We start from the raw sequence: 67,084 nt of genomic DNA on the forward strand, positions 1-67,084 counted from the left end.
TTTGTTTTTATAGAGGGTGATGATATTGGCATCGCGCATGTCCTTGGGTACTGCTCCCTCGTCCCAGCACAGGCATAGCAGTTCATGTCGTGCTGAGAGTATAGCAGGCTTGGCACTCTTGATTATTTCAGGGGTAATGCTGTCCTTCCCAGGGGCTTTTCCGCTGGCTAGAGAATCAATGGCATCATTGAGTTCCGATTTGGTTGGCTGTATGTCCAGCTCATCCATGACTGGTAGAGGCTGGGCTGCCTTGAGTGCAGTCTCAGTGACAACATTCTCCCTGGAGTACAGTTCTAGGTAATGCTCAACCCAGCGGTCCATCTGTTTGCGTTGGTCAGTGATTATGTCCCCTGATTTAGATTTGAGGGGGGCGATCTTCTTGATGGTTGGCCCAAGAGCTCTCTTGATGCCTTCATACATTCCTCTGATGTCTTGAATACTTCCATCAAATCACCCCTTAAACTTCTAAATTCCAGGGAACACAAAACACCACCTTATATCATTTGATCTCTGTAGCTTATCCCTTAGAGTCTAGCTATCATTTTAATAAATCTATGCTGCACTCCCTCCAAGGCCAATGTATCCTTCCTAAGGTGTGGTGCCCAGAACTGCTCTTATTACTAAAGGTCTGGTCTAACCAGGGCTTTGTAAAGCTGAAGCATAGCTTCTACGCCCTTGTTTCTTTTCCTTTAGATATAAAAGCCTGCATTCCATTAGCCTTTTTGATCATTTTTGGTGCCTGTTTTTGATATTTTAATATGTACCTGGACCCCCCACCCCCATGTCTCTTTGGATCGCCACTGTTTTTAGCTCTTAACAATTTGGAAAGTACCCTGTTCTATCCTTTTTAGGACCAAAATGGATGACCTCATATTTGTCTACATTGAAATCCAGTTGCCACAGTTTTGCCCACTCACTTAAACTATCAATACCTCTTTATAACTTTTCACTTCTATCTATGCTGCTTACAATACCGCTTGCCATTAGGAAATTTGGAGATCTGGCTTTCTATCCCATCATCTGAGTCATTAATGAATACAGTGAATAGTTGAGGCCTCAACACAGATCCTTACAGGACATCACTAGTGACATCCTGCCAATTAGAGTACTTGTCCATTATCCCTACTCTCTGTCTCCTTCCACTCAGCCAATTTCCTAACCAGATCAATAATTTGTCTTCAATATCATGAGATTCAACTTTATTTCACAGTCTCTGTTGATGAATTTATCAAATCCCTTCTGGAAGTCCATATAAACAACATCCATGGACATTTCCCTGTTCACCAAGTAAGCCCCTATTCCAAAAATCAATCAGATTTATCAGGCATGACCTACTTATCAGAAATTCATGCTGGCTCTCTCTAATCAGTTGAAAATTTTCAATGTGTTCAGGCACCCTATCCATAAATATAGATTCTGGTAATTTCCCAACAACAGATGTTAGGGCTAATTGGTCTATAATTCCCTGGTTTCTCTTTCTCAACTTTTTTAAATAGCAGAGTGACAAGTGCAATTTTCAAATCTAAAGGAACAGTTCCCAAATTGAGAGGCCCTATGGGTGGAGCTCAGAAATAAAAAAGGGGCAGCTACACTACTATGAGTATACTATAGACCCCAAATAGTGAGAGGGAGGGAGAAAAACAAATATGTAAACAAATTTCTGAGTGCAGAAACTTTAGGGCAGTAATAGTTGGAGATTTCAACTACCCCAATATCAACTGGGATACAAACAGTGTGAAGGGCACAGAGGGCACAAAATTCTCGAACCGCATTCAAGAGAACTTTTTTAGCCAGCACATAACAAGCCCAACGAGAGGGGGCACAATTCTAGATTTAGTCTTCGGTAATGAAGCTGGGCAAGTGGAGGAAGTAACAGTGGGTGACCATTTTGGAGATAGTGACCATAATACAGTAAGTTTTAGCACAATCATGGAAAAGGACAAAGATAAAACAGAAGAAAAAGTTCTAAATTGGGGGAAGGTGAATTTTAAGAAACTGAGAGGTGACCTGGTGAAAGTAGACTGGATACAGCTACTTGAGGGAAAATCAGTGGCAAACCAATGGGAGGCATTCAAAAGTGAGATACTACAGGCATAGTGTAGGCATGTCCCCACTAAGATAAAGGGTGGTATGGACAAATCTAGAGCCCCCTGGTTATCTAGAAGCTTACAGGGTAAGTTAAAGTAGATAAAGAAAGCTTATGACGATCACAAAAATCTTAATATTGTTAAAGCTTTTTCCCAGGGTGGAAGAGTCAGTTACTAGGGGACATAGGTTTAAGGTGCAAGGGGCAAAGTTTAGAGGGGATGTGCGAGGCAAGTTTTTTACACAGAGGGTGGTGAGTGCTTGGAACTTGCTGCCAGGGGAGGTGGTGGAAGCAGATACGATAGCGACGTTTAAGAGACATCTTGACAAATACATGAATAGGAAGGGAATAGAGGGATCTGGGCCCCGAAAGTGCAGAAGGTGTTAGTTTCGGCAGGCATCAAGATCGGCGCAGGCTTGGAGAGCCGAATGGCCTGTTCCTGTGCTGTACTGTTCTTTGTTCTTTGTTCTTTGAAGCCAGGGAGAAAATAGCGGATGTGCTGAGGATTATCTTCAAATCTTCGCTTGATACAGGAGAGGTACCAGACGATTGGAGGTCTGCGAATGTTGTACCATTGTTTAAAAAGGGTGCGAGGGATAGGCCAAATAATTATAGGCCGGTCAGTCTGACCTTAATGGTGAGTAAATTGTTAGAATCTATTGAGGGACAGGATAAACTGCCACCTAGGCACGGATTAATCAGGAATAGACAGCATGGACTTGTTAAGGGAAGGCCATGTCTTACTAACTTAATTAAGTTTTTTGAGGAAGTAACACGAAGGATTGGTGAGGGTAGTGCAGTAGATGTGGTGGACATGGACTTTAGTAAGGCATTTGATAAGGTCCCACATGGCAAACTGGTCAGTAAAATGAAGGCCTTTGGGAAACAGGGCAATGTGACAGGTGGGATCCAGAATTGGCTCAGTGACAGGAAACAAAGGGTAGTAGTCGATGGATGTTTTTGTGAATGGAAAGTGGTTTCCAGTGGCGTTCCACAGGGCTCAGTGTTGGGTCCCTTGCTGTTTGTGATATATATTAATGATTTGGACTTAAATGTGGGAGGCATGATTGGGAAATTTGCTGATGACACAAAAATTGGTCATGTAGTTGATAGCGAAGAATGAAATCAATGGTTTGGTTGAGTGGGCAGAAAAGTGGCAAATGGAATTCAATCCAGATAAGTGTGAGGTAATGCATTTGGGGAGGGCAAATAAAGCGGGAAATACAACCTAAACAGGAGGATATTGAGAGGGGTAGAAGAAGTGAGAGATCTTGGAGTGCATGTCCACAGGTCCCTGAAGGTGGCAGGACAGGTAGATAGAGTGGTGAAGAAAGTATATTGAATGCTTGCCTTTATTGGCCGAGGTATAGAATTCAAAAGCAGGGATGTAATGCTGGAACTGTGTAAAACGCTGGTTTGGCCACAGTTGGAGTATTGCGTACAGTTCTGGTCACCACATTACAGAAAGGACATAATTGCTTTGGACAGAGTACAGAGGAGATTTACAAAAATATTGCCAGGGTTCGAAAGTTGCAGCTATGAGGAAAGATTGGATAGGCTAGGGTTGTTTTCATTATAATAGAGGAGGCTGAGTGGTGACTTAATTGCGGTGTACAAAATTATGAGGGGCCTAGATAGAATAGACAGGAAGGACCTGTTTCCCCTAGCAGGGAGGTCAGTTACCAGGGGCACAGATTCAAGGTGATTGGTAGAAGGATTAGAGGGGATATGAGGAAAACTTTTTCACCCAGAGGTTGGTGGGTGTCAGGAATTCACTGCCAGGGTTGTTGGTGGAGGCAGAAACTCTCAATTCTTTGAAAAGGTAACTGGACATGCATCTGAAGTGCTGCAAGCTGCAAGCCTATGGACCAGGTGCCAAAGGTGGGATTATATTGGGCGGCTAGTTTCTATTTGTTTTTCTTCTCGGTCAGCATGGATGTGATGGGCTGAATGGCCTTCTTCTGTGCTGTAATTTTTCTCTGGTCCTGTGGTTGCAAAATTATACTTCGGGCATCTACAATGTTCTCACCTATTCTATTTAAAACTCTAGGATGAAAACCGTCAGATTCGGGGGATTTGTTACTCTTTAGTTCCATTAATTTCTCCGTTACTGTTATCTTGGTTATGTTAATTTTGTTTTTGTTGAGTCCCTGTCCCTGATTCAATAATAGTTTCCTTGGAATGTCCGGCATGCTGACCTCTTCCTCTATTGTAAAAACTGACACAAAGTCAATAGTCAATATAGCCACCATTTCCTTATTTTCATTGACAACATCACCATTGTCAGTTTTCAAGGGATCCACTTTGCTTCTGACCATCCTCTTTTTCTTAAAGTAATTGTAAAAGTTTTTGTTTTGATTTTGATATCACTTTATACTCCCTTTTTGTCGCTCTTGCTATTAGCTTTGTCACCCTTTGCTGCTCCTTGTATCATTCACCAGGATCTGTTCTAGTTTTTGCATTTTTGTATGCTTTTTCTTTTATGTTCATGTTGTCCATTACTGCTTTAATTGTCTTGACTGCCTTTTTTAGCAAGTTACATTGGTTCTGTATCACATTAAGTTTTTCTTTGACCACCTCCCACAGATCTTTTGCCATTTTACCTATTCACAGATTTGCCCAGTTTACTATGGACAGTCTCTGTCTCATCCCAATGAGGTCAGTCTTCTCTAAACCTAGAATCTTAGTTTCTGCTTCACATTTCTCCCTTTCGAACACTACATTGAACTCGATCATATTATGATTGGAAAGATAAATGTTCACATACCATTAGGCTGTTAACTAAATCTGACTCACTACTCATTACTAAATCTAATATGGCCTGACACCTTGTTAGTTCTAGGATATATTTTTCCAGAAAACTATCCTTAACATACTCAAGAAATTCACTACCTTTGTGACATGTCTGCTTATCCCAGACTATATGAAAGTTAAAATCCTCCATTAAAATCAATTTGCCTTTGTTACATGCTTGTCTAATCTTTGCATTTATATTAGCCACCACTTCACAGCTACTACCAGGGGTCTATACATCACCCCCACTACTGTCTTAAATCCTTTTTTATTTCTTTATTCTACCCTCCACTGCCTGCTTACCTCTTATCATAGCCTCTCTTATCACTGAAATGATTTCCTCCTTAATCATTAAGGCTACCGCTGTTATTTTCCCTATCTTTCCTATAGACCTTACAACCTGGTATATTTAGGTCCCATTCCTAACCATCTTGCAGTCATGACTCTCTAATGGCTACCTACCATGTCATAGCCTCCTAGTTGAATTTGTGCTTGGAATTCATTCATTTTGTTCCTTATACTCCATGTGTTTGTATAAGGAATGTTTATATGGGCCGTACACTCTCACCTGTCCTGCTGCTCTAAATTTTTTATTTAAGAGATACAGCACTGAAACAAGCCCTTCAGCCTACCTTGTCTGTGCCAACCATCAACCACCCATTTATACTAGTCCTACATTAATCCCATGTTCCTACCTTCCCTTAATTCCCCTACCACCTACCTGTACTAGGGGCAATTTACAATGGCCAATTTACCTATCAACCTGCAAGCTTTTGGCTGTGGGAAAAAACCAGAACACCTGGCAAAAGCCCACACAGTCACAGGGAGAACTTGCAAACTCCACACAGGCAGTACCCAGAATCGAACCCAGGTCACTGGAGCTGTGAGGCTGCGGTGCTAACCACTGCACCACTTTTATTCATACATTTTCTGTTTCTTTCTCCTGGTTTAATTACTTTACATTTTTTCGTTTTCCCTACACCTGCAGTGCGCAAAGCACAATTTCTGACTGTTACTATACTCTCTTCTCTGTCATTTGTTCTTGAATTATGATCCATACCACCCTTTTTACCTGAGCCCTCCCTCTCACTTACTGGATTAAAATCCTTGTAACTGTCCTATTTATCCATTCTGCTCAGACCCTGGTCCCAGCCTGTTTCAGGTGGAGCCCATCCTAATTGTACAGTTCATTCCTGTCCAAGTACTGGTGCCAGGATGAGGGACTTCCGTTATGGAAAAGTTAGGAATGTTCTACTTGGAATAGGGAAGATGAAGAGGTAAGCTAATAGAGATTTTCAAGATGATGAGAGGTAAGTAGAGAAAATCTATTCCCTCGGCAAGTGGGTCAATAAGTCTTAGCAATACACTTAGAAAATCATAGTATAATCAGACAAAGTCAACATGGTTTTAAGAAAGAGAAATCATGTTTGACAAATTTATTACAGTTTTTTGAGGATGTAACTCATAGGGTAGATAAACTAGTAGATGTAGTATACTTGGATTTGCAAAAGGTGCTCGATAAGGTGCCACACAAAAGGCTAATACACAAGATGAGGGTGCATGGAGCTCAGGGTAATATATTAGCATAGATAGAGGATTGGTTAATGGGCAGGAAGCAGAGAGTAGGGATAAACAGGGCATTTTCAAGTTGGCAGGCTGTAACTAGTGGAGTGCTGCAAGAATCAGTGCTGGGGCCTCAACTATTTATGAGAGTAATGTAGCTATGTTTGCTGATACAAAACTAAGTGGGAATGTAAGATATGAGGAGGACGCAAAGAGGCTGCAAAGTGATATAGACAGATTAAGAGAATGGGCAACAAGTTGGCAGATGGTGGGGAAGTGTGAGATTATTCACTTTGTTAGTAAGAAAAGAAAAGCAGAATATTTCTTAAAAGGCATGAAACTTCTAAATGTTGATGTTCAGAGATACTTGAGTATACTTGTACAAGGAACACAGAAAGTTAGGATGCAGGTGCAACCAGCAATTAGGAAGGAAAATGCATGTGGCCTTAATTGCAAGGGGATTGGAGTACAAGAATAAGGAAGTCTTACTACAATTGTACAGGGCTTTGGTGAGATTACTGTTGGAGTAGTGTGTGCAGTTTTGGTCTCCATATTTAAGGATGGATATATTTGCATTGAAGGCGGTACAACAAAGGTTCACTAGACTGGTTCCTGGAATGAGAGGGTCGTCCTATGATGACAGCCTGAGTAAATTGGGCCAATACCGTCTAGAGTTTAGAAGAATGAGAGGTAATCTCATTGAAGCATACAAGATTCTGAAGGGGCTTGATAGGGTAGACACTGAGAGGTTGTTTCCCCTGGCTGGGGAATTGTTATGATCCTGTTAGGGACCATTAACTTTTTAAAAAAGAAAGTTGAATTCCCAGTTATTATTGAAGTAATTACACCACAAGATTTCACACCGTAAACAAAAATTTTACTGTACAAGAATTGAACAAATCAAAACACTACTAATTTACATACAGCTTGTGACAATTATATTTTAAACTTAAATATCTTATAGAACACTCCTGTTTAACTTTTACTTCCTACCCAAAGTTTCCCTATATATTACAGGATCTTGGTGGTTTGTTAATTTCTCCTTGGATCAATCCAAAGTGTACCAGTTCTTGGGGATTCACTTTGATTTCCTTAATTTCTCAGCTATCTTCTGAGGTTTGAGATTTCCTGGGTATTCTTCCTCTGGCTTCTGCGAGGCAAATCCTCCAGTTCACCTTCAACACCTCACGAATCTGGTTTTCCCAGCTTGAGCACGGGCTTGCCTCAAAACAGAAACACCCCTGGTTCCTAATGGGCTCTTTGCACCTGAGTCCAGCTGCTTTCAAAGCCAACAGCTTTCCAAAAGCCAACTTGCTGTTCCAAAAGCCAACTGCTTATCTGAAACCAACAGTTTTCCCAAAAGCCAACTCACTGACTATCTAAAAGCCAACTCCCTAGCAACATCTATCTTCATTGCAATGTGATACATATAGGATGTTCCAGATAGGAATTAAAGCTAATTATTTCCAACTCCAAAACTTCTCTTTGTTCTGGGAGATCATATGAATAATTTAACCCCCTGATTGAAGCACACCATCTCCACCATCTCCACACTTCCCATTATGACCTTACTAAATAAACATGGGCTACCCTGTAATTTGTGTGGGAAAATGGTGCACTGACACGGAACACAAAAGTCCGAGCGTATCAAGCCTGTGTCCTCAGTACCTTGCTCTATGGTAGCAAGGCCTGGACAACGTATGTCAACCAAGAGCGATGTCTCAATTCATTCCATCTTTGCTGCCAGGGAGAATCCTTGGCATCAAGTGGCAGGACCGTATCTCCAATGCAGAAGTCCTCAAGGTAGCCAACATCCCCAGCCTATACACCCTACTGAGCCAGCACTGCTTGAGATGGCTTGACCATGTGAGCCGCATGGAAGATGGCAGGATCCCCAAGGACACATTGTACAGCGAGCTCGCCACTGGTATCAGACCCACCGACCGTCCACGTCTCCGCTTTAAAGACGTCTGCAAACGCGACATGAAGTCCTGTGACATTTATTACAAGTCGTGGGAGTCAGTTGCCAGCGTTCGCCAGAGCTGGCGGGCAACCATAAAGGCGGGGCTAAAGTGTGGCGAGTCGAAGAGACTCCTGTGGGCAGGAAAAAAGACAGAAGTGCAAGGACAGAGCCAACTGTGTAACAGCTCCGACAACCAATTTTATCTACCGTGCCTGTGGAAGAGTCTGTCACTCTAAAATTGGCCTTTATAGCTTCACAAACCACTGACTACCTCTAGGCGCTTACCCATTGTCTCTCGAGACAAGGAGGCCAAAGAAGACCCTGTAATTTGTAACCACCTCAGGTTTGTTTGCTAGCTTCTCAAACCAGGGGTTTTCACTTACCTTGCATTAAAAAAAAATCAATTCTCAAAATAAAAGATACCTTTAGAGAATTAATGTGAACTACAAACCAGGTGATCATCACAGAATCTAGAACATGGAGGCACAATCTCAGGATAAGGAGCCAATCATTTAGGACTGCGATGAGGAGAAATTTCTTCACTCAAAGAGTTGTGAATCTTTGGAATTCTCTATCCCAGAGGGTTGGGAATGCTTCATTGTTGAGTATATTTAAGTTTGAAATCAACAAATTTTTAGTCTCAAGGGATGTGGATGTTATATATTCTTATACTATCTGTAAAGTACGAGGAGCTAATTATTACGTGTAAGTGTTCCTGGCACAGCAATAAATGCACAGCTACAGCCCATAATAAATTGGCAAGCTGATGATATCGCAGAGGCATTTGAGAAGTTTAAACAAAAATGCAGATTGACATTCTGTAGTTTTCTAAAAGGCACTAGCGAAGAGTAGAGGGTCAGCTATATCCTTCCGTGGGCAGGAGATTAAAGGATTAAGCTTATTTAACAGCTGGGATGCTGAGTGGTGAGGACAACAGAAACCCAGACCAAATCTTTGAAAGATTCAGCACCCAATTCCAACCAAAATCAAATCATCGGATATACCGATAGGAATTTCAAGGCCTCAGACAGGAACTAGGTAAGCCTATTGACAATTTTGTAACAAGATTGAAAAATGCAGTCAGAAAATGTAAATTTAATGACACAGATGAAAGGCTAATTGCTAATTTGGGGTTCTGCACATCCTGAAGTACAGAGGGCGGCACAGTGGCGCAGTGGTTAGCACCGCAGCCTCACAGCTCCAGGGACCCGGGTTCGATTCCGGGTACTGCCTGTGTGGAGTTTGCAAGTTCTCCCTGTGTCTGCGTGGGTTTTCTCCGGGTGCTCCGGTTTCCTCCCACAAGCCAAAAGACTTGCAGGTTGATAGGTAAAATTGGCCATTATAAATTGTCACTAGTATAGGTAGGTGGTAGGGAAATATAGGGACAGGTGGGGATGTTTGGTAGGAATATGGGATTAGTGTAGGATTAGTATAAATGGGTGGTTGATGTTCGGCACAGACTCGGTGGGCCGAAGGGCCTGTTTCAGTGCTGTATCTCTAATCTAATCTAATTGGAAAGGACAAGCTCACAATACCACAGGCTGTAGACACTGCCAGATCACATGAAGCCACGAGCAGACAGAGGAAGATACTCACTACCCAAAGAGCCAGCCTTCAATTAAGCCAAGAGAAAGGCAGCAGGGTTGATGCAGTGAAACAACAGCAAAAGAATGTACACCAAAGAGAGAGGAAGAAGTGCAGGAGCTGTGGACAACCACATGAATTCACAGACGGAAGGAAATGTCCCGCATGTGGATCAATCCACAAAACCTGCGGAAAGTCAAATCACTGGGAAAAAATGTGCAGAGCAAGGGAAGAAGTTGGTAGATGAGTCACCAGAGCCAGAGTAACAGGGCGAATGAGTAGGAAAAGAAACCAAAACATCCATACCCTGGAAGATGATGACAATGGGTTTGAGAACATGATAGACCATAGAATTGCATGAAATGTCTGGATGTGACAGTTCCCAGAGAAAAGAAATTCACACAACCATTAAGATCAGGAAGAGGCTGAGAAATAAGCCCACAACGATAAATCTGAAGGTGAAGATTGATACTGGAGTGCAGAGTAACATCGTCCCACTCAGACTATACCAGCATATCTTTCCTGAAAATTTGGAAGAAAATGGTTATCCAAAGAAAGGTGTTCGGAAACCAAATAACATCATGCTAACAACATACGAGGGAACTGAGATTCGACAGCTAGGAACAACCCAGAGGCACACACAAAGGAAAAGATGTTAACTGTATGTTCTACGTCACTGAATCAGATGGTCCAACTATCCTGGCGCTGAGCAGTTGGGAAGAGCTGCAGATTATCTCAGTAAACCATGAGGTGAAGGAGGTGACACTGAGGGTTGAAGAGGTACACCCATAGAAAAGCACGCTCTGATCAGAAGCAAAGAAGATCTGGTACAAATGTACCCAGAGTGTTTTGATGAGACAGTTGGATGTTCTGAAGATTTTGAATATCACATCACTATTGACCCAGTGATGAAACCAGTGATTCATCTCCCACATAAAGTACCAGTAGAACTAAATGGAAAGCTTGAAAGAGAGTTCCAAGAAATGGAAGAAAAGAAGGTGATTGCCAGAGTCACAGAGCCTACAGATTGGGTAAATTCCATCGTGGTGAGAGAGAAGCCAAACGGATGGCTAAGAATTTGACTGGATGCTAAAGATCTTAACCAAGCAATAAAGAGGGATCACTACCCTATTCCAACACTGGAAGAGATCACACCAGCACTGGCAGGGGAAAAAGTTTTCAGTGAGCTTGATGCTAGAAATAACTACTGGAATATGACGCTAAATGCAGAATCTTCGCTGTTGACAACATTCAACACACCCTTTGGATGGTACAAATTCCTGCGTCTACCTTTTGTCCTTAAAGTGAGCTCAGATGTGTTTCAGCAGAAAATGGACAAGACATACAGGGGATGCAAAGGAACAGTCGGCATAGCAGATGATATCCAAGAGGTGAGGTGAGAGTGACTGCCCTTGACATCAAGGCAGAATTTGACCGAGTATGGCATCAAGGAGCCCTAGCAAAACTGGAGTCAATGGGAATCAGGGGGAAAATTCTCCGCTGGTTGGAGTCGTACCTAGCGCAAAGGAAGATGGCTGTGGTTGTTGGAGGTCAATCATCTGAGCTCCTGGACATTACTGCAGGAGTTCCTCAAGGTAGTGTCCTAGGCCCAACCATCTTAGCTGCTTCATCAATGACCTTCCTTCAATCATAAGGTCAGAAGTGGGGATGTTCGCTGATGATTGCACAATGTTCAGCACCATTCGCGACTCCTCAAATACTGAAGCAGTCCGTGTAGAAATGCAGCAAGACTTGGACAATATCCAGGCTTGGGCTGATAAGTGGCAAGTAACATTCGCGCCACACAAGAGCCAGGCAATGACCATCTCCAACAAGAGAGAATCTAACCATCTCCCCTTGGCATTCAATGGCATTTCCATAGCTGAATCCCCCACTATCAACATCCTAGGGGCTATCATTGACCAGAAACTGAACTGGAGTAGCCATATAAATACCGTGGCTACAAGAGTAGGTCAGAGGCTAGGAATCCTGCAGCGAGTAACTCACCTCCTGACTCCCCAAAGCCTGTCCACCATCTACAAGGCACAAGTCAGGAGTGTGATGGAATACTCTCCACTTGCCTGGATGGGTGCAGCTCCAACAACACTCAAGAAGCTCGACATCATCCAGAACAAAGCAGCCCGCTTGATTGGCACACCATCCACAAACATTCACTCCCTCCTCCACTGACGCACAGTGGTAGCAGTGTGTACCATCTACAAGATGCACTGCAGCAATGCACCAAGGCTCCTTAGACAGCACCTTCCAAACCCGCGACCTCTACCACCTCGAAGGACAAGAGCAGCAGATGCAAGGCAACACCAGCACCTGCAAGTTCCCGTCCAAGTCGCACACCATCCTGACTTGGAACTATATCGCCATTCCTTCACTGTCGCTGGGTCAAAATCCTGGAACTCCCTTCCTAACAGCACTGTGGGTGTACCTACCTCACATGGACTGCAGTGGTTCAATAAGGTAGCTCACCACCACCTTCTCAAGGGCAATTAGGGATGGGCGATAAATGCTGGCCTGGCCAGCGATGCCCACATCCCTGAATGAAAAAAAAAGGCATCAATGGAAAAGATTATGACAACCATCTACATGAAGCCATGAAGAGAACCAGGAAAGTTGGGATTAAGCTAAACGCAGACAAATGCCAGTTCTTCAGAATGGTGTACACACCTGACGGAGTCAAGCCAAGTCCTGAAATAATCTTAGCCATCTCTGGGATGGAAGCCACAAGAGATAAGAGAGAATTGAGAAGTTTCCTCGGCTTGATCCAATTTGAGCTCCTTCATACCGCACATGTTGGAACACACAGCGAACCTGCGGGAGCTGATGAAAGAAGGTGTAGAGTGCCAGTGGTCTGAGTCACATGACAGGAGTTTCAACAAACTCCAAAAGGTAGTATGCAAGGAGACAAGTCTGACATACAACAACAGAAAGAAACCTGTAACTCTGCAAGTAGATGCTTCCACAAAAGGACTGGGAACAACCCTGGTACAAGTGCGAAAGCCAATAGCATCTGCATCCAAAGCTCTAACATCAGCTGAGACCAGAAATGCCATCATAGAAAGGGAGATTTTGGCAGTCGTGTATGGATGTGAGAAATTCCACACATACCTCTAGGCGAGAAAGGTTGTAGTGGAGAGTGATCATCATCCACTGCAGCAGATTTACAAGAAAAATCGATGTAAACCACCAGCAAACTGTAGAGGTTACTCTTGAGGCTTCAGAGTTACGATATCACTCTGAAGTACAAGCCAGGGAGAGAAATATTGCTGTTAGTATCTCAGTTGTTACTACAGGAGAAACACACGATAGAAGATCTAGGTATAAAGATTCATCACCTAGTGAATGTAACACCACTGGAACTGAGTCAAATTAGAGAGGAGACCAGCAAAGACCAGGAGTTACAGATGCTGTCTCAGCAAATGATCCAGGGATGGCCTGATAAGATACAGCAACACAGCCAGCAATACAACAGTACTGGTCTATCAGAGTTGACATCTCACTCGAAGATGGAGTTCTGCTAGCCAGATCCAGAATAATCATACCCAAAACCATGCAGAGAGAACTTCTCTAAAAGATACATGGAGGCCACATGGGAATGGAGAAGTGTAAGCTCAGAGCCAGATCAGCTGTGTACTGGATAGGCATGTGCAAATACATCGAAAATGTGCTGTCTACATGCAATGTTTGCCAGAAGTACAGAAACACCCGGCAGAAAGATGACAGCTACTGAAGTGCCACCCAGACCATGGCCATACTGTAGGAGCCGATTTATTCACTCGCAATCAAGTATAGTATCTCATAGTCGTAGACTACTACTCAAAGTTCCTTTTTTTTATTTGGAAGATGAAAGATTTGAGAGCCGCAACAATCATCTCAGCAGTATGAGTTCTGTTCACTGACCAAGGGATTCCTGAAAGAGTAATAAGTAACAATGGTACCTAATTCACTTCCAGAGAATTTAAGGAATTTATTGACCAGTATGGGTTCAACACCACACTACCAACAGGGACATGGGTTTGTAGAAAGACGGTCAAAAGAACCCTTGCGAAATACCAAGAGATGAAGGAAGACCCAAGCCAGGCCTTATTGTCACTCTGATCCACACCTCTCAAGGCTGACATTGAAATCACCTCCAGAGTTGTTGAATGGAAGAAAATATAAGACTACTCGGCCAAGCAAAATACATCCTTCAAGTGACCAGGAGGACGTGAGACAACAACTCACTGAAGCACAGGTAAGAGGAGATCAATACTTTGACAAGAATGCTAAATCCATACCTGAGATGTTGAAAGAACAAACAGCACATGTACAGGATCCAATCATGAAAATCTGGAGCCCAGCAAAAGTTATTGGTGAAGCTGAGACTCCAAGGTCATACATCATTGAGACTGAAACCGGTAAGCAAATGAAAAGGAACAGAATCCATATTCGACCTACACCTGAACTGGAAACGCAGTAAAGACCATCAATAACACCGGAAGCATCACTATCTAGTGTGGCAAAGTTAACAACGTCACCAGCAAATGACACATTAGCAATAGCAAGCCCAACTCCTACAACACCAGGAGCAATAAGCACAGCATCGCCTGTGCAGCGTGCCACTGAGGGCAACGAATGCCAAATCTACAAGATTGAGGCACAGCATCTTGCCACCTAAGTGATACTGTGAATAATAGTTTTAGAAAAGAATGCACTCTATAAAAGACTCTATAAAGGGGGTTCAGATTATTTCCAAAAGTCGGTTGATAATCATCTTTAGCTTAGAACAAGTTAATGACTGGGCAATGGAGTAGTGGTATTGTCACTGGACTAGTATTCCAGAGATCCAAGGTATTCCTCTGGGGCCATGGGTTCAAATCCCACCACAGCAGAAGGTAGAGTTTGAATTTAAGCAATAAAAATCTGGAATTAAAAGCTATTCTGGTGGTGGCTATGAAACCATTATTGTAAAAACCCAAAATAAAAGCAAAATACTGCGGATGCTGGAAATCTGAAACAAAAACAAGAAATGCTGGCTGCCAGACCTGCTGAGTGAATCCAGCATTTCTTGTATTGTAAAAACCCATCTGGTTCACGAATACTCTTTAGGGAAGGAAATCTGCTGTCCTTACCTGGTCTGGCCTACATGTGACTCCAGACCCACAGCAATGTGGTTGACTCTTACATGCCCTCTGAAATGGCCAAGCAAGTCACTCAGTTGTACCTAACTGCTACGAAGTCAATAAGGAATGAAACCGGACAGACCACTCGGCATCGACCTAGGCACTGGAAACGACAACCAGCCATGTCAACCGTGCAAAGTCCTCCTTACTAACATCTTACTGTGGGAGAGCTGTCCCACAGACTACTCAAGCAACTGCCTGACATAGTCCTATTCACTGAATCATACCTTATAATGTCCCAGACACTGCAATCACCATCCCCGGGTACGTCCTGTCCCACCGACAGGGCAAAGGTGGCTATACATTGGGGAGGGAGTTGCCCTAAGAGTCCTCAACATCAACTCGAGACTCCATGAAGTCTCATGGCATTAGGTCAAACATGGGCAAGGAAACCTCCTGCTGATTACCACCTATCGCCCTCCCTCAGCTGATGAGTCAGTGCTCCTCCATGTTGAACAGCACTTGGAGGAAGCACTGAGGGTAGCAAGGGTGCTGAATGTACTCTGGGTGGGGGACTTCAATATCCATCACCAAGAGTGGCTCGGTAGCACCACTACTGGCTGAGTCCTAAAGGACATAGCTGCTAGACTGGGTCTGTGGAGGTGATAAGGGAACCAACGAGAGGGGAAAATATACTTGACCTTGTCCTCACCAATCTGGCTGCCGCAGATGCATCTGTCTATGACAGTATTGATAGGAGTGACCACTGCATAGTCCTGGTAGAGACAAAGTCCTGTCTTCACATTGAGGATACCGTCCATCGTGTTGTGTGGCACTACCACCGTGCTAAATGGGGTAGATTTCAAACAGATCTAGCAATGCAAAACTGGGCATCCATGAGGTGCTGTGGGCCATCAGCAGCAGCAGAATTGTACTCAACCACAATCTGTAACCTCATGGTCCGGCATATTCCCCACTCTACCATTACCATCAAGCTGGGGACCAGCCCAGGTTCAATCAAGAGTGCAGGAGGGCATGTCAAGAGCAGCACCAGGCACCCCTCAGAATGAGATGTCAACTTGGTTACGCTACAACCCAGGACTATCTGTGTGCCAAATAGCGTAAGCAGCATATGATAGACAGAGCTAAGCGATCCCACAACCAACAGATCAGGTCCAAGCTCTGCAGTCCTGCCACATCCAGCTGTGAATGGTGGTGGACAATTAAACAACTAACAGGAGGCGGAGGCTCTGCAAATATCCCCATCCTCAATGATGGGGGAGCCCAGCACATCAGTACAAAAGATAAGGCTGAAGCATTTGCAACCAGCTTCAGCCAGACGTGCTGAGTGGATGATCCATCTCGGCCTCTTCCTGAGGCCCTCAGTGTTAAAGGCCTGTTCAGGTCGGGAAAAAGAATCCGACCCGAACCCAACTGATACACAGCGGACCCGAGCCCAACGCGACCCGAGTCCCTCCAATTTTGCCCCGAGCCCGACCCGACCTAACCCGAGCCTGACCCAACCATCTCTTTACTTACCTGCTGACTCGGGACCTCCAGGAAGCTGCAGCGCATGTGTGATGACGTCATAGTCATGTCACTCGCTCACTGCGCAGACTCAGTTTTGTCCCGGACTCCCAGCTCAGGTAAGTTTTTTAATTTCAATACTTACTGTGTGTGTCCAGTCCAAACCAACCCGAGCCCTACCCAGACTCTGTCCAACCCGACCCGAGCCCTACCCAGACTCGGTCCGAACCGACCCGAGCCCTACCCGGACTCGGTCCGACCCGACCCGAGCCCGAAGGTTGGCCCCAGAAGAGGGGCCCGGTTCGGGTCGGGTAGCAGGCCTTTACCCAGTATCACAGATGCCAGTCTTCAGCCAATTCGATTCACTCCACATGATATCAAGAAACGACTGAAGACACTGGATACTGCAAAGGCTATGGGTGCTGAAAACATTCCAGCAATAGAACTGATGACATGTGTTCCAGAACTGGCCGCGCCCCTAGCCAAGCTGTTCCAGTACAGACACAACACTGACATCTACCTAGCAAGGTGGAAAATTGCCCAGGTATGTCCTCAGTACCTTGCTCTACGGCAGCGAGGCCTGGACAACGTATGTCAGCCAAGAGCAACGTCTCAATTCATTCCATCTTCGCTGCCTCCGGAGAATCCTTGACATCAGGTGGCAGGATCGTATCTCCAACACAGAAGTCCTCGAGGCGGCCAACATCCCCAGCTTATACACCCTACTGAGCCAGCAGCGCTTGAGATGGCTTGGCCATGTGATACACATGGAAGATGGCAGGATCCCCAAGGACACATTATACAGCGAGCTCGTCACTGGTATCAGACCCACCGGCTGTCCATGTCTCTGCTTTAAAGATGATTGCAAACGCGACATGAAGTCCTGTGACATTGATCACAAGTCGTGGGAGTCAGTTGCCAGCGATCGCCAGAGCTGGCAGGCAGCCATAAAGGCGGGGCTATTGCATGGCGAGTCGAAAAGACTTAGCAGTTGTCAGGAATTAAGACAGAAGTGCAAGGAGAGAGCCAACTGTGTAACAGCCCCGACAACTAATTTTTTCTGCAGCACCTGTGGAAGAGACTGTCACTCTAGAATTGACCTTTATAGCCATTACAGGCGCTGCTGCACAAACCACTGACCACCTCCAGGCGCTTACCCATTGTCTCTCGAGACACGGAGGCCAAAGAAGAGGATGTCCTGTACCCAAATTGCAACCCGGCCAATTACCACCCCATCAGTCTACTCTCAAACATCAGTAAAGCAATGGAAGGTGTCGTCGACAGTGCTATCAAGCAGCACTTGTTGAGCAATAACCTGCTCACTGACGCTCAATTTGGGTTCCGCCAGGGCCACTCAGCTCCTGACCTCATTACTGCCTTGGTCCAAACATGGACAAAAGAGCTGAACTCAAGAGGTGAGGTGAGAATGACTGCCCTTGACATCAAGGCAGCATTTGACCCAGTATGGCATCAAGGAGCCCTAGCAAAACTGGAGTTAAATGGAATCAGGGGGAAAATTCTCTGCTGGTTGGAGTTGTAACTAGCACAAAGGAAGATGGTTGTTGTTGTTGGAGGTCAATCATCTCAGCTCCAGGACATGACTGCAGGAGTTCCTTAAGGTATTGTCATAGGCCCAACCAACTTAGCTGCTTCATCAATGACCTTCCTTCAATCATAAGGTCAGAAGTGGAGATGTTCGCTGGTGATTGCACAATGATCAGCACTATTCGCGACTCCTCAGATACTGAAGCAGTCCGTGTAGAAATGCAGCAAGAACTGGACAATATCCAGGCTTGGGCTGATAAGTGCTAAGTAACATTCGCACCACACAAGTGCCAGGCAATGACCATCTCCAACAAGAGAAATTCTAACTATCTCCCTCGACATTCAATGGCATTACCATTGCTGAATCCCCCACTATCAATATCCTAGTGGGGGTTACCATTGACCAGAAACTGAACTGGAGTAGCCATATAAATACTGTGGCTACAAGAGCAGGTCAGAGGCTAGGAATCCTGAGGCGAGTAACTCATCTCCTGACTCCCCAAAGCCTGTCACTATCTACAAGGCACAGGTTAGAAGTGTGATAGAATACTCTCCACTTTCTTGGATGAATGCAGCTCCAACAACACTCAAGAAGCTCGACACCATCCAGGACAAAGCAGCCTGCTTGATTGGCACCCCATCTATAAACATTCACTCCCTCCACCACCGATGCACAGTGGCAGCAGTGTGTACCATCTACAAGATGCACTGCAGCAACACACCAAGGCTCCTTCGACAGCACCTTCCAAACCTGCGACCTCTACCAACTAGAAGTACAAGGGCAGCAGATGCATAGGAACATCACCACCTGCAAGCTCCCCTCCAGGCCACACACCATCCTGACTTGGAACTATATCGTTGTTCCTTCACTGTCGCTGGGTCAAAATCCTGGAACTCCCTTCCTAACAGCACTGTGGGTGTACCTACCCCACATGGACTGCAGTGGTTCTGAAGGCAGCTCACCACCTCCTTCTCAAGGTCAGTTATGGATGGGCAATAAATGCTGGCCTAACCAGCGATGCCAACATGAGAGGAACAAATAAAAAAAAGGTATATTGATATAGGGGCATTATGTTTTTAAATAAAGACGGCTGTTATATATTGTTATACTATCAGTAAAGTGCTAGCAACTAATTGTTATGTGTAATGTTCTGGGGGCCACATCACGGCTGCACTAGAGAATTATGTGATGTATAACAGGACACCTCCCGAGGCCAGTCCTATACATGGCAGTATGGAAGCTGAATGATTAAAACAAAGAACTCCAGCCTTTCCACGACTAAAGTGTGATTATTTCTAACTTATGTGGAGGCATGCTGGAAAATGGAGTTGAGGCATAAGATCAGCCACGATCATAAGGAACGTTGCAGCAGACTCAACTGGCTGCATGGTTAACTCCTGCTCCTATTTCTTATGTTCTTAATAACCAGAGGCAAAAGATCTAAACAGTAGATGGGCGGAACCTTTTCTAACTCTGGGCTGGATTTTGTGCTGGAGTCTGGGCTCCTGGCACTGGGCTCAAAAGGCGGGAAAAACCCGCTTCGGCCTATTCGCACCCCCCTGGAGCGATCCTCCGGTCTTTTTCAATCAAAGTTCAAAGACGGGGATCCCACCTCCAAGAGCTGCTGCCAATCAGAGGGCCAGCAGCTCAGAAGAATCAGCAGCACCACCGGGAGCAGTGGCCACTGCTGATACTGCAGAGACCTGAGACCCAGGCCCAGCACCAGAACCCCAGACCCAAGATGAGTCAGGTGGGGTTGCGAGGGCCAGTTCAGAAGGCCCCAGCGAGAGGGATTGAGGGGGTAGTCTTGCAGTCCAGGGGGCGGGGTCTCCTGGGGGAGGGGAGGGCTCACCTGGTCCTCCATGGGCCATAGATTTCCCATTGAGGAGGGAACCCTGCAAAAAGCCCACAGCGAGGGTGCCTCGTTTTACAAGACATCCTCCCCGCGTGGCGGAGGCACACCCTGCCACTGGTACGATCCCAGTGGTGGAGGGAAGAGGCCCTTAATTGATCATTAATAGGCCACTTAAAGGCCTCAATTGGCCTCTGGGCAGCAGTTGTTGGCCTATCCTGCCCTTGGGAAGATCACTGTATGACAGGGAGGTGATGGACCCTCCACTCCACTGCCCTCTGTTGCAATACTCCATGAACCCACCCCCCCAAACCCACCTCAAGGGTCCACACAAAATCCTGGCCTCTGAGCTGTTGAGGAGGTAGTGGCATAGTGGTAATGTCAGTGAGATAGTAATCTAGTGATCCAGGCTAATGTCATGGGATCATGGGGACATGGGTCCAAATCCCACCACAACAGCTGGTGGAATTTAAATTAATTAATTAATTAAATTACACACATTAAAAAATCTGGAATTGAAAGCTAGTCTCAGGAATGGTGCCATGAAACTATCATCAATTGTTGTGAAAATCCATCTGGTTCATTAATGCCCTTTAGGGAAGGAAATCTGCTGTCCTTACCTGGTCTGGCCTACATGTGATGCCAGACCCACAGAAATGTTTTTGACTCTTAATTGCCCTCTGAAATGACCTAGCAAGCCAGTCAATTGTCAAGGGCAATTAGGGATAGGCAACAAATGTTGGCTTTGCCAGTGATGCCCACATCCCATGAAAGAATAACGAAAAATCTGGAAGACTCTACCTCAAAAGGTGGTGGAAACCGATTCCCTCAATAATTTTAAAAGGAAGTTGGACAATTAGTTGAGGATGGGTAACTTACAGGGTTATGGACACAAAGTGGTGTGGGACTAAGCGTGACTGCTTTTTAAAGAGCCAGCACAGGAAAGATGGGCTGAATGGACTGTACTGTAATTTCTATGATTCTATACTTTGCCCGCTGAGCATTTTTGTAATGTGGTAGCCCAGGTAGCATTTGAATTTAGAATTTACCAACTGGGAGGAAGAGTACGCTGTGTATTTTACTACTGAATCTGATAACATGAATCACACGTGTATTGCAATAGCCTACATTACAGGGTAGCAGCGCTACCTCAGGTGTTGGCTAAATGAAGACCAGAGTTAAAGGGGCCATAATTGTTTTAAATTACAGGTGGTATTGTTCTCTGAGTGTCGGGATAGTGCACAGCTAGGCGGAAGCATTGTATTGGATTGTGTCATTGGAAAGCAAGTGACAGAGTAAGAAGGGTGTAGGACAGGAACTGCTGAGATTGGCTGATATGTGAAAAGGAAAAGTAACTGCCTGTCACAGAATGCAGCAATGTTTATGGGAGGTGTGCTGGTATTTATTTCCAGGCCAACATTTACATCACCCAGATAAAACTTAAACCCACAAGCCTTAGTTGATGAGGCCATTGCTTTATCCGTGAACCCACTGGGGCTTTAGATGATGGGATTTTGGTGCTTGCAACTTGTCTGCATGTAATCACTGCCAAATTGAATGTCTTTTTGTGGGTTGGCCCTTTCCTTTCACACACGAGCACATTGTATCAATTCCAAAGATCCCAGCAATGACTTGACAGGATCTGACTTGCTGTTGTCTGTGGGGAATTGGCACAGATGATTAATGGGCAAATTGTTGATTGGATGTGAAAAGCAAGTGACTTTGCAGAGATTTTCTTGCTTGTTCCAGTTCTAAATTTCAGTGATTTAGCAGAGAGCACCCAGACTGCAGTTATTTGATCTCTGCATATTTCAGCAACAAAGACAAAGAGCTAGTTTCAGCAGAACAACAATTATTTAAAACCAAGCTCACCCCAGATGGGACTTTGTTGGATTTGTATCTTACCAAGAACATCACACCGACACAGATTGTGAGGTGGTGTCAAGCAGACCCCCCACCTGACAAGAATGAGGCATATTAATTTTGCCATACAAATATTGATTTTAAATTGTTGCTCAAGTGAAAAGATGACTTGTTAAAGAGATCACCAGACCTTTGACTGGTTGACATTTGCATGCTAACAGACAGTGCTTGTGGAGATAAAGTACTACTCCCTGGGCCAATTAACCCAGATGGATTTTGATCACCGGACATTGAAGGTGTAAGGAAGCGCATTCCAAGGACTGCTAAGATGATACAATCCACAAAAGACAGGACTGGTTAAACCAGCTGGTCACATGACTAACTGGCTGATCCAGGCTTTGAACGAGACACAGGACAGTTTTGAATTGAATCGGCAGTTTGCAACTGAAACTGGAACAAGGAAGCCTCTCTCTTTCTCGCTTTCTCACAAGCCACTGTACCCATGGAAGACACGTAAACATCAAGAGAGAAAAGACTCTGACATCGAAACAAGTTGAAGCATGCACTGGGCCCCAATGAACGTCAGGACTCACCAGCAACCAAAGACCCCACATAGAACTTAAAGGACTGTAATTATAATCCCGATATTGCCTCAAACTTTTTCCCTTTATTCATTTCTACTTTTTCTGTCTCTATCTGCGTGTGTGTTTATCACGTATCCATGCTAGCGTGGTTGCGTTGCATATTAGTAGTCGTTAACCAGATTAGAGTTTAAGATTAATAAACTTCCACCTTTCTTATTTAAATCTAAGAAAACCTGTCTGATTTCTTTGCCTTACAATTGGACCAGTGAACAAGGATTCACTGACGGGGAGCTAAAAACACGGTGTTTTAAAATTAAACCCTGTTACTCTTAAACCAGGTAAAGGCTGAGAGGGAACCCCTAGACCCCTTCTCAACTAGTCGTACAGTGGCTTCTGGACAATTTGCTGTGAGAACCATAAAACTAAAGCCATAACTGACTCCAACCAGGCACACACACACAAAGATCCTCGGAGTAAGAACAGTGCTCCATTAGATACACTGTTGCAAAGTAGGGAGCTGTTAACGATGTGCCATAGACTCTTAAAGCGATATCTACATACATAAAAATTCTCCCTGATCAAATCTAAAGTTATTGTGACAACAGATCTGGCTGTATAATGCAGTTTACTTTAAACCTTTAAATTTGTATCGATTTAAAGTGCAGGATATATAGTTTTCAAATAACACTATATGCTGTTTTGTATACCACTATTGTTAACTAGAATATCTTTCTGCTTTATTCCATAGGGCAGCCTAAAACCAATAATACCCAAAGCTTTAAAAAAAAGATGGAAATAATTCTACTCATCCCCATCAATGGAGGCGAACTGGTACACATAATTATTAACAAAACTGTTTATGCATCTCATACCTAGTTTACAAAGTAAGTCTAACAGGAGGTTTTCTTTTCCTGTTAAGACTTTCTCAGCCTCCTAGGAATTCAGTGATGGGTGAACCCTGTCTCATCTATGAATTATCCTCTCCTTCTGGATTTCTGAACAACTCTACTGCAACCGGCTCGAGTTGAATCACTAGTATCAGCATCTAGACTCTTCTGAGGAATGGACGTGCGTGCAGGAATAATCAGGGTCTCTCTTAGGCTATCAAACCTCTGACTATTGTTGGGTGTATCATTCATCTGGGAAAGTGAAACTTTAGGTTCACTTGTTGGTCTGAGCTCTGATTTCTCTGACATGTCCGATATCCTCGGTACAATTTGCTCCACATAACGTTTCCAGACTTCTGTTTGCGATTGAACCTTAAAACTGAGTGGACCTTCCCTGCCTACTATGGTTCCTGGAATCCACTTCTGCTCACCTAGCTAATAAGAACCAACTCTCCTTCTGAGAACTCTCTCAGTTTGCCAACCCCGCCATGCTTATCTCGATTGCATGTCTGTTTGTACAATTGCTCTTTCCATCAAACATCAATGTTTGGCCGGATGTTGTCTCGGTGTATGTGTAGGGATCTGCCCAGGAACAAGGTGGATGGAGATTCCCCCGTGACAGAATGAATAGTGTTTCTGTACGCTAACAAGAACTTGTTTAGTCTAGTCTGAATTGGACCTCTGTCCTGACTCGCTGCTCACATCGCCTGCTTCAATGTTTGAACAAATGCTCTGCTTCTCCATTTGTGCTTGGATGGTATGGCATGCTGAGCTTGTGTTTTATACCATTCATGTGCATGAGCTGTTGAAATTCTTCTGACATGAATCGACTACCATTGTCAGACACTAAAATCTGAGGCAATCCATATCTATTGAAAAGACTACAGAACGTAGTAATGGTACGTTGTGATGTCAAGCTCTGTATGATAAACACTTCTGGCCACTTTGAAAAAGCATCCACTAGCATCCACATGACACCTTCAAATGGACCTGCAAAATCAATATGGAGACATTCCCAAGGTTTGGAAGCAGGGATCTAAGGGTGGAAGGATTCCTGTGTAGGATTGTTCTGTATGACTTGACATGATCCACATGCTTTAGTGCACAGTTCAATCTGGTCATCAATCTGGGGCCACCATACATAACCTGGTGCGATGGATTTCATCTGCACAACTCCCAGGTGGCATTCATGTAGCTCACTTAAAACAGCACTGCACAACTTGGGTGGAATGATAATTCTCATTCCCCACAATGAGAATTCTGTGCTCAATTGTGATCTCTTACTTACAATTGTGAAAGAGTTTCAACTTCCCTTCTTCTTCCAAGTGCTTGTTCGACCATCCAAGGTATACCTCATGGCTTTAGAAAGGGCAGTGTCCTTGCACATTTTATTGTGAATTTCTTCCCTAGTGCACAGCAACACAGTGCGGCACAGTGGCGCAGTGGTTAGCACTGCAGCCTCACAGCTCCAGGGACCCGGGTTCAATTCCGGGTACTGCCTGTGTGGAGTTTGCAAGTTCTCCCTGTGTCTGCGTGGGTTTTCTCCGGGTGCTCTGGTTTCCTCCCACATGCCAAAGACTTGCAGGTTGATAGGTAAATTGGCCATTAGCAATTGCCCCTAGTATAGGTAGGTGGTAGGGAAAAATATAGGGACAGGTGGGGATGTGGTAGGAATATGAAATTAGTGTAGGATTAGTATAAATGGGTGGTTGATGGTCGGCACAGACTCGGTGGGCCGAAGGGCCTGTTTCAGTGCTGTATCTCTAAAACTAAAACTAAAAACATGGAAAACCGACACATCTGATTCATACATCTGATCTACGCTAGTATCTAGCAATCTTGACAAGCAATCCGCATTGGCGTTTACCTTTGAGCTGTGGTATTTAATGTCATTATCAAATCCTGTTAGGTACATTGTCCATCATTGCATTATTTCTTCTGCAAATGCTGGTAACCTTTTTGGTGGGCCTAGTTTAACAATTAACAGTTTATTATCCGTAATGAGCATGAACTTGCGTCCGTATACATGCATGTAAAACATTTTTAGTGCAAACACGATAGTTAAAGCTTTGCATTCTATCTGCGAGTAATTCCGCTCATCCTTTGCTAATGCTCTTGACACAAACTGTATCAGCTTTTCATCACCATTGGGAAAGACATGTGAAAGAACTGCTCCTAGCCCAATAGTATTCGCATCTGCAACGATCGTTATCAACCGTTCTGGGTCAAAATATGTCAAAAATTCCGACTCTTTAAGTAACTGCTTTGATCGCATGAATGCATTCTCTGCTTCTTGTGACCACTTATATTTATGAGTCTTTTCTTGCAGTGAAGTGCAATTAAATTTAATACATACTTTCTATAATAATTAACTGCGACACATTTGTAGGTCTCCCATGTTTTCAATTTGCTGTATCTTCTCTTCTAACTTGTGGTACCCCTTGTGCATCTATCCTGTGTCCTAAGAACTCTAGCCCATGTCTCCCTGGCTGTTACGGGTGCAAGGTCCACTACTGTTCAAAACATTAGACTCGGGTCCTCACTCACTTTTTCTATAAGCTTGAGTGATGTGGCTTCATTCCATAGACCACTAATGAAACAACTCTGCAGATTTTCGTCTAATTTGTCCCCGTAGTTGCAATTTAGCAGTAAGTGCTCTAACTGCACAACATAATCGCCAGTAGACTCTGCCTGTCCTTGATCTCGACGAGTAAATTTTCGTCGCTCTGCCACTTTCACTGGCGATTGATTTTTCAGGTGTTTCTGTCATACTGTCTTCAAATCGTCGTATGATTTGCTGCTGGGTTTGCCTGGCGAAACCAAGTCTCGCATTGCTCCATAGTAATGTGCTACTATTGAATTCAGCAGAATAGCCACTACCTGCATGTTCTTTGCATTATTGTCTGCACTAGGCCCTTTCAAGCTGTTTGCAAAGAAATACAACTTGAACCGTTCAATATAACAATCCCAGTCTTCACTATCATCGTAATTTGCCGAAAATGGTGGCGAAAATTGACGGTTTTGCACTGGATTTGAACCTGCTCTGCCCTGCATTTTGTCCAATTCGTTATACATCTATTTTGAATTCCAATTCATTGCCAATATGTTGGGTTCATATCTTACCAAGAATGACACAGGACATGGTTATAGGTGGCTTCCAGGACAATTTACTGTGAGAACCAGAAAGCTAAAACCATCTCCAAACAGACACACACACAAAGATCCCCTGGAGCAAGAACAGTGCTCCACTAAATACATTCCCTGTTGCAATGTAGGAAACTGTTAACCATATGACATTGACTCTTAATGTGATATCTACATACAAACAGACTTCAATCCCCATTCCATGATTTTTGAAGCCAGGGCCTCATCCAGTTGGCCACTAGAAGCACATGATGAGCCCCACAACCTTTATACACTTGGTCCTTGCTCTACAATTTCACTAAATTCTACCTGGCCTCATGGTCACTCATTTTATTTTCAACAATATATCGACTAATTCCACAAACTTCAGGAATAATTGGTAGCAGTTGTGAACACAGTTTCCTGAAGCCACTTGTTCAATGATGCATTTCACCATCTGAGAAATGTCTCTGTCTATCATTAGGAAAGAGGTTTACAAAACCTTCCTAAAGCATGTTGCCATTCACTTTGACAAACATTACTACATTGATTAAGCTTTATCTGTGGATCAGAACATAATGAGGTTTGACATATAGATTGAAAAGTACATAAGTAAGAAAAAGACCAATGTAATAAATTGGAACAAAGCTGATCTGAAGGGGATGAAAATGGAACTGGGGAAAATAAACTAGAAAACATTACTGACAAACTGTTACAGACACTTCCCAGCTGAATGCAGATAGTGTTTTGTTAAGCTAGTTTTTCAGCCCCTGAGTGTTTAAGGGTCAAATAAACAACCAACGACAGGTTTTCGCATAGGTTTGAAACAGATTAAATATTTATTGAGCAATAATCACCCAAAATGATCACAATGCCACCCACTCACTCACATGCACCACGCCACACTCACATGCACACTCAAGAAAAGATAGATAGAAAGTAAAGGGTAAGAGGCATTAAGAGTTCAAGGTGTAAAGGTCTGCCGTTTTCATGGAAAAAACCTGTGTGATCCTCTTGGAAGTTACGTTTTTTTTAAAGTTGCAGGCCTGTTTGCTGGTTGTCTTGCATTTGCTGGGATACTGAAGTCTTCTAGTGGTCAACACTTCAGTTTGAAGACGGTGCTGGTCTTTTTTAGTTCAATTTTCACAGGTGGAGGAGTTGTTTAAAAGTCACTTTCTTATTTCTTTGCTGCAGTTGGTTGCAAACTCATCTCAGCAGGGTTCAACTGTTTAGTTGGAAATTGATTTCTCTCTCTCAGCCTTGTGCTGAAGTTAAAAATGACTTTCGACGTTCTCGCTGTGGCTGGAGATTTCTGGCTGATTCCCTTTGTTCGCCAAATATGTTACCTTTAAAGGCAAAATTCATTAAGTGTTCCTTTTGCCCATGTGACTTTAGGTTTTCAGCTCCTAAGGGGCTATAAAATAGCTTATTGCAATCCATTTTGATAAGATGAAGTATTTCACACTTTATTGTAGTGATTGTAGCTGGAGATGGGAGGGTGGGGGTGGGTGTCTATGAGTGTCTTTCTTTTAGCTTGTTTTTGTGGATAACTCACATCCTTGTGTGATGAGCTGTTTACAACTTCAATGCAGATGGAGTTAAGGAGCTCTAGTTCTAGGAGGCATGAATGTGTATTTCAGTGCAGACGAAGGTGGATGTCATGTGATGTTGTCTCCATCTTGTTGAAGACAAATGTACCAGTATTTCAAATTGTTTTATTTTTAATAACTCTCCAGTTCATGTTTGTATTTCCATCATTGCACTTCCCATGAGCTTGACACAAAGAAATAGAAGAGCCATGAGAGATATTTTACCAGTGATTAACAGAGTCCAAGAGAAATCTATCCCACTAAACAGCATGAACCAACTAGCCTGTAATGGAACACCATGGATGAATAAATAAATAAGGGGAAAACTGAAACTAAAGATGAAGTATACACTAATTTCATAAACAGCAAAGGAGAGGATGACAAAGGTGTTACTACCAAGGTTGGAGGAGTGCACTGTCTCCCACTAGTCACACAACTCCACTGGTCACAACATATATTTAAAACTATTTTAACCAGTTATGGATATGGACAATTATATCCGTTTATCCGTTTCAGAATACAAATCCACCAACCAGGTTTCTTTAATAAATAACAAAATTATTACTTTATTATAAAACAAGACTTACTCAATAAAGATGCAAAGGTCATTAACACACAGGTTGAAATATGAAAGTATAAATATACTCCCTTCTAAATAACCTAACACACACACACATACCAGTTAAAGAAAAAAATAAAGAAGCTTTCTCTGCAGAGATCAACTTTACAAAAACAAAAATACTTTGGCCAAATAATTGTTAATTCATGAAGAAAAAAAGGATAAGATATGAAATGTTCTGGATGACTTTCGGTCTGGTACACATAGACGGGTGTCACTGGACACATGCAGTTGTCACTGGGATCTTTTCAGAAGCAGTTCGTTCAGGAGATGTTAAGAGGAAGTCTTCCAGAAGTTTCTCAGGAGAAATGCTGCATCAGTTTCTCCGGCTCTCACACTGGATTGTCAGGGTTTCTCAAAGAGGTGGAACAGGATGAGCTGGTTGCCTCTCTCTCTCAGCAGGCTGCAATCCCAACTGAACATTCAAACAGTCCACGCCCCCAAAACTCCTAACAACCATAAACCTAGACATGTGACTTCTCTGTAAACAACTCCAATAGCCAGCAAGGCTTCTTATGTTTGTTTTACTTCAATGTCTCTTCCAGTAAGTGTTTCTTAAAAAAAGATCCAAAGTGTCCTTCCAGTAACCTTTAAAAAAAAACAAATCCAGGTAAGCATCTCCTCAGTCTTTCAAATAAACCAATTTTCACAATCCTTTAAACACGGGTCCCCACCACCACCTTCTCAAGGGCATTTAGGGATTGGCAATAAATGCTGGCCTAGCCAGCGATGCCCACATCCCCTGAATGCATAAAAAAAATGGAAGCAGCTTCATGACAAAGAGAATATGAAAAGGTTAGGAAAGAAGTAAAAAATAAAATTAGGAAGGCAATGAGAAATTACAAAATGTAATTGTCAAGGACAGATGAATAAATGACAAATGAAAACTCAGGATTGGGATAGGGCCACTAAATGATACACACAACAAACTCACAGGTAGTGGCAGCGAAACGACAGAAATATTAAATAATTTACCAGGGAGACTGACATGGTGGACATAACATTAGGAGGAGTATAAAAAGATGTAAAAACATTTAAGGTAGAAAGGTGGGGTGGGGGAGGGGAGATAATTGATACACTAGTCAAACTTAGAAGGAATAAAGCCCCAGTCCGAATGGATTGTATCCACACACTTTAAAAGTTGGGGAAAAAATATCAGAGATATTGGCCAGAATTTTACCGTTAAGAATCGGGTCCCGTCGGGGTCGTGCGGAGGGAAAAATGGCGTGCGAAGACATCGGGCCGGGTCCCCGGCGTCATTACGCACTGATGTAATTTAACCAGCATGGGAAGTCGGGCGCGATCGAGTTTGCACTCGCCGCCCGACTAACATCAATTGAGAAGTACTTAAGGTAATTCAGAATCCAATTGACAGATATTGCACGCTCCGTATCTGATTTTACGGCCGTTAATCGGGTTGTGGGGCGTGTCGGGAACCCGACAGATTCAAAAGGGCGGCAGGCATTGATTCATGAGGGATTTGGAAGTAAAAATGAATTTATTGAACTTTATTAATGCTGATCTTATTTGTGTGTCCTAACAAGGGTTGTAACCTGCAGGTTGTGCAGAAGATTTGATCTGAATGTTATACACTGCTGATAGGGACCCATGTAATATTAGTTATTGCCTGAAGGAAGTACCTGAAGTGAGCCAGTCACAAAAGCTGGGAGCTATTACCTGTGGTCAAAGCATTTGTTCTGCTGTTCAACAATGGGAATTGTTCACTCTGGAGGTGGATCATCAGATGAGGAGGACAATGATTCAATGAGTGACAGAAGTACAAATGGTCAGGGGAACGTACAGCAAGCTGCACCAGTGCATCCTCGTGCTGATGGAGGGGGAGTGGTTCGCAGAGTCGTCCGGGAGTGACCAAATGTCAGGAGACGTGCCTACCCAGTAGTAAGGGCATACCAAATGCGTCGGAACTACCTGCAGCTGTCAGAACACCAGTGCAGAAGAAGACTGCGGCTGTCACGAGAGACTGTCACATCTCTCTGTTGCATCAAACTGTCTCGGTGGCCATCCAATGCCAGTCGCTCTAAAGGTTACAATAGCTCTTAACTTCTATGTGTCTGGCTCCTTCCAAGCCTCAGCTGCAGACTTGTGCAGTGTCTCACAATCAGCAGCGCACCATTGTATAAAGGTTGTGACTGATGCATTGTTTCAACGTGCTGACCATTTCATCACGTTCAAGATGGACAACACCAGTGAGGCTGAGAGAGCCAGAGGCTTCAGCATTATATCCGGTTTCCCAATGGTACAGGGTGTGATAGACTGTACTCATGTGGCCCTTAGAGCACCAGCTGGACAGTCGGGGGCATTCATGAACCGCAAGGGATTCCATTCAATGAACGTTCAGCTCCTCTGTGATCATCGGAAGCGAATCATGCAGGTGTGTGCACGTTACCCTGGTAGTTGTCATGATTCTTTCATTCTCCACAACTCACAGGTGCCTGCAATTTTCAGTCCTCCACACAGAATGGAGGGATGGATACTTGGCGACAGGGGTTATCCTCTGAAGACATGGCTCATGACACCAGTGAGGAACCCAAGGGCTGAGGTGGAGGAACGATACAATGGGAGCCATGTGGCCAGCAGAGTGACAATCGAGCAAACTATAGGCCTCCTAAAGATGAGATTTAGGTGTCTTGACCGCTCTGGTGGATCACTGCAGTACGCACCGTCGAGGGTTTCCAGAATCATTGTCGTCTGCTGTGCCTTGCATAACCTGGCGATTGAACATGGAGATGCCCTAGAGGATGATCAATGTCAGTGCGATGTGTCATCAAATGATGACGATTTTTCTGATGAGGAAGATGGGCATCAGTCTAACGATGATCATGGAGAGGAAGCTGAATGTAACTTGGCTCTAACTGCTAGAGAAACAAGGAAATCTCTAATAGGAATGCGTTTCAGTTGAAATGATATAAATCTTCACACATTTCAATCTGATTTATGACATTAATCATTGTGAGGATCTGACAGTGCAAAATCTCTAACCTTTAGGGGGTGAGACAAAGCGAATAACCAATCCATCACATCATGAGGGACGTGACCCAAGTGTGTGGCCTCACATTCGAGACAACTTGAGTTGACTAACTATGTAATAGCTGACTTCAGGAATAACATGTCCAATGATAAAATCTCCAAGTTAATCAAACACTATTGTTTTACAAATCAAATAAATGTACTTCAAGTCACCCAGTGCACCAGTAGTGAAATTAAAGTGTTTTCTTAATTTGTTTACGCGTGCTCATTCGTGTGCAATGATCCCTCACCACCAGACTTACCAGAGGCAGGTGGCTGATCTTGTTGCCGCCCTGCTTTTGATTACTTTGGCGGACATCCTCTGCATGCTCACGGCCATGAGGGCCCTGGCATCTCAGGATTCTCATGACAAATATCATGAGCACCCTTCTATCACCCCAGGATTTAACGATTCACATGTCCCTGGCGGAGGGAGCAAGGAGCTGCAGGATGCATCAGAAGTGCCGTGAGAGGAGCTCCCATATGTGATCTGCTGCCCCTGTGCCCTCATGAGGCTCGGATGGTCCTCAATGGTGGCATCAGAGCGCTGAGTGTCCTCAACCTGGCGCAGTCACATCAGATTATGCTCTCTGATGCTCTGGTCCAGGGAGGCCACACTCAAATTGCATGAAGAACTGGTCCCTCCACTGCAGCCGCCAGTCTATCAACGGAGGAAGCCAGATGTTCAAATGCCTGTGAGTTTGCTGAACTCATACTCTGGATGGATATCTCCAGAGTATGAGTCATAGCGCGCAGCGTCTCAGGCAACTCCACCAGATTTCTATGGACTGCATTCTGCACCAGCAACATCGCCCGACAAATTGATGATCTCAGAGGCACGTCATCAGCTTGTGGCTCTGCACTGGCCTGGTATCCCACTCTCTTCAGACTGTGTGATACATCGGCCGATTCTGCCTCTGGTGTCTGGCCCGGCAACTGTGCTGTGCTCACACCAGTGTGTGACATTGATTCCCCAGACACAGTCATCCCAACCGAAGTATCAGTATCTGCTGTGGTACTTGGTGCGTTGCGATGATGTGACGGTGCACCCTCTGAAGCGCCCTCCTCCACCTCAGAGGTTGATGGTCGGGCAACGGTAACGCTTCCTGGCACATGCTGTGTTTCACCTGTTGGGAAAAGCATTGTTGTCAGTTTCATCATCAATCCAGAGTTAAGCACAAGTTTGTGCCTCCAGCATGGTTACATCTGGGTGATGTTACATTGAGGGCAACATTCAGTGCATTTGACATTCACCAAATCATTGGCACGGTAGCGCAGCCTCACCACCCCCCCCCCCCCCCCCACCCCACCCACCATAATGAAGTGTTACACCACATTCTGGAACACTCACTCTCATGGCCAGGTCCACCGGCCTCGCCATCTGCTATGGCGTGTCCTCCTTCCTCCCCTGCTATAGTTAAGGCATCCTCCTCCATCCTGGTGAGGAATGCCTGGGTGGCTACGCCGCCACCAGTACGTGACCTCTCCCGGGCATTGTGTGCCCTCTTTTCCTGAATAAACAAAGATACTTATTTTATACATAGTCAATGGCATATGACGCTGTCACCCATAGGGTTGGTGTTGCATTTCACTGCTGTCACTGCTGTGACAGTGCTGGGTGCAACTTTAACACCACAGCATCAACGTTCATCTCAGACTTGCCCATCATACGTCCCATATCAAGGCAGCAGCCAGGCATTGATCATACAGGGCTTCCACATTGCATCATGGGTACACAAAAAACCTCCCTTGGGCACATAACCGATTAGATGAATGAGGAATGCCCCTTACCCGGGCAGAACGAAGCAGGTCATTGAGGCACTTGCGGCACTGTATCCATGTACGCCTCACAACGCCTCGGCTGCTGACCTCCTCTGCAACCTCCAGCCAGGCCCTCTTGGTCACTTCGGAGGGTCTCCTTCTCCTGTCTGAGCTGAATAGAATGTCTCTCCTCTCCTCAACGGCCTGGAGGAGGACCTGCAGTGAATCATCAGAGAATCGGGGGCCAACGCGATTGCATCTGCCCTCCATCACCTCTAACAGTAATATTGTTGTCTCCCAGTCTTTCTATGTTTCAAGGTATGGAGCCTTTGAAATCTCCAGATCTTAACACAGTTGTATCTTCCTTTACATCAAATGGGGAACTCACTGCTCTGTTTAAAACCAGTAATCCTTTATGTAGGGCTGACAATCGGCCTTCTGCGTATATGGCCCCGCCCCCACTGATGCTAAAGTTTCCGCTCGCGCGCGCCATTTCTTCTCGGAGTTACGCCGCGGGCTCGCTGATAAGGGGATCAGCGCGTGATGCCGGTGGCCAGGCGACGCAGAGCGGGATCGGGGGCCTGATTCATTTCGGGCGCATCGGCCCCGCGACCACCGGTAAGCGAAAAATACCGGCCATTATTACAAATTTATTAGCAAAGGGAATAGTGCTCGAATCTGATTCTTATATTTAGAAGATGAGATACATCAAGTGCAGGGAACTATAGATCAATAAGTTTAACCTGGGTGCGAGGAAAGATAATGGATTCCTTCTTCAAAGATGTAATGGAATAACATCTAGAAACTGAAAAAAATGATAAAGAATACTTAGCATGGATTTCAAAAGAAAAGATCATGCTGGACCAATGACAGAAAGTCGAGATAAGTAATGCAGTAGTCGTATTTTTGGATTTCCAAAAGACCTTCAATAAGATAACATATACTTCACTTAGGACTAATGTCAGAATATGAGGGGTCGGGGGCAGATAGCAGAATGAATAGCAAGCTGGCTACAAAAGAAAACACAGATTGTGGGGGTTAAAGGTAGTTATTCAGGTTGGTAAAAGGTGGGAAGTGGTTTTCCACAAGGATCAGAGCTGGGAACAGTATTGTTCATCACTTACAGAAATGACTTAGTCATAGTCATAGAGTGATACAGCACTGAAACAGGCCCTTCGACCCACCAAGTCTGTGCCCACCATTAACCACCCATTTATACTAATCGTACATTAATCCCATATTCCCGACCACATCCCCACCTTCCCTCAATTCTCCTACCATCTACCTACACTAGGGGCAATTTACCTATCAACTTGCAAGTCTTTGGCTGTGGGAGGAAACCGGAGCACATGGAGGAAACCCACACGATCACAGGGAGAACTTGCAAACTCCACACAGGCAGTACCCAGAACTGAACCCTGGTCGCTGGAGCTGTGAGGCTGCGGTGCTAACCACTGCACCACTGTGCCGCCCCATGTGAACTCTGTAATTGGAAGTACATTTTCAAAGTTTGCAGATCACACCGGGGAATGTACTTAACACATAGGAGGACTGCAGCAAAATACTGGAAGACATTACAGATTGGGGGCTGAATTAAATCAGCCCATATGGAGCGGAAATGGAGGCACAGGGTGTCCTGAGAACAGCAACAGACCAGTCTGCCTGGCAATCCAACATCATGATGTCAGTTCCGGATTTAGTCAGCGGCGGGAAAGCACCAAGGCAGTATTGCTGCCCAGAAGCCACAGGAGCGCAATTTACATTGTGGAACAGTTAGTTTTAATACATCAGTGTGTAATTGATTACGACTCAATATAATTAAGTAGACGATGGGTGACCCAGCCATTGAAAACTGGCGGCACCAGCTAAGGACTCATTACCGCAATGGGTAGGCAGCCATGACCGACACTGCACAGGGGAAGAGTAGGGAGCAGAGGCCATTGTCAGACTGCAGTCTCGGGTGGCAGTATCAGGGGGAGCTTTGCTTTGGGTGGTAGTACCGGGTGAGTCTGGTCTCGGGTGGCAGTACCGGGTGAGTCTGGTCTCAGGTGGCAGTACCGGGTGGGGGGGGGGGCTTGGTCTTGGGTGGCAGTACCGGGGGATCTTGATCTTGGGTGATCTGCAAGGGGGGGCACAGTGACGCAGTGGTTAGCACCGCAGCCTCACAACCCGGGTTCAATTCTGGGTACTGCCTGCATGGAGTTTGCAAGTTCTCCCTGTGCCTGCGTGGGTTTCCTCCGGGTGCTCCGGTTTCCTCCCACCACCAAAAGACTTGCAGGTTGATAGGTAAATTGGCCATTATAAATTGCCCCTAGTATAGGTAGGTGGTAGGAGAATATAGGGACAGGTGAGGATGTGGTAGGGATATAGGATTAGTGTAGGATTAGTATAAATGGGTGGTTGATGGTCGGCACAGACTCGGTGGGCCGAAGGGCCTGTTTCAGTGCTGTATCTCTTAATAAAAATTAAAAATTAAATAAATAAATAAACATTCAGTTGGCCTGCAGCCACTGAAAGTGTTTCCTGCGGGTGTGTGCCCACTTCCCAGGAAACAGCCATGATGCCTACATACTTTGGCAGTCCCAGGTGCCACAGCTTTTCCGGCCCCCTACTCACCTTCAGAAAAGAATTCTCGGGGATAAAGGCTACCCATTGAAGACATAGCTACTGATACCTGTGAGGAACCCTCGCACTGCAGCAGAGGAGAGGTACAACACTTACCACGGCCCTACCCAAGCGACCAATGAGCAGGCCATTGGGCTGCTGAAGATGAGATTCTGGTGCCTGGATCGATCTGGTGGAGCCCTGCAGTATGGCCCAGTGAGGGTCTCGTGTATCGTGATGGTCTGCTGTGCGCTACACAATCTAACACTGCAGAGGGGGGGAGGCCTTGCATGATGAGGACATGATTGACACCACTCCTCCACCAATGTGGAGGAGGCTACTGAGCAGGTAGCACTGGATCTTGAACCCCTTGCACCAGTGGCCAGGGCCATTGAGAGACATGCAAGTGAGGCATGAGACATTCTCATACTTACCCACTTCCAGCCACCATGATGGCCTCTTAGAGTAAAATCAATAAAGACTCACCTCAATGCAGGCAGTCTGTTGCCTCCTTTCTGTTTATCTTCCATGCTTAGCGCCCAGCTGAACCACGCGTTATGGCCCATGGGAGAGCCTATTGAAACGAGGGCTGTTCACTACAACGGAAGGGCGAAGTCAGCAGCTCACAATTAATGTGTGATAGAATAAACATTTTCAACAATGATAGTTAATTTCAAAAAAAAAATCTTTATGAGTCAAAACAAATGGCAAATTTCAAACACCATGAAACCCCAAGTGTGTCTAGCTGTTTTTTTTATACATTTACGAGAGCTTCTACATGGTGTGACCCCTGCACTAGCAGCTGGGCTGGAGACAGGCTGCTGATCAGGATGCCCCTTAGCCTGTGATGACTTTGTCGTCATCCTCTGGCTGCCTGACGCCTGGAGGGTCCCGGCTGCCTGAGGGTTTCCTGCAAGCTGCAGAACTCTCCTCAGGCATTGCAGCTACTGGAGCTGAGCTCACTGGCGGAGGGGCTGAGGAGCTGGTGTCCACACTCAGAGCACCCTCAGGGGAGCCCCCCTATGTGGAGGTCAGCCTCGCCTCCTCCCTTTCAAGGCTCACTTGAACCTCCCTGCTGACCAGAGAAGGACGAGAAGCTGGAGAAGACTTCACCCTTCTCTCGCCTTGCCACTGCTGCATTGAGCTCATGACCAAGGTGATGGCGTGCAAGTCTATGCACATTTGCGGGATCTGGCTCTCCATGAGGTTCGCCAACCTCTCAATGAAGTAAGCCATGCGTTCACATGCCTGAGACGTGGCACCACTCATGGCATGGATGGACTCCCCCATTGTCTACTCATGACTGCGTATTGCCTCTGGCATCTCCACCAGATGGTGCCTTACTCCTCTCTGCAACTCCAGCATGCCCCATGCCATCGACACCAGCGTCTCATCATGAGCCTGGGGTTCAGCATGGGCCTGGCCACTCACAGTCCACGCACTGTCAGAGGTCTCTGCTGTCCCAGCCTCAGCCAGCTGCTCAGGCGCATGTGCGGTGCCCTCACCAGCTTGTGACCCTGATTCTAAAGCCAAGTGCAAACCCACCAAGGTGAAAGTATCTGCAACAGTGGAAGGTGCAGGAGAATCACGTGATGGTGCATCCACTGACTTCCAATCCTCCTCAGAGGTTGAATAATGCTCCCCTTCTACTGACATCTGCTGCGGATGCCGGGCTGCACGAGAGAACACAAACATCTGTGGGTTAGGCTGTGCAAATCTTGTCATGCCTACCATGCGTGATGTGGGTCTCCAACAGTGAACTGGGTGTCGATGGAAAGCAATCCTTACTCTCCTGCATGGAGACTGCAGTCTCACCATCTGCTATTGAGCAGCCATGTTAATGATTAATTATATTGTTAAAGGTAAACAGCTGAAGGGCATTGTTCAATTAAGGATATGAAATTAATATAAAGAAAGCCTGCAAGACACAAGTGTGGTTGGTGAACAGAAGGCAGAGATATGCAATGTTACATTTTGTGAATAAACTGACTATCAAGTAAATGATCTGCATCTAGTTTCATTCTTCACTGTTTGGCTTAAATCCATTTAACGTGGTAGCAGAGGATGGTTTCCCAAAGGTGAAGATTGGAAATTAAGAATGTTTTTTCATATGGAAGGTTGTAACTTGAATTACTTTTGAGAAGAATGGCTGAAACCAAGTGTAAAGTGTCACTATATGATTTCCCACTGATGTTCTCTGAATCTGAACCTTGTGGCCAGTGGAAAAATGAAGTGGATGTTTGGACACGGGTTACATCTTTACTGAAGAGAAGAGACGGTATGACCTCGGCTCTGTCACTTCCGAACAAAAGCAAAATCAGGTACAAAGTGTTTTGTGAGCTGGAGGCCCATCAGTTGGACACTGGGGAAGATTTTGAGCTTCTATTAAGTGTTAAAGATTATATTTATAAGAAAGATGATTTATTAAATCCATGGTCAGACTTTGATAAATTTAGAAAGATGGGTGATCATTTCATAGGGGAATATATTATGGAATCTAATGTACTTTATAACATACTGCAGAAATTCTATTTGGAAATTCCTTGTTCAGTGCTCGCTTTCAAATTAGAACATAGAACATAGAACAGTACAACACAGTACAGGCCCTTTGGCCCACGATGTTGTGCTGACCCTTTAACCTACTCTAAGATCAAACTACCTACATACCCTTCATTCTACTATCATCCATGTACCTATCCAAGAGTCGCTTAAATGTCCCTAATGTATCTGCTTCTACTACCACCGCTGGCAGTGCATTCCACGCACCCACCACTCTCTGTGTAAAGAACCTACCTCTGACATCTCCCCGAAACCTTCCTCCAATCACCTTAAAATTATGCCCCCTGGTGATAGCCCTTTCCACCCTGGGAAAAAGTCTCTGGCTATCCACTCTATCTATGCCTCTCATCATCTTGTACCCCTCTATCAAGTCACCTCTCATACTTCTTCGCTCCAATGAGAAAAGCCCTAGCTCCCTCAATCTTTCTTCATAAGACATGCCCTCCAGTCCAGGCAACATCCTGGTAAATCTCCTCTGCACCCTCTCTAAAGCTTCCACATCCTTCCTATAATGAGGCGACCAGAACTGAACACAATATTCCAAGTGTGGTCTAACCAGGGCTTTATAGAGCTGCAGCATAACCTCGCGGCTCTTAAACTCAATCCCCCTGTTAATGAAAGCCAACACACCATACGCCTTCTTAACAACCCTATCAACTTGGGTGGCAACTTTGAGGGATCTATGGGCATGGACCCCAAGATCCCTCTGTTCCTCCACACTGCCAAGAATCCTGTCTTTAAGCCTGTATTCTGCATTCAAATTCGACCTTCCAAAATGAATCACTTCACACTTTTCCAGGTTGAACTCCATCTGCCACTTCTCAGCCCAGATCTGCATCCTGTCAATGTCCCGTTGCAACCTACAACAGCCTTCCACACTATCCACAACTCCAGCAACCTTTGTGTCATCGGCAAACCTACTAACCCAGCCTTCCACTTCCTCATCCAAGTCATTTATAAAAATCACAAAGAGCAGAGGTCCCAGAACAGATCCCTACGGAACACCACTGGTCACCGAGCTCCAGGCTGAATACTTTCCATCTACTACCACCCTCTGTCTTCTATGGGACAGCCAATTCTGTATCCAGACAGCCAAATTTCCCTGTATCCCATGCCTCCTTACTTATTGAATGAGCCTACCATGGGGAACCTTATCAAACGCCTTGCTAAAATCCATATACACCACATCCACTGCTCTTCCTTCATCAACGTGTTTTGTCACATCCTCAAAGAATTCAATAAGGCTTGTGAGGCATGACCTGCCCCTCACAAAGCCATGCTGACTATCTCTAATCAAACTATGCTTTTCCAAATAATCATAAATCCTGTCTCTCAGAATCCTCTCCAATGATTTGCCCACCACTGACGTAAGACTGACTGGTCTATAATTCCCAGGGTTATCCCTATTCCCTTTCTTGAACAAGGGAATAACATTTGCCACCCTCCAATCATCTGGTACTACTCCAGTGGACAGTGAGGACGCAAAGATCATCGCCAAAGGCGCGGCAATCTCTTCCCTCGCTTCCCGTAATATCCTTGGGTATATCCCGTCTGGCCCCGGGGACTTATCTATCTTCATGTCTTTCAAAATTTCCAGCACATCCTCCTTCTTAACATCAACCTGTTTGAGCATATCAGCCTGTTTCACACTGTCCTCACAAACGACAAGGTCCCTCTCACTAGTGAATACTGAAGCAAAGTATTCATTAAGGACCTCCCCTACCTCCTCCGACTCCAGGCACAAGTTCCCTCCACTATCCCTGATCGGCCCTACCCTCACTCTGGCCATCCTCTTGTTCCTCACATAAGTGTAGAACGCCTTGGGATTTTCCTTAATCCTACCCGCCAAGACTTTTTCATGTCCCCTTCTAGCTCTCCTAAGTCCAATTGTTGGATTGTGTTAAAGTGTTGCACATGGATCTGCTCCTGGTCTTAACTGGAGTTAGTTTCTCAAAGAGATATGCTTTTGGATCAGGTGTCTGATCCTTGAATAAAAATTCCTGGGAAAACAGTCATTTCCAGCAGCCTTCATGGCACAAATGGGATATTCGGCAGTATCACAGAGGATGGCGGTCTTGATAGTTGCAACATTTCAAGATCATTCAGACACTGGGCACAGGCATCAATACAGCAGAAAAATCACAGACAAAAGAAATGAGGATGCAGTCATTTTTGGCAGGTCTGGCAGATGACAGAAATGACAGATGAATGAACCCTGGGATTTACTGGGGAATTATTAACAGGCCTTTCAGATGTGATTGGAAATATCATTATGCGGTAAATTGTCCGAAACGAAACAACAGGGCTTTTAAGGTGGCACATGACATGGAAGGTTCGGAAGTGGAAAATGATGATATTGATCAGTCTGAGGGAATTGTACTGGTCACAAGAATCTTCAGTCCGGTAATGTGTATGCTAGTCACGGATTCATTTAGTTCTACCTTGTTTCAGGCTGAGGGATGACAACACATTGAAATCACTAAAAAGAGTGGCATAATAGCAGGGGTAAACCATTTTATTAGTACAGATGTGGTATCCAGTCTCCCAATAGCAAGGGACTTTAATGAAACCGTTTTTCTACACTTTATATACATAGTGACTAGATTCAGTTTGTCAACGGTAATTTATAGTAAAGACAAAAAAAGTAATAGTGGACAGGATAACAGAAAGGTGGATAGGAATGGGACTGGGAGCACCAGCTAGATTTCTAACTGACAATGGAGGAGAATTTGCCAATGATGAGTTCAGGAATATGTGTGAAAATATGAATATTGTAGCTCTGCGCACGGCAGCAGAAAGTCCTTTTGGAATAGGATTTGTGAGAGATATCATGCCGGGATTGATGAAATGCTCCAAAATATTTTAGCCGACCAACCAAATAGTCGATTCATGACTGCTCTGGCGTGGGCAGTACATGCAGAAAACACGCTTCAAGGGGTTGGGAGCTACAGACCCAATCAATTAGTTTATGGCAGGAATCTGAAACTACCTTCGGTAATGTGGGATCGTCCCCTGCCTTTAGAGGGGACTACAATTAGTTCAATGTTTGCGGAACATTTAAATGTCATGCACGCGGGGAGAAGAGCATTTATTAAGGTGGAGGTTTCAGAAAAAATCAGGAGAGCTTTGAGATATCGGATCAGTGCCTTCAGAAAAAAATTTTAGTACCAGGAAAGTTATAGGCACTGATGGCAAAATGGTGATTTTGCAAAATGGCAACCAAACCGTTCGAGTACATTCCTCACGGCTTACTGAAACTGATTATACATTGACAGAGTCTGAACAAATGATGGACACTGATGATGCACCATGTACTTCACATACACGTATGTTGGACCATTACAAGCAATAGATTGTGGCAGATAACGGGCTAACTGAGAGTGATGAAGATCAAGATAAGGCCATTTATCCCAAAGGTCAACTACTGACAGTTGGGACTAGAGTGACATAAATGCCAGAGGGGCTAGTGAATGGAGGGAAGCCACCATTATAGGAAGGGCAGGAAAGGCCACAGGGAAATACAAACATTGGCTGAATGTGCAAGACAAGGGACAGGATATCAGACATGTAGATTGGCAGAAGGAAGAGAAAATGTGGAAGTTCAGAAAACGTGGTGTAAATTCAGACAGTGGGCCTGAATATGATCATAGTCCAAGGAAAAGGTCACGAACTTGTGAAAAGAAATCTGGTCATAGGAGGGACAGGTCGAGTAATAGTAGACCAGAAAGGGATAGAAAATCTAGTAGGGGATGTGGCTTCACAAGAGCAAGAACCAGAGAGGGCGCCACGAGAAGTAGGAGCCCTTACAATAGAGAAACTATAGTGGCTACTAACAAGTTAGATGGTAAATTGATAAAGGATGCAAAACAAAAGAGCTTGATAGTTGGAGAGAGTTTGGCGTATACACGGAGGTGCCAGACTGAGGACAACCAGCATTGTCCCATAGATGGATCTGTACAGAGAAAGTACTTCCCGATGGTACATATAAAGGGCAGGCCAGACTTGTAGCTCGGGGATTTGAGGAACGACTAGACAACCAAGAAGTTAGAGTGGAGTTGCCTACAGCAGGAAAAGCAAGTTTGAGGATGTTCCTGGCCCTTTTAGCGACACACTCATGGGAACGACATCAAAGCAGCATTTTTGCAAGGGGAGAAATTTCAAAGGGAAGTATTTTTAAAAGCACCAAAAGAAGCTAGAATATAGAAGGGAAATTATGGAAGCTAAACAAGTGTGTTTATGGGCTAAACAATGCATCCAGGATGTGGTATTTTTCAGTTATGTCTGTCCTACTAAAAGCTGGTTGTATTCAGCTAAAAGCAGGTTTTATTGGTACTATGAAGAAAAGCTAACAGACATTTTCTTGATGCACGTGGACGATTTTCTGTGGGGTGGATCTGTGAGATTTGAGAAATTTGTGATAGATAAAGTTCTGCAGGAATTTAAAATTGGAAGTCGGGCTTCCGGAGCTTTTAAATATATAGGGTTGAATATTAGGCAAACTAAGTTGGGAGTAACCCGAAATCAACAGTCTTATCTAGAGAATGTTAATAGGATCCTAATAAATCGGGATAGATCCTCACAAAAGGAAGACTCAGCAACCAAGGAAGAAGCAAACCAGTTAAGGTGCTTAATCGGGCAATTAAACTGGTTGTGCAAATAAACTAGGCCAGATGCTTGCTATGATGTGTTAGAATTGAGCACCATGCTGAAACATGTTACTGTTGGGGAAGTGCTGAAAGTAAATAAGACATTGAAGAGATTGAGTTTAGATAAATGTACACTCAAGTTTGCAGCATTGGGTGACTCAGAAGAAATGAAGTTGGTCATTTTTAGTGACCCCTCACATGTTAATCTTCCCGATGGTTATCCGAGTGCAGCAGAGTACATTATATTTTTGGTGGGAAGAAATGATAAATGTTGTGCATTAGCCTGGGAATCGAAGGAAATATAGAGGACAGTTAAAAGCACCTTAGCTGCTGAGACACTTGCACTGATAGAAGCAATAGATAGGGGTATGTATTTATCAAGTATTTAAAAGGAACTCTTATAAAAGGGGCAATCAGAGAAACATTTTCCTATAGAATACTATATAGATAATCATTCTCTCTGGGACAGTGTCCATTCGACAAAAAGTGTCAGGGAAAAGAGGTTGAGGATTGATCTTGCAAGTATAAAAGAAAGAAAAGAAATTTCCAAAATAAAATGGGTCGACGCAAGACATCAGTTGTTAGATTGTTCTATGAAGACAGGTGCTTGTTCAAAGAAATTGTTGGATATCCTCGAAGAGGACCATCTTGTGTTATGATGTGTTAGGAAAACGTGGAAATTTTTTTATGTTAAGATTGCTTTGTAATTCTTTGAACAAAAGATTCTTTAAACAAGCTCTTTTATTTAAAAGAAGGGGGAATATACAGTATGTTAATGGCTGGTGCTGTTGAAAATTGATGGTATTAGAATCATAGAATGTTTCAGGCACAGAAAGAGGCCATTTGGTTACAAAAGATCAAGAAAAATGTATCATTATTTTGTCTCTCTCTGTTTTCTTCAAATTAAATACATATATAAAAAAGAGGGGAATGTGTTAGTGTCTAATAAGTTCTGTTAATGGATGTTAAATACCAAGTAGTTGAAGGTAATAGGGTGAATAGGTGCTGGGTGCTGTTAGGAGTGGAGAAGTAAGCTCTGTGGCAAGCAATAAACAGTCTCCACCAAAGCATCCTAGTCTCAGTATCTTCTTCACAAACAGGCTTGGAAGGTTCTCTAACAATCTTCCCTCCCCAAGTACCATGCCCTACTTGTCCATACACCCAATGAGCCCCACCCTTCCCTCTACCCCTGACCTCGCTGCCATCCCCTGAGAAGATTCACCCTTGCTGCTGCCAAGCCTAGAGGCAAATATCCATTGAAATGCTGGCCTGGAGCCAAACATACATTCCAATGCTGCCGTTAGTTTAGTGGATGAGCTAAAGAGAGAAGAATACAGGCCTGAGACCCAACTGCATAAATCCGACTGCTGCACATCACAGTGAAACAATCGTGAACCGGGTGGCGTGGGAACAGCTCACTGTTCACTTAATCTGGCAGCTAGGACTAAATTATAAATATGCGTAGGGTAATGAGTATTCATGTCATTTGAATGAATACAAAGCTGCCTTCTGCCACTGTTCTGGGGAAACCCCAGAATGCCGCTAACCCGCAGCCAAATTAATTTCTCTAACAGATCACACTGTCAGGAATCCAAAAAAAAACTTCCTGTCTAATTATATAACCCTGCACGTTACCAAATCTGCCATGGTGCAAAGGATAATATTCCCCCCAGAATATCACTATAATACCAGATGGGAGACTGTGTGACAGGTAAGGTGTCACATTTTTAACATTGAAAACTTCAGCCACAGCACCATCTAGAGGTGTGACTGGTACTACATAAGGTATAAAAGCAAAATACTGCAGATGCTGGAAATCTGAAATAAAAACAAGAAATGCTGGAAATACTCAGCAGGTCTGGCAGCATCTGTGGAGAGAGAATCAGAGTTAATGTTTCAGAACTGACAAATATTAGGAACGTAAAAGGTTTTAAGCAAGTAAAGCGGGGGTAGGGCAAGAGATAACAAAAGAGAAGGTGTTGATGGGACAAGGTCACAGAGTAGAACTGACCAGAAGGTCAAGGAACAAAGGCAAACGGTCTGTTAATGATGTGCTGAAAGACAAAGCATTAATGCAGAGAGGGTGTGAATTGACTGTAAAGCACAAAGCACTCCAAGCACAAACATTAAAAAATTTTAAAAACAGAAACAGTGGGTAGGCACAGTAGAAACAAACTAACCAAACTAAAAAAACTAAAATAAAATAACCAAATAATAAAGAAAAAAAAAACTAAACATGAAAAAGGGGGGTCCGTCATGCTCTGAAATTATTGAACTCAATGTTCAGTCCGGCAGGCTGTAGTGTGCCTAATCAGTAAATGAGATGCTGTTCCTCGAGCTTGCCTTGATGTTCACTGGAACACTGCAGGAATCCCAGGACAGAGATGTGAGCATGACAGCAGGGGGGGAGTGTTGAAATGACCAGCAACCGGAAGCTCGGGGTCATGCCTACGGACTGAGAGGAGGTGTTCCGCAAAGCGGTCACCCAGTTTGCGTTTGGTCTCCCCAATACTACATTGAAAGAAGTACAAGTAAATCGCTGCTTCACCTGAAAGGACAGTTTGGGGCCTGGGATAGTGAGGAGAGAGGAGGTAACTGGGTAGGTATCACACGTCCTGCGATTGCAGGGGAAGGTGCCGTGGGAAGGGGACGAGGTGGCGGGAGTAATGGAGGAGTGGACGAGGGAACGATCCCTTCACAATGCTGACAGGGGAAGGGAGGGGAAGATGCGTTTGGTTGTGGCATCACGCTGGAGGTGGCGGAAATGGAGGAGGATTATCCTTTGGATATGGAGGCTGATGGGGTGGAAAGTGAGGACAAGGGGAACCCTGTCATGGTTCTGGGAGGGAGGGGAAGGGGTGAGGGTAGAGGTGCGGGAAATAGGCCGGACAATGTTGAGGGCCCCGTCAACCACAGTGGGGGGGAATCCTCGGTTGAGGAAAAAGGAAGACATATCAGAAGCACTGTCGTGGAAGGTAGCATCATCACAGCAGATGCACCGGAGACGGAGAAACTGGAAGAATGGAATGGAGTCCTTACAGGAGGCAGGATGTGAAAAAGTGTAGTCTTCCAGATAGCTGTGGGATTCTGCCAGACCTGCTGGGTATTTCCAGCGCTTCTTGTCTTTATTTCAGATTTCCAGCATCCGCAGTATTTTACTTTTATTATATTAATATAGCTGTGGGAGTCGGTGGGCTTATAATGCATATTAGTAGAAACCTGCTAATCAGAGAAGCTAGCTGTCTAAACAAAGCAATGTTCTCCTAAGGTACATTTATGGGACCACTGGCTTTATAATTTTATTTCTATTTTCAAATCAGAGCTCAGGAAACTCACCAGTGCCTGGGGATGTTGGGATAAATGGGTCCTTTTCTGGTTGGCAAGATGTAACTAGTGGGGTGCCACAGAGTTCGGTCCTCGGGCCCCAACTATTTACAATCTGTATAAATGACTTGGATGCAGGGATAGAAGGTACTATAGCCAAATTTGCAGATGACACTAAAATAGGTGGGACAGTAAGTTGCAATAAAGAAATAAGAAATCTACAAATGGATATGGATAGATTAGATAAATGGGCCAAAATTTGGCAGATGGATTTTAATGAGGATAAGTGTGAGGTTATCCATTTTGGTCGGAAGAATAGAAAGGCAAATTAGTATCTAAATGGAGAGAAACTTCAGAGTGCTTCGGTGCAGAGGGATCTGGGTGTTCTCGTGCATGAATCATAGAAAACTAGTTTGCAGGCACAGCAGGTGATAAGGATGGCAAATGCAATTTTGGCATTTATTGCTAAAGGAATAGAGTATAAAAGTAGGGAAGTGTTGCTGCAACTGTACAAGGCATTGGTGAGACTGCACCTGGAGTATTGCGTACAGTTTTGGTCCCCTTACTTGAGAAAGGATGTAGTTGTATTGGAGGCAGTTCAGAGGAGGTTCACTAGATTGATTCCAGGGATGAGGGGCTTGTCTTATGAAGAGAGATTGAACAGTTTAGGCCTTTACTCTCTGGAGTTTATAAGAATGAGAGGAGATCTAATTGAGGTATATAAGATGATTAAAGAGATTGACAAACTAGACATAGAGAGGATGTTTCCTCTTGTGGGGAAATCCAGAACGAGAGGTCATAGTTTTAGGATAAGGGGTAGCAGGTTTAAAACAGAGATGAGGAGAAATTACTTCTCTCAAAGGGTCGTGAGTCTGTGGAATTCACTACCCCAGAGTGCGGTGGATGCTGGGACAGTGGGTAAATTTAAGGAGATAGACAGATTTTTAATTAGAAATGGGTAGAAGGGTTATGGAGAACGGGCAGGAGAGTGTTGAGGCCAAGATGAGATCAGCCATGATCGTATTGAATGGCGGAGCAGGTTCCAGGGGCTGAATTGCCGACTCCTGCTCCTCGTTCTTGTGTGATCTGGTGGAATGAAAGGCTGCCTGCAGGGGGCGCGCCGGCGCAGTGAGCGGACACAGCTGGGGAGGGGGCGGGGCCTACGTCAAGGACGTTTCATGATGGGCATCCAGGATAGCCAATGGACGAAAGCAGTGGCCGGTTTTTTTTCATATGGGAAGATGATTGGCTGTGCGCTGCTGAGGCCCCGCCTCACTTTGGAGCCGGCAACCAGTGAGAGGGGGAGGGCGGGGCTTCTGTCAGCGAGAGCCGGCTGAAGCAAGATGGAGGCTCTGCCGTGCCTGTCGGGCCCTGAGCAGCTGGAGGACGCGGCCCACGCCCGGGCCCTGCTCCGGGAGCTCAAGTCCTTCTACGATGCGCGGCTGCTGGTGGACGTGACGCTGGAGGTGGACAGTGGCAGCCGTTTCCTATGTAACCGCAATGTGCTGGCGGCCGCCAGCCCCTACTTCAGGAGCATGTTCACAGGCGGCCTGTTCGAGAGCAAGCAGCAGAGCGTCACCATCCACGACGTGGACTCGGACTCGATGGCGCTCATCATCGACTACTGCTACACCGGCCGCGTCACTGTGTGCGAGGCCAGCGTGCAGAAACTCTACGTGGCCGCCAACATGCTGCAGCTCGAGTACGTCAGGCAGGCCTGCGCCGCCTTCATGGCCCGCCGCCTCGACCTCTACAACTGCGCCGGCATCCTAAAGGTGAGCGGCCCGGGGGCAGGCGTGGGGGAAGGGGAGTTGGAGGGGGGGTTGAGGCGGGGAGGTGGAGTGGGAGGAGGGGCTCGTGGGGGAGGGAGGCGGAGTGGGAGGGGGGGCTCGTGGGGGAGGGAGGCGGAGTGGGAGGGGGGGCTCGTGGGGGAGGGAGGCGGAGTGGGAGGGGGAGGGAGGCGGAGTGGGAGGGGCTCGTGGGGGAGGGAGGCGGAGTGGGAGGGGGGGCTCGTGGGGGAGGGAGGCGGAGTGGGAGGGGGGGCTCGTGGGGGAGGGAGGCGGAGTGGGAGGGGGAGGGAGGCGGAGTGGGAGGGGGGGCTCGTGGGGGAGGGAGGCGGAGTGGGAGGAGGGGCTCGTGGGGGAGGGAGGCGGAGTGGGAGGGGGGGCTCGTGGGGGAGGGAGGCGGAGTGGGAGGGGGGGCTCGTGGGGGAGGGAGGCGGAGTGGGAGGGGGGGCTCGTGGGGGAGGGAGGCGGAGTGGGAGGGTGAGGGAGGCGGAGTGGGAGGGGGGGCTCGTGGGGGGGGGGCTCGTGGGGGAGGGAGCTCGTGGGGGAGGGAGGCGGAGTGGGAGGGGGGGCTCGTGGGGGAGGGAGGCGGAGTGGGAGGGGGGGCTCGTGGGGGAGGGAGGCGGAGTGGGAGGGGGGGCTCGTGGGGGGAGGGAGGCGGAGTGGGAGGGGGGGCTCGTGGGGGGAGGGAGGCGGAGTGGGAGGGGGGGCTCGTGGGGGGAGGGAGGCAGAGTGGGAGGGGGGGCTCGTGGGGGAGGGAGGCGGAGTGGGAGGGGGGGCTCGTGGGGGGAGGGAGGTGGAGTGGGGGAGGGGGGGCTTGTGGGGGAGGGGGGCTTGTGGGGGAGGGGGGCGGAGTGGGAGGGGGGGCTTGTGGGGGAGGGGGGCGGAGTGGGAGGGGGGCTTATGGGGGGGCGGAGTGGGATGGGGGTGTGGGGGGCGGTGGGGGGCAGGCGGAGGGGGGTGTGGGGGGGCGGTGGGGGGCAGGCGGAGGGGGGTATAAAGGGGTGGGGGGCAGGCGGAGGGGGCTATAAAGGGGTGGGGGGGAGGCGGAGGGGGTATAAAGGGGTGGGGGGGAGGCGGAGGGGGGTATAAAGGGGTGGGGGGAGGCGGAGGGGGGCATAAGGGGCGGAGGGGGGTCGAGGGGTAGGGGGGCAGAGGGGGTCGAGGGGGAGGGGGGTATAAGGGGTGGGTGGGGGTCGAGGGGGAGGGGGTTTTATGGGGGGGGTGGAAGGGGAGGGGGTGGAGGGGGGTTGAATGGGATGGGGAGTTGAAGGTTTTGGGGGAGGGGAGGTGGTGGGGGGGAGGGGGTTTACGGGGAGGATTTTTTTGGGAGGGGGTTTGGGGAGGGTGGGGTTGGCAGAGGGGGTTTACAGTGAGGTGGTTTTGCGGGGAGAGGAGGTTTTGGGGAGGGGGGCTTTGCGGGGAGAGGAGGTTTTGGGGAGGGGGGGCTTTGCGGGGAGAGGAGGTTTTGGGGAGGGGGGGCTTTGCGGGGAGAGGAGGTTTTGGGGAGGGGGGGCTTTGCGGGGAGAGGAGGTTTTGGGGAGGGGGGGCTTTGCGGGGAGAGGAGGTTTTGGGGAGGGGGGGCTTTGCGGGGAGAGGAGGTTTTGGGGAGGGGGGGCTTTGCGGGGAGAGGAGGTTTTGGGGAGGGGGGGCTTTGCGGGGAGAGGAGGTTTTGGGGAGGGGAGGCTTTGCGGGGAGAGGAGGTTTTGGGGAGGGGGGGCTTTGCGGGGAGAGGAGGTTTTGGGGAGGGGGGGCTTTGCGGGGAGAGGAGGTTTTGGGGAGGGGGGGCTTTGCGGGGAGAGGAGGTTTTGGGGAGGGGGGGCTTTGCGGGGAGAGGAGGTTTTGGGGAGGGGGGGCTTTGCGGGGAGAGGAGGTTTTGGGGAGGGGGGGCTTTGCGGGGAGAGGAGGTTTTGGGAAGTGGGGCTTTACGGGGAGAGGAGGTTTTGGGGAGGGGGAAGGTGGTATTACGAGGTTGAGTGGGTTTTGGGGAGGGGCTGGTGGTATGGGGTTGGGTGGGTTTTGGGGAGGGGGAAGGTGGTATTACGAGGTTGAGTGTGTTTTGGGGAGGGGGAAGGTGGTAATACGAGGTTGAGTGGGTTTTGGGGAGGGGAAGGTGGTATTACGGGGTTGGGTGGGTTTTGGGGAGGGGGAAGGTGGTATTACGGGGTTGAGTGGGTTTTGGGGAGGGGAAGGTGGTATTACGGGGTTGAGTGGGTTTTGGGGAGGGGGAAGGTGGTATTACGGGGTTGGGTGGGTTTTGGGGAGGGGGAAGGTGGTATTACGGGGTTGGGTGGGTTTTGGGGAGGGGGAAGGTGGTATTACGGGGTTGGGTGGGTTTTGGGGAGGGGGAAGGTGGTATTACGGGGTTGGGTGGGTTTTGGGGAGGGGGAAGGTGGTATTACGGGGTTGGGTGGGTTTTGGGGAGGGGGAAGGTGGTATTACGGGGTTGGGTGGGTTTTGGGGAGGGGGAAGGTGGTATTACGGGGTTGGGTGGGTTTTGGGGAGGGGGAAGGTGGTATTACGGGGTTGGGTGGGTTGTGGGGAGGGGAAGGTGGTATTACGAGGTTGAGTGTGTTTTGGGGAGGGGGAAGGTGGTATTACGGGGTTGGGTGGGTTTTGGGGAGGGGAAGGTGGTATTACGGGGTTGGGTGGGTTTTGGGGAGGGGAAGGTGGTATTACGGGGTTGGGTGGGTTTTGGGGAGGGGAAGGTGGTATTACGGGGTTGGGTGGGTTTTGGGGAGGGGAAGGTGGTATTACGGGGTTGGGTGGGTTTTGGGGAGGGGGAAGGTGGTATTACGGGGTTGGGTGGGTTTTGGGGAGGGGAAGGTGGTATTACGGGGTTGGGTGGGTTTTGGGGAGGGGAAGGTGGTATTACGGGGTTGGGTGGGTTTTGGGGAGGGGAAGGTGGTATTACGGGGTTGGGTGGGTTTTGGGGAGGGGAAGGTGGTATTACGGGGTTGGGTGGGTTTTGGGGAGGGGGAAGGTGGTATTACGGGGTTGGGTGGGTTTTGGGGAGGGGAAGGTGGTATTACGGGGTTGGGTGGGTTTTGGGGAGGGGAAGGTGGTATTACGGGGTTGGGTGGGTTTTGGGGAGGGGAAGGTGGTATTACGGGGTTGGGTGGATTTTGGGGAGGGGGAAGGTGGTATTACGGGGTTGGGTGGGTTTTGGGGAGGGCGGAAGGAGTTTTATGGAGGGGGAAGGAAATTTACCTGGGGGGGAGGGTGCGGGGTTGGGGAGGGGTGAAGATTTTTTGAGAGTAGGAGGTTTGATTGGAGGGAGTTTGGGGGGGGCGCGGTGGTTTGAGTCGAGCAGGGCTTGTTGCGTTTGGGAGAAGGGGATTTGATGGGGGTGTTGAGTCGCGGAGGGCTATGGGGTTTGGGAGGAATGGAGGGGTGTCATCTGGGTGGAAGGTGATGGGAGGAGGGGCATGGGGACTGGATATGGGGGAGGAAGCAAAGGTGGGAGGGTGGAGATGGGGCTAGCGTGATAGTGTAGGGGTGAAATGAGCTGAGATTCCTGCAATCAGGGAAGATTGAACAGGCTGAGGGTAGATTCGGGACCATCATTTTTAAATCATCACAAATAAACCAAATTGGGAATTGAAAAACTTCTTCACTGAGTATTAGAATGTGGAACTCGCTACCACAGGGAATAGTTGAGGTGACCAGCATAGATGTGTTTAAAGGACACTTGGGTAAACGCATGACAGGAATAAAGGGCGTGTTGTTGGGGAGAGATGAAGGTGAAAGTGCATAGCATAGATGTCAGCCTAGACCAGTGGATATGTCTCTTTGCTGTTAGTTCTTTATTGTTTCAAGGCTAAGTATTAAAATATACTAGCCTGTTAATCAAAAACAATCCTTGACATTTTTTTTTACTGATTTGGATTATTGCCCCTGTTCCTTTCCTACCAATGCCCAGATTTCAACTTTGCTCTGGTTGTATGTTTGTCAAATCCAAGATCCATAATTGCATAATCCTGAGAGGTACAAACTAAACATAGTGGGATCGAGAGCAGTAATTAGTGGTATTGCTACAATGAGCTGAATTGTTTTTATGAATTCCCTTGTTATCTAAAGTCATGTGGTTACTTCTAAATTGCCCATTTACTATTAGCTGAACTATATTTTTAACTTGAGAAACCAAAGTGGATGATCTAAGCATGATATGAACACTGTCTCCAAATGGTCGTCTACTGAAACATGCTCCACTTGGTCTACTTCATTCCCCAGAACTAGATCTAGCACTGCTTCCTTCCTGGTTGGGCTGGAAACACACTGATTGGAAACAGTTCTCCTGTACATTTCCTTCAGAAAATAAGTCATGTGGTTAAATATAGCATACTTGAGGATCAGGTGACTTTGGATCTCTGGTTCCCAAAGCTCTCCTCCAATTGGGGTTTAGCTTACCTCTTGTCTGGGTCTGGTATAGACTAATTGGTAGAGATTGTGTACTGATTAATCAACAATTTCGTTATCATATGTGACTACCAAGATGGTGGTAGGAGAGGCAGATGGACTGTGGACCTTTTGTTCCTAAAGGAGTGTATTTTTTTAAACCTGTGATGGATTGTTCCATTTTTATGTTTGAGTCTGTTTGCTCAAGCTGCACCGCAGTACTAAGGGAGTGCTGTATTGTTTTTATTTTTAGATACAACACTGAAATGGGCCCTTTGGCCCACCGAGTCTGTGCCGACCAACAACCACCCATTTATACTAACCCTACAGTAATCCCATATTCCCTACCACCTACCTATACTAGGGGCAATTTACAATGGCCAATTTACCTATCAACCTGCAAGTCTTTGGTTCTCGGAGGAAACCGGAGCACCCAGCGAAAACCCATGCGGTCACAGGGAGAACTTGCAAACTCTGCACAGGCAGTACCCAGAATTGAACCTGGGTCCCTGGAGCTGTGAGGCTGCAGTGCTAACCACTGCGCCAACATCAGTTGTTAAACCATGGCTCCATCTCCCTGCTCACTAAAGAAGAGAAGGGAGATCTGGCCAACATTCATCCAACAACCAACCCCACCAAAATAGATTAACTGATCACTCTGCTCATTGTGGTACTTTTTATGTGTGCAAATGATAGCTGGACTTGCCTATATAACAGCAGTGGCCACATTAGCTGTGAGGCACTTTTGAGATGTCTTGAGGATGTGAAAGGTACAATGTCATTGCAAATTATAAAACTGTCCATTTGTCAAGTTTCATTACATGTAGAGGTGCTTGGCAGTCTTGTAAGTGTGCTGTTACCTTAGTTTGCAGATGCTTTCGACAATGTGGAGCTGAAAGAGAAGGCGCTTGCTTTCATCGCACGCAACTTGCAACATTTATGCAGAACAGAGGAATTGTGTGAGCTTTCACCTGAGCAGATGAAAGAAATCTTAAAGCTGGACACGTTGGATGTTGACAGTGAGAGGAAGGTGTGCACAGTTGCAATTCAGTGGATTGAAGCAAATATCAGTGAGCGTGCTGCACACGCACTGGACGTACTGAAGTGTGTCAGGTGGCATCACTTCAGTGAGAAGGACAGAATGTACATCGATGCACTTAAATCTCAGCCCTTTGTCAAAAACAAGCCTCTTGGCTCCATTGTAGATGATCTTTCTGCATCCAGAGGTGTTGATGTGCCCGCAACCCTACAAAACACTACAAAGAGGATTGGATTTAGTGCGAAGGAAATGGTTATATTCTTTGGCCATCGAAAGGAACCTTTCCTTTGTTATGATCCGTATTCTGGCGACATTTATACAATGACTTCACCTTTGACTAGCCCTGCTCTTACCAAGTCTATCAGTTCACTTGCTGTCTGTGTTTCACCAGACAATGATGTGTTTTTGGCAGCACAACCAACCAAACAGCTCTGGGTATATAATGCAGTTCAGAACAGCTGGCAGCAACTTGCCGAGCGACTGCTGGCGAGAGAGGGGATGGATGTTGCCTATCTGAATGGATATATTTACATCTTGGGTGGTCGAGACCCATCTACAGGCCTGAAGATTAAGGAGGTTGAATGCTACAGTATTCAGAGAAACCAGTGGATTTTTGTGACACCCCTGCCTCATGCATTGCATTCATTTGAACTGATTACAGTCGGGGACTGCTTGTATGCAGTTAATAATAAGAGGATGTTGTGCTATGTGCCAGAGAGGAATCAGTGGCTGAACTGTGCTTCCTTAAAACGGAGTGAGTTCCAGGAAGCTTGTGTTTTCAATGATGAGATTTATTGTATTTGTGACATCCCAGTCATAAAGGTTTACAACCCTTCAAAGGGTGAGTGGCGAAAGATTAGTGATATCCCTATTGATGCCAACATCCACAACTTCCAAATTGTTTGTCATGGGAACAAACTGCTTCTCATAACCACCACTGTTCCACAGTGGAAGAAGAACAGAGTGACTGTTCATCAGTATGATGCAAATAGTGATCAGTGGGTTAACATTGGTACAATGTTAGGTTTGCTGCACTATGACAGTGACTTCATATGCCTTTCAGCACGTCTGTACCCTTCATGCCTGGAGCCTGGGCAGAGTTTTATTAGCGAGGAGGATGATGTCCGCAGCGAGTCGAGTGCAGACTGGGATTTTGAAGGTTCAAGTGATATTGACTCTGAGTCGGGAAGCTCAAGTTCATTTTCGGATGATGACTGGCAGCCACCAGAAGGACTGAGAGTTGAAAGAATACAGCAAAATGGCCATTCAGTCCCTCCAGATAACAGAGCTCCTCATATCAATGGCCAGATCGGGAACTAACTGGCTCCATTTTAAATAGTCATTGAGACAAATCAAAAATAGTAAAAATAACTAGTATTTTTTCTGATTGTTGAAGATATGGTAGTTTTTGGACAAATACAGACAGTTATATTTTGCGGTACACATTGGTGTCTTTGGAGGAACTGGAAAAATAATAAAAGTTGCATTGAAAATAACACTTTTCTTATTAGCAGATGCACCATGAATTTGTTTTGTGTTCTGCTCTAGCTTTTTCCAAGTAGGCCACACTTTTTAAAGCAATGATTAAGGTAGTTTTAAAAATATTCAGAATTCTCCTTAGTAAAAATGGAGGTCTGAGAGTTAGATCTCTGCTGTTATACTGCACAGCTGTGTACGATGCTTCATGGAATCTCAAATCTTGTGTAATGCACTCAGATGATCTACAGTTGGGATGCAGATGAATTCATGAAGAATTGGTGTCAGTGGAAAAGGGCAGTTTCAGATTGGATGGCCTGGTGATTTAAAAGCACAAGGGGAATTCCAGAACTAACCCCATTGATGCTTTTGGCTCAGATTAGTCCTCTGCTTCAAATATTTATCCTGAACAGATGGATCTGCCTCAACCTCTCTCTTAGATTTTTGCTAAGCAAAGGTATTGAGGGTTATAGAACCAAGGTAGTTGGAGATGAGATACAGATCAGCTATGATCTAGTTGAATGGTGGTAAAGGATCGAGGGGCTGAATGCCCTACTCATGTACCTATGTTCCTTTCTAAAGCTTTTCATGCTCCAGTAACCTGTGTAAATAAATTTCTGCTCATCTCACTCTGACCATTTTAAATTTAAAAATGCTGCTCTGAAACTGATGGAGACAGACTAAAGAACACCTACATGTCTGGTTAAAAGGATCAAAATGGGGATCGGAAGTAGCTAGACATCTTTTAAAATATAATTTGTAGTATCTGTTTCAGAATTATCCCTCTTCTGTGTGACAGCATGCTTTGAGTCTGGCCACCAAATGGGTGGGCTTCTCTAGTCACTTTATTTCGTAATATTGAAAGAGCTTTGGAAATTGTGGGGTTGAAAGCATAAGATCTTCCTACCTTTTTTTAAAAAAGTGAACTGGCTTTCCAAGTTCATTTAAAGAAAATTGAATTGTATGGTAATTTGAATGAAAAGTTGAATTTAGCATGGAATTTACTGAATTGACCTGTTGAATTCATTGTAATTCATTCTCCCTTTGCAGCCTTGAGAGATATATATGGTGTTTCAAATGGACTTCTTTAAATGTTTTTACTCCTTTTTTTAGATGCCTTAAAAATCCTCTGCATTTATTTTAAGCTAGTTAATAACTGTATTCCAGTAGACGAAAGGTATTTTATGGAAGCATAGAAATGAGTCCTCGTTTGCCCCCAACTTGTTAGACATAAGTATTGAAAGTGTGTGCGTGTTTAAAGTATTTTCCATTTATTAACCTGAACAATTAATGCAAGCAGAAGACATGAGCTTTTCCATCTTTCTGTGCATTTAATCCTACCTGTCAGTGTTTTGTATAATTGGGTCGAATTTAAAAAGAGTAGTTTGACTTTCAGTTAAATAAAGTTGGCACATTTATTTAAAGCCCTTTTCCTGAAATTGGCCTGCATCACTCCAAGACACAAGTTATTTTATTTGGTTTACAAAATCCTCATTAGCTCTCCCAGCGTTTAGTAATTTGCTAGTGCTATTATGCATCGGCAGCAGTACAGAATATTTAAAATACACTTCAGGAAACAAATGTTTTTCATGGCATGATACGCAGTTTGATATTTTGTAAAAAGGCCTGTTATGTGATGGACAACTAACCCATAGACATTTTTGCTTATCTGTAGTATTATCACTACTTTTAATAAAGACTATCTTTTGTGCTTGTCCAAGTATTGAGAAATTCATTACTTGGAACATTCTCTATCAAATTCTGCCCAGTTTTAAATGGATAATGACTAACTTGGGTTTCCAAATGTCTTGTTCACGTAATAAAGTTCCAGTTCATTCTTTTGCCATATCACTGCACTATTTTCCTCCAGTATTTATCCAATTCCCTCTTTTGAAGGCTACTATTGAATCTATTATGAAATACAAGATGCTTTTGACTTTCAGGGATGGTAAGGCCTTTATTACAAATTCTGTGCGCTCTGGTCCTGATAAGCTCATGTTAAGTGTTTTTTATTGGTGATTTATTACTAGTTGATCTGTCATATCCTGATAGACTGGCATGTCGGAGTGCTGTTGCTGGGCTCAAATCCATCTGCAAGCAACTAGAAGCTGAGTGGTGATTGGGCAAAGCTCGGACTGATCACGTACCTTGAAATGTGAATGTTTAAGGGACCATTGCTCCCATAATCATGCTGGGATGGGGGGAGGGTGTAATGAAGTTTTTAGTGTGTAGTCACAGATTTAACTTCATTCAAACTAGGCAGAGTCCTCACTTGTTGGGTAATTTGCCATGTCCATATTATCTTTTTACTTTTTTTTGTCTCCTTTGCCATGGGTTTGTTTTTACTTGAACAAGTGCGGTATATTTGAAATAGCTGTTTGACCATAGGTAGGCTGTGTAACTTCTCTGCCATTTTGTATCTAGAGTACTTAAAATGACTTTTGCTCTCAAAGCAATTGACTTAAATCACAACTTTTGAGGAAATCAGAAGCTTGCTAATTTCAGTTTGCTTGAATATTAATTGGGGAGATCAATTAAAGGTGGGAAAATGGAATTGAGCTGATCCGTGATCTGATTGAATGCTGAAACAGGCTCTTGCACTGTGCATCTTCCATTCCTGAGGGTGAACTCAGTGTCAATAAACTTCTTCACATTGGCTAGCTACCATGCCAAGAGTGTCATATGCTTCAGGCTCCACATAAAGCTTGTGTTTTGGGATGGAGAGATTACTTATCTGACAATTATCTTCAAATGAAGTGATTCTTCCACATACTGTATGATTAGAGGCTAGGTTCCAGTGCATACTGCCAGCCAAACTATATGTCTACAGTAATATAAAAGTAAAATACTGCAGATGCTGGAAATCTGAAATGAAAACACCTGGAAATACTCAGGTCTGGCAGCATCAGTGGAGAGAGAAGCAGAGTTAACGTTCAGGTCAGTGACCCTTCAGTGTCTATGTCTACAGTGGTGGTCTGTGTGATCATAGAGTAACTTGTTTTTTGCTACTAATCCTCCAGTATCTCAAATTTGGGTGGGATGGAAGACAGGCCCTACCTAGAAGGCATAGTGCCAACTGCTATGATAAATTTTTAAAGGTTTGTAGCAGTGTTTAGATGGTAACAACAAATTTTATATAACACCTTTTAACGTAACAAAATGTCCCAGGAGCATTATAAAACAAAGTATGACACCGAGCCCCAAGAGCTATTGGGTCAGATGACTAAGTGTCTGAAAGGAAGAAAGCGAGGCGTAGGGAGGTATTTCAGAGCATGGGGCCCAGGCAACTGAAGGTGCAGCCACCAATGGTGGAGCGATTTAAAATCAGGGAGGCCAGAATTAGAGGAGTCCAGATATCTCGAAGGGTTGTGGGGCTGGAAGAATTTAGAGATAGGGAGGGGTGAGGCCATCTGAAAACAAGAATTCTAAAATAAAGACATTGCTTGACAGGGCCCCAATGTAAGTCAAAGCACAGGGGTGCTGGGGAAACTGGATTTGGTGTGAGTTAAGACACGGGCAGCAGCGTTTTGGATGACTCAGGTTTGTGGAGAGTAAAATGTGGGAGACCATAAGGCTTTTAGTAAATGTGTGGCAACTTGCATGTTATCAATAGGAACCTGATATCAGTTGCCCAAGAAATGACCTGCCTGCTGGGCTTTTGAACTAACTGGTAGTACAGAATACCTGGTTTCCTGCGACTTTAGACAGGTTTGATTTGTGTTCTTGCACCAAAGAAAACCAACAGCTGAAAATGCCAAAGGTACACTGCAAAAAAAAAAAAAATCCAACATGGTATAAACGATGATCCAGGTCTGACTGGTGTGTGGCAGCTAAATAAATAAATTGATAAATCGATAAATTGAGAATTGACTTCACAGAAGGGTGGTGATAATGCTCTGCTTGGGGAAGAAGTAACCAGTGGAGTTCTGCAAAGATTTATTCTGGGAACCCTGCTGGTCTGTTAACAAATGACTGGATTAGGGTGACCGGTATTTGTTAAATGTGCTTTTGATGCTGTTCTGGGTAGATTGTGGGAGACTGAGTAGCTTCAGAGTTGAACCCATTAAAGAGATTGATAAGGTTCCTATTTATGAATTGGTATAGTGCATATAGGAGCAGGTAAGCCTGTCTTAAACTGCTAGGGTTAGGAAAATAAACCAAACTCCACTGCAGTACAAATAAACATCTCCCCTTAAATGGGTGAAAACCATTGAAATTCCCAGGGATAATCTAAAATGGTCATGAGTGGCAGACAGGAGCTGGCAGTTATTCTCAGACTTTATAGGACCCCAAATAGCAAGTTGTACCACCGACCCTGGAATAATTATGGAGTTTCTAGCAGACAACCTGGAAGGAAGAAAACATTTGAATAACAGAATATACTGTTTGTAATAAATTCAGTTCTTTTGTGGGTATGACTTAGAATATTTAAATATGGAAATTGTTAGTGTAAATGTCACTGGAAATGTCACTTCCTTCGTCAGGGTTTTGAGAATGGGATGAAAGTTAAGAATCAAAGAGACCAGGGTACTGGAAATGAATTGCCCTTGTGGTTCACAAGCCTCTTTTCCCATTGATCTTCAATTGATTCAATTAAATGGTTAAGTGTCCACATTTTTATTTAATTGGATGCGGGCGTCACTGACAAAGTCGGTACTTATTACCCATCCATAATTTTCCTTGAGAAGGTGATGGTGAGCTGCCGCCTTGAACTGCTGCAGTCTATCTGGTGTCGGTGCATCCACATTGCTGTTTGAGTTCCAGAATCTTGACCCAGCCATGAAGGGATGGTGATAAATTTCCAAATCAGGATGATGGAACTTTTAGGTGCCTGTTGGTTGTGTTGTAAATGATACTTACCAGTTATTAGCCCAAGCCTGAACTTCTGCCAGGTCTTGCTGCATAAGGGCATGGACTGCTTCATTTGAGGATTTGCTAATTGTCCTGAATACTGTGAACAACCCCATTGCTTATAGAACATTACAGCGCAGTACAGGACCTTCGGCCCTCGATGTTGCGCCGACCCGTGAAACCATCTGACCTAAACTATTCCATTTTCATATATATGTCTATCCAATGACCACTTAAATGCCCTTAAAGTTGGCGAGTCTACTACTGTTGCAGGCAGGGCGTTCCACGCCCCTACTCTGAGTAAAGAAACTACCTCTGACATCTGTCCTATATCTATGTCCCCGCGTGTTTGCCATCACCATCCGAGGATGATGGACGAAAGGTCATTGATGAAGCTGAAGATGGTTGGGCTTAGGACACTACCCAGAGCAACACCTGCAATGATGTCACATGGCTCAGATGATTGTGGTTGCTGGAGGCCAATCATCTTCCTTTGTGTTGGGTATGACACCAGCCTGTGGAGAGTTTTCCCCTGACTTAAGGCACATGCAATATGAATGTAAGCTAGCAAAAATATAAAAACTGACTGTAAAAGCTTATTCGGGTACGTAAAAAGGAAATGTTTGGCTAAGACAAAGTCAGGAGAATTTATAATGGCGAATAGAGAAATGGCAGAGAAGGCAAATGATTACTTTGTGTCTGTCATCACAGAGGACATTACAAGAAATCTCTCAGAATTAGAGATCCAAGGGATATGGGGGAAATGAGGAATTGAAGGAAATTAGTATTAGTAAGAAGGTTGTATTGGAGAAATTAATGGGGCTGAAGGTTAAGTCCCCAGGACCTGATATTCTACATCCATGTGTGTGGAAAGAGGTAGCTATGGAGATAATGGATGCTTTGGTGGTGATCATCCAAAATTCTATAGATTCTGGAGCAGTTCCTGCAGATTGGAAGGTTGCAAATGTCACCCCATTATTAAAGAAGGGAGGGGGAGAGAAAACAGGGAATTACAGACCTGTTAGCCTTACATCAATTGTTGGGAATATTCTAGAATCTATTCTAAGATGTGATAAATGGACACTTGGATAATCTGGGCATAGTCAACATGGATTTATCACAGAATAATACAGTGCAGAAGAGGCCCATCGAGTCTGCACCGATGCATTAAAGACACCTGACCTGTCTACCTAATCCCATTTACCAGCACTTGGTCCATAGCCTTGAATGTTATGACGTGTCAAGTGCTCATCCAGGTAATTTTTAAAGGATGTGAGGCAACCTGCCTCTACCACCCTCTGGGTAAAAACGTTCTTCCTCAAATCCCCCTTAAACCTCCTGCCCCTCACCTTAAACTTGTGTCCCCTAGTAACTGACCCTTCAAGTAAGGGGAACAGCTGCTCCCTATCCACCCTATCCATGCCCCTCATAATCTTGTACACCTCGATCAGGTCACCCGTCAGTCTTCTCTGCTCCAGCAAAAACAACCCAAGCCTTTCCAACCTCTCTTCATAGCTTAAATGTTCCATCCCAGGCACCATCCTGGTGAATCGCCTCTGCACCCCCTCCAGTGCAATCACATCCTTCCTATAATGTGGCGACCAGAATTGCAAGTTCTGTACAACTCCAACATGACCTCCCTGCTTTTGTGATCTATGCCTCGATTGATAAAGGCAAGTGTCCCATATGCCTTTTTCACCACCCTATTAACCTGCCCTTCTGCCTTCAGAGATCCATGGACAAACACACCAAGGTCCCTTTGTTCCTCTGAACTTCCCAGTGTCAGGCCATTCATTGAATACTTCCATGTCACATTACTCCTTCCAAAGTGCATCATCTGCCACTTTTCTGCCCATCCCGTCTATATCTTCCTGTAACCCAAGACACTCAACCTCACTGTTAACCATTCGGTCAATCTTTGTGTCATCCACGAACTTACTGATCCTACCCCCCACATGGTCATCTATGTCGTTTATATAAATGACAAACAATAGGGGATCCAGCAGAGATCCCTGTGGTATGCCACTGGACACTGGTTTCCAGTCGCTAAAACAGCCATCTGTCATCACTCTGTCTCCTACAGCTAAGCCAATTTTGAATCCACCTTATCAAGTTACCCTGTATCCCATGTGCATTTGCTTTCTTGATAAGTCTCCCATGTGGGACCTTGACAAAGGCTTTGCTGAAATCCATGTAAACTACATCAACTGCACTACCCTCATCTACACACCTGGTCACATACTCAAAAAATTCAATCAAATTTGTTAGGCATGTCCTCCCTCTGACAAAGCTATGCTGACTATTCCTAATCGAATTTTCTCCAATAGTTTCCCTACCACTGACGTGAGACTCGCTGGTTTGTAGTTCCCTGGCTTATCTCTACAACCTTTCTTAAATAGTGGGACCACATTAGCTGTTCTCCAGTCCTCTGACACCTCCCCCGTGGCCAGAGAGGAATTAAAAATTTGGGTCAGAGCCCCTGCAATCTCCACCCTCGCCTCCCACAGCATCCTGGGACACAAATCATCTGGACCTGGAGGTTTGTTCACTTTTAAGCCTTCCAAAACCTCCAATACCTTGTCACTCCCTATGACAATTTTCTCAAGAACCTCACAGTCTCTCTCAGTTCCAAATCTACATCCTCATTCTCTTGGGTGAAGACAGATGTGAAGTATTCATTCAACACCATACCAATGTCCTCTGGCTCCACCCACAGATTTCCCCCTTGGTCCCTAATGGGTCCTACTCTTTCCCTGGTTATCCTCTTCCCATTGATATAATTATAGAATATCTTGGGATTTTCCCTACTTTTACCAACCAGAGCTTTCTCATATTCCCTCTTTGCTCTCCTAATTGCTTTAAGCTCCATCCTACACTTTCTGTACTCCACTAATGTTTCCATTGATTTGCTCTCCTTGTATTTGCTAAAAGCCTCTCTTTTCCCACTCATACCCTGAATGTTTCTGGTCATCCATGTTTCTCTGGGTTTGTTGCTCCTACCTATTACCCTAGAGGGAACATATTGGGCCTGTACCCTCCCCATTTCCTTTTTGAATGCCCCCCACTGCTCTTCTGTAGATTTCCCAACAAGTAACTCTTTCCAGTCTACCTTGGCCAGATCCTGCCTTATTTTACTAAAATTCGCTCTACCCCCAATCCAAAACCTTTTTTTGAAACTTGTCTATTTCTTTCTCCATAACAAGCTTAAATTGTACCACGTTGTGGTCGCTATCACCAAAATGCTCCCCCACCAACACATCAACCACCTGTCCGGCTTCATTCCCCAGAATTAGGTCCAGCACTGCACCCTCCCTTGTTGGATACTCTACATATTGAGCTAAAAAGTTCTCCTGTATACATTTTAAGAACTCCACTCCATCTAAACCCTTAACACGATGACTATCCCAATTAATGTTGGGAAAGTTGAAATCACCTAATATAATTACCCTATTATTTTTACACACCTCTGCAAATTGCGCACATATTTGCTCCTCAATTTCCTGCTGACTATCTGGGGGTCATAACAAACACCTAGCAATGTGGCTGTCCCTTTTTTATTCCTAAACTCTACCCATAAAGCTTCATTTGATGCCCCCTCCAAGATATCATCTCTCCTTACTGCAGTAACTGACTTCTTAACTAATATTGCAATGCCCCCTCCTCTGTCTCGCCTGAAGATTCTATATCCTGGGATATTGAGCTGTCAATCCTGCCCCTCCCTCAACCATGTCTCCGTGATGGCTACTATATCACAATATCACAATTTATGAACGGGAAATCATGTTTGACGAACCTGTTGGAGTCTTTTGAGGATGTTACTAACAGAATTGATAAAGGGGAGTCGGTGAACGTATTATACCTGGATTTTCAGAAGGCTTTTGATAAAGTCCGCCACAGGAGATTGGTTAGCAAAATTAAAGCACATGGTAAAGGAGGTAATATACTGGCATGGATTAAGGCTTGGTTAACAGGTGGAAAGCAGAGAGTAGGAATAAACGGGCCATTCTCTTGTTGGCAGGCTGTGACTAGTGGGGTACTGCAGGGATCAGTACTTGGGCCCCAGCTGTTCACAATATATATATCAATGATTTGGATGTGGGGACCAAATGTGGTACTTCCAAGTTCGTGGATGATACAAAACTAGGTGGGAATGTGTTGTGAGGAAGATGCAAAGGGGCTTCAAGTGGATATGGACAGACTTAGTGAGTGCAAAAGAATGTGGCAGATGGAATAAAATGTGAGGTTAGCCACTTTGGTCACAGGAAGAGATGTGCAGAGTATTTCTTAAATGGTAAGAGATTAGAAAGTGTAAATGTACAAAGGGACATGGGTGTCCTTGTCAATAAGTCACTGAAAGCTAACATGCAGGTGCAGCAAGCAATTAGGAAGGCTAATGGTATGTTAGTCTTTATTACAAGAGGATTTGAGTACAGGAGTAGTGAAGTCTTGCTTAAATTCTATAGAACCTTGGTTAGACTGCATCTGGAGTACTGTGTACAGTTTTGGTCCCTTTACCTTGGGAAGGATTTTATTGCCATAGAGGGAGTGCAACTAAGATTGACCAGACTTGTTCCCGGGATGGTGGGACAGTCCTATGAAGAGAGATTGGGGAAACTGGGCCTGTATTCTCCAGAGTTTTGAAGAGAGGTGATCTCATTGAAACCTACAAAATACTTAAAGTGATAGACAGGGTAGGTGCAGCTAAAATGTTTCCCCTGGTTGGGGAGTCTAGAACCAGGGGACACAATTTCAAAATAGGGTGGAAGCCATTTTAGGACAGATGAGAAATTTCTTTACTCAGAGGGTTGTGAATCTTTGGAATTCTGTACCCCAGAGGGCTGTGGAAGCTCAGTCATTGAGTATGTTTAAAGCAGAGATTGACAGACTTCCAAATACCAAAGACATCAGGGGATATGGGGACAGTGTGGGAAAAAGGCATTGAAGTGGATGATCAGCCATGATCATATTGAATGGTGGGGCAGGCTCGATGGGCTGAATGGCCTACTCTTGATCCTATGTTCCATTGACTAGAGCTTCTTGGTGCCAAGGGCAGAGTCACTCAACTGACCCCAGAATTTAGTTTTTTTGTTGTCCGTGTTTGGACCAAGGCTGTACTGAGGTCTGGTGCAGAGTGGCCCTGGTGAACCCAAACTGGGCATTGGTGAGCAGGTTATTGGGGAGTAAGTGCTGCTTGATAGCACCATTGATGATGATTTGAGAGTCGACTGGTGATTGATACTAGATCTTCTGCATCAGATTGAAGCTCTGCCTCAAAGCACTAGAAATGAGGTAGGGAGAGCCAATTTGTGGCATATATTGTGCAGATCCTTTACACCAACTCTTGTGGAGAAAAGCAGCACGTTAGCCCTTTCAGTGGCCAAAGGGCTGTTTGACCAGATTGCATCTGAAGAACTGAGTAACTACACTTCTAACTAGCTGAGTTATTACCAGACCCCTAAATGCAACAGGGGATGAGAAGTACAAATCTCAGTTCTATCTGAATGGATGGCGAAGACAGTGCAATTCTATCACTGAAAAAAAATCACATTCCAACCTGAAGTCATGAGACTGGATTCATTGTTTGTGCTTAGTCTGGTATAATGGTTTTACTGAAGATTACAACCATGTTGGTGGAAACTCAGCCCCTGTATCACAGTACAACTAGCACCTGTTCAAAAAAAATGAAAACATTAATTGCAGAAAACTTTGCATAGGCTTGGATTGGAAAGGTTGTTTACAGAATGGACATTGATTACTTTAAGTAGTATTAAATGATCTCATTCATGCTACACTACTTATGAACATAGGAGCTCAGAACAGGAGTAGGCCATTTAGCCCCTCGAGCCTGCTCCGTCATTCTATAAGATAATGGCTGATATGTTTTGAGAACTCAACCTTCCTGCCAACCCCCAATATCCTGACTCCCTTGTTTGTCAAGAATCTGTCTACCCCGTCTTAAAAACATTGTGACCCTGCCTTCAACGCTCTCTGGGTAAGAGAATTCCACAGATACATGACCCTCAAAAAAAAATTTATCTTCTGTCTTAAATGGGGGACTGCTTATTTTTAAAGTGTGCCCCCTAGTTTTAGTCTCTCCCATAAGGGGAAGCATTCTTTCAACATCCACCCTGTCGAATCCCCTCAGATCTTTTATATTTCAATAAGATCATCCTTCTAAACTCCAATGAATACAGACCCAACCTGTCCAACCTTTCCTCAGAACCCCCTCATCCCAGGAATCAGTCAGTGAACCTTCCCTGACCTTCCAATGCAATTCTATCCTTTAAGGAGACCAAAATTGAACACCATACTCTAGATGTGGTCTCACCAATGCCCTGTACAACTGGAGCAAAACATCTCTATTTTATATGCTATTCGCCTTGCAATAAATGAGCACATTGCATTTGCTTCTTAAACACTTGCTGTACCCGCATACTAACTTTGTTTCACATATTAGAACACCCAAATCCCTCTGCATCTGAGTTCTGCAGTCTCTGTTTAAATATGTTGCTTTTCTATTCTTCCAGCCAAAGTGGACAAGTTCACTATTTCCCGCATTATACTCCATCTGCCAAATCTTTACCCACTCATTTAACTATCTATATCCCTTTCCAGACTCCTTGTGTCCTCTTCACAACTTACTCTCCTACCTTTTTTATTCATTCATGGGATGTGGGTGTCGCTGTCTAGGCCAGCATTTATTGCCCATCCCAAATTGCTGTTGAGAAGGTGGGGGTGAGCTGCCTTCTTGAACTGCTGCAGTCCACGTGGGGTAGGTACACCCACAGTGCTGTTAGGAAGGGAGTTCCAGGATTTTGACCCAGCGACAGTGAAGGAACGGCGATATAGTTCCAAGTCAGGATGGTGTGTGACTTGGAGGGAAACATGCAGTGGCGGTGTTCCTATGCATTTGCTGCCC

At 45.3% G+C, this 67,084-nt stretch overlaps 1 protein-coding gene across 1 annotated transcript; it reads left to right on the top strand.

Annotated features, from left to right (window-relative positions):
* The first annotated feature begins 47,926 nt into the window (after window positions 1-47,926).
* kbtbd7 (kelch repeat and BTB (POZ) domain containing 7) lies at window positions 47,927-57,101 on the top strand. The gene is made up of 2 exons (XM_068040134.1): window positions 47,927-48,392; window positions 53,665-57,101. Exons 1-2 carry the CDS (start codon window positions 47,961-47,963, stop codon window positions 55,156-55,158), a joined length of 1,926 nt encoding a protein of 641 aa, XP_067896235.1. The 5' UTR covers window positions 47,927-47,960; the 3' UTR covers window positions 55,159-57,101.
* The last annotated feature ends 9,983 nt before the right edge of the window (window positions 57,102-67,084 follow it).

This window comes from Heterodontus francisci, chromosome 10 (genome assembly GCF_036365525.1).
Source record: "Heterodontus francisci isolate sHetFra1 chromosome 10, sHetFra1.hap1, whole genome shotgun sequence".
In the NCBI taxonomy this organism is placed as follows: Eukaryota; Metazoa; Chordata; class Chondrichthyes; order Heterodontiformes; family Heterodontidae; genus Heterodontus; species Heterodontus francisci.

What these genes read in the sequence shown, in the direction of transcription:
- kbtbd7 (XM_068040134.1), top strand. Translation starts at nt 47,961, where the DNA reads ATGGAGGCTCTGCCGTGCCTGTCGGGCCCTGAGCAGCTGGAGGACGCG. An exon ending in ACTGCGCCGGCATCCTAAAG is followed by an intron (nt 48,393 to 53,664) that starts GTGAGCGGCCCG and finishes CTGTTACCTTAG; the next exon opens with TTTGCAGATGCTTTCGACAA.